Consider the following 72089-nt stretch of genomic DNA (forward strand, 5'->3'; position numbering starts at 1 on the left):
CCGCGCGCCCCTGATAACCACGTACCCGGCCATTTCGCGTGTGCAACTTCCCGCGCACCCCTCGAATCCACGTACCCGGCCATTTCGCGTGTGGAACTTCCCGCGCGCCCCTGAAAACCACGTACCCGGCCATATCGCGTGTGCAACTTCCCGCGCACTCCTGCAATCCACGTACCCGGCCATTTCGCGTGTGCAACTTCCCGCGCACTCCTGCAATCCACGTACCCGGCCATTTCGCGTGTGCAACTTCCCGCGCACCCCTCGAATCCACGTTCCCTGCCATATCGCGTGTGGGACTTCCCGCGCACTCCTGAAAACCACGTACCCGGCCATATCGCGTGTGGAACTTCCCGCGCACCCCTCGAATCCACGTTCCCTGCCATATCGCGTGTGGAACTTCCCGCGCGCCCCTGATAACCACGTACCCGGCCATTTCGCGTGCGCAACTTCCCGCGCACCCCTCGAATCCACGTACCCGGCCATTTCGCGTGTGGAACTTCCCGCGCGCCCCTGAAAACCACGTACCCGGCCATATCGCGTGTGCAACTTCCCGCGCACTCCTGCAATCCACGTACCCGGCCATTTCGCGTGTGCAACTTCCCGCGCACCCCTCGAATCCACGTTCCCTGCCATATCGCGTGTGGAACTTCCCGCGCACCCCTGCAATCCACGTACCCGCCCAGCCCATATCGCGTGTGGAACTTACCGCGCACCCCGGTATGCACGCACACGTTTATTTTTTCTCTCTGCGCGTGTCTGTGTTTGTGGGTACCCCTTTGTACGTCATTTGTCCAGGAGGGCAACAGTATTGTACATTGGTCATGTCTGTATATAGGTGCTATTTGTTGGCGCGCCTTTTAGCGCACATTTCTTGCAGGCGCAGACACGCTACCGCCTGCTTTCTTGTGGCGGTCGTGTTTGTGCCTGTTTGTGCCTGTGCGCTGCTTTGAGCGTGCGCTTTTTTGCCCTATTCTATTCCATGAATACGTGTTGTATGCGAGCGTGTGGGCGTTCCGCGCACTTGCCTCCTGAACTTTCCCCGTGCCGCCCACATTCTTCCCCATTCCGAGTGTTGTGCCCCATTTTATTCCCCATTCCGAGTGTCCCGCCCTGTGTTCCGCCTACTTTAGAGCTGTGCGCTGCGCTCGGAGTGATGGCGCAGTGGCCGTGGCGCACGACGTTGGTTGACCTGTGCGCCGGCCTGCGCCGCGCGCTTTTTCGGCGCACGTCCTCTGCTTTTCTTGCGCACGGACTTCCATGAATCGACGTGCGCTGGTTTCCCTGCGCTTTGCGCTGATTTTCGGCGCAGCGCACGTATTGGCCCCTCTGCGCCGGGATTTTCGGCGCACATTTATTCCATGAATCGGCCTGATGATGTTTGGTTTTGTTGATGTTAATAATCATGTAGTTCGTGTGTGCAAAGGTCAGTAATGCTTCGATGGAAAGATGAAGCCTGCTGGGGGTTTGGTCAAAGAAGAAAGTGTCAGCTGCGTAATGGAGCCAAGGAATTGGGACACCATGTATTTTAGGAGGATCATGTCTGGCTGCCTCTAGGTGGCCAGCCATATCGGTTGTATAAAGATTATATAGTAGGGGTGCAAAAAAACATTCCTGCTTCAAACCCGAATTAGTGTATATCCACCCAGTTGTTATACCATCTAGGCTGAGGCACACTGAGGCATGAGAGTTGGTGTATAGAATGTTTACAATAGATGGGGGTCAATGTTCCAAAAAGTGAGCTTCGACCAGAGGCGTAAGCGTGAGACCAGGTTGAACGCTTTGCTGAAGTCTATCAGACACCAATAAAGGTTTGGGCTGGTACGCCGGGAAGGGTCTGACATAAGGGATTGTATTGCGCATATGTTGTGCGGAGTTCCCTGTGATTTCCTAAAGCCAGTTTGGAGGGGTTTAAGTAATTTGTTTTCTTGAGCCCAGAGTTTAATTTTTTAAGAAGGATCGTAGAATAAATGTTCATACTTGAGTCCAGCATGGCTAGGAGTCTGTAGTTAGCTGGATCATCCCTATTCTCTTTTTTGTAAACTTTTATCAATGCAGACTTCTGCCAGCTTTCGAGAACTCTTCCAGTGCATTCTATCTGGGGATCCAGATTAAGCAGTACTTTCACCCAGAAAGTGGGGTTAGCCTGCAAGTTGACGATTGACATCCCAACAAGACCAGGCTCATGAGATGACTGACCTCTTTATGATATGAATTATGTCCTTAACATCAAAATGTGCCCTAAAGAAATAATTAGAGGGGGCGTGGGGTGCAGTGAGGGTGGAGATTTCTCTATCTGTGTAACATGACTACAAAATGTGTTTCATCCATTGGGCTTCAGATATGGGGTTTAGTTCAACTGGATCATTGGCAGCCATATTCTCTCTAAAGTACAACCAAAATCTGCCAACTATCATTGGATTTGAGCACTCGTGACATGGTAATCCAGTTGATTCTGTTCAGTGAGTGTATATGCCAGTTTTTGTGTCGAGTTGCTAGGGATAATAACATGGTTTGTTTGTCTTTGATACCAACATACAACTGACTTGTGACCTGAGCTCTAGCCTTGCGGTACTGCAGCTTTTTGTGGTGAATTAGCGGGTTGCTGTTTTTCCCACTGACCAATGGATGGGTTTATCTAAAGTGGTCAGCCAGGTAAGTGTTGTATGATCACTGAGGGAGTTGTGTGTAATTGTGAGTTGTGAACATTACCTGAGCATATTAGCATTGACTATCATGTAGTCGATGTAAGATCTAGCTCTGCAGTTTCACCATGTGAATGGCAGGGCTGGAGAGAAAGTGTTTGCCCTGACCAAGTGTGTGAGGTTGTGGTAATGTGCAAAAGTTGTCCAGCCACGTGCAGCCACTGGTGGTGTGTAAAGTTTCCCAGTGTTTTGATTATTTCCATCCATGTCATTGTGAGCGCATAGGTGCAGGTCATGCGCAATGAGAACCCCGGCAATCACTACCATACTCTCTGGGTTATTGCCATACCAAGTCCCCAGGATCTTAGATAGCAGGGATTGAGGTTTTGGGGTTTTACCACCATTGGGGGGTCGTATGCATTGATGATCAATATCCGTTCTTTGATGTAAGGGATAGTTATATCCATTGACATAACTTGGGGGAGGAGGTGTCTACGCAAAGGGGAATCAGTTTGAAGGACGATCGTGCCCCTATGGCCAGCCCCTCACTAGGTCGGCCTCTGTTAGAAGCAATGGCAGGCTTGCAGTAGGTGGTGTATCAACCTATAAATAGATTGGCAGTAAGCCAAGTTTCCTTCAAGAGAAATATGTCAGAAGCAGTAATTTTTGCCTAGCCCATCAGTTGTTTGCTAAAAGTGCTATGTCAGTGAGTGTTCCATGTTAGCCGGGATGGGTACTAGCTGGGGCCCGTTGTCAGCCGTTGTTGGAAGTCACATTCTCACATTGCCATTGTAAAATGGGTTTCTTAGCAGTCTGTCTCGCACTGTCATGTGAGCATGAAGCTAATAGCAAGGAGTGTTCCAAATTCGGAATAGTTGTCTTAGATGTGTAATTTCTGGGTGGCAAATGCGATGGCTGTGTTAAGTGACTGTCCTTGTTCTGCTTTAAGTTGCTGTTGGCAGATGGTCAGTCTAAAACCCAGGAATTCTAATTCTTTGCACAAGACTTCATTAAGGCTACCATCAGAGGTGACGTCAATGGAAGTATTTCCCAGTTAGAAGGGTTATGGAACTTGGGCAACTCGATCCGAAGGAGAATAGCACGTTGAGTTTTGAAATTTGCTAAAACATTTCCAGTGTAAATCTTCGATTCATGAACAGGCTGGCACTGGTGGGGTTTAGTTCCTCTAATTTGGCCCATCTACCAAGCACACCCACAATTCTGCATGCTGTGTCTTCCTTATTTGATTGAGGTTGGAGGTTGGAGGGAATCAAGGGCATTGCCTGGGGGGGAACTTTGGATATCAGCATGCAAGGAGGAGTAAATGATCGGATCGGGTTCCCCGAAAGTGTCAAGGTGATTCTCTTAATGGGAGTGTGCTGATTTATGTTGGCAGTGGGGGGAGGCGAGGGTGCCAGTAGCTAGTTGTTGAAGGGGCCACGTAGCTGTACCTGCCTAGACATACCGGCCCTCATTACGACCCTGGCGCAAAGCGAAAAACGATGGCGGTAAACGATTACCGCCATCGTCTTCCGCTCGGGCCGATTACGACCCGTGACCGTAAACTACGATGTCACTAGCGGCATCGTAGCTAACGCTGCCGCTGACTGCGCCAAGGGCGCGCGCACGCGAACATCCACACCGTACTTAGCGCCATGGCGGAAAGGTGCGGGAATGCCGACCCAAGCGGACATGCCCCTAACGCCATCACCCAGGCCGTTAAGTACCTTACCGCCATGGTGCAAATTACGCCATCGCGAACCAACCGTAAAGGGCCATGTAAAGTGAATGCAGCTGCCACAGGTGCACAGAAACAGCACAGGTGAAGGCAATACAGACACAGGAAGTACAAAAAGAGCACACCCCACCCCTTCCCACACCCAGTCACACTCCACAATGATACCAATAGGACTAGCAATGTTGGGGCTGGAGGACCTGATAGCAATGCGAGTGCTACAACAGCAACTACAACAACCACAACCACAACAACAACAACAACAACAACAGGCTGCACAGAGGAGACGCAGGAGGAGAAGGAGGGCAAGGCAGGCCCAGCAAGCCCCACCAGCACAGCCAGTGCCACCACGCAGGCAGCCCCCAATCCAACGCATCAGACCCAGCCCATTCAACCTCACCGCTGAGCAGATCCACACCCTGTACCGACTGGACCGGGACACCATCACCACCATTGTGGACATGATACACAACGACATCGTCAGCATGATTGATACACCCACTGCCACCCCCCCTACTGAAGGTAGTGTCCGTGCTCCACTTCCTGGCCACAGGCACCTACCAGCACACAGTGGGGCACTTGCATGGCGTATCACAACCATTATTCTCGCGTACACTGATGCAAGTGCTCGATGCCCTCCTCAAGCACACAGATGACCACATCTCATTACCACGGTCTGCCCAGGAGATTGCCAACACCAAAGTGGGTTTCCATGCACTGGCCGGCATACCTGGTTGCATTGGTGCCATTGACTGCACCCATGTTGAATTGGTGGTCCCACTTGCCATGGAGGTACCGTACCGCAACCGTAAACATTTCCACTCAATCAACGTGCAAATGGTCTGTGACTCCAACAGGATCATCACACATTGTTGTGCCAGATTCCCCGGATCAACCCATGATTCTATGATCCTTCGGAACTCAACAATACCACGCTACATGGAGCGACATGCAGGCCCAAGATCCTACCTACTCGGTGAGTCTAATGACATGAGCATGGAAATGCAAAGTGGGTGTTGAATGACGTACCAATGCATATTACATCTGGCAGATACAGGGGGGTGGGTGCAACTAGCAGTAGCCAGATCATTCCCTGTGGCAGCACTGACGTCAACAGAGAAGTGTACACATCATGCCTGACCTAATCATCCCAACATGTGAATGAAAGTGCATCCCAAAAACGACACAACCATTTGCAAGTGCATTGTGCAAATTGTGGCCGCATTGACCCTAAAGAATAACACCAACATGCACGTCACCATGCACCAACTACTGAAAGGCCTGTCCCCCACAACTGCGCACAAAGGAGGCACATGACAGACAGGGACATCAATGCACCACTACAAGACCCACAAACTGTCCCCATTGACACCAGTAATGCTCACTGGGGTCATAATGAGCCAGACATCGATGTTGCTATCATGTGAGCTTCAAGCTCACAGGACACGTGCAAGGTCACATGAATGACGGCCTGAACGGACACAGTGGATGGCCACTCACAAGGCAATCGTCCCCCCTGCATTGTGTTTTAGCACGCAAAACAGTACATGAGAGCCATGAACACATACTGGTTGAACAGCGTAAATCCATAACCACAACTCCAATTGGTGCACAGTAACAGTCAGAATCAAGGCATGGTTGTGCGTCATGTTCACATATCAATCTCGTTCCTGACACATTCTTTTCTCACATTTTACAGGTGATGCGGGCTATCCCCTGAAGAGGTGGCTCCTCACACCAGTCCGGAACCCATCGAACCAGCATGAGGAGGACTACAACCATAACCATGCACGTACCCGTGTGGTGATAGAGCATGCTTTTGGCCTACTGAAGGCACGTTTCCGCTGCCTCAGCAGGTCTGGCGGGGCACTCCTGTACCGCCATGAGAAGGTTGCAAAGATCGTCATGGCATGTGTCATGCTACACAATATGTGCATCAGACGAAACGTGCCTCTGCCCCCTGACGCAGAACCACAACCACCTGATGATGGGGATGATGATGATGGGGATGGGGCAGCACCTCAGGGAGGCAGCGATGCACAGGAGGGCCATATTATGCGTCAGAATGTCATTGACCGATACTTCTAGCACACACAGCGAGTGTGTGACATATGGATGGCACTTGGGGCACTGTGTGTGTCTGGTATGTCAACACTGTGGACTGTAACAATAAAGCACACATACGCAATGAGCAATGTCCACACTTTTAGTTTGTGAGAAAAGAAAAAGTGTATTGTACTACTGAATAGGTATAACAGTACCCCTCCCCCTCCCCCCTGACCACTCCAACACACCCAATACCCCCCTCCCCCTCCCCCCTGAACACTCCAACACACCCAATACCCCCCTCCCCCTCCCCCCTGAACACTCCAACACACCCAATACCCCCCTCCCCCTCCCCCCTGAACACTCCAACACACCCAATACCCCCCTCCCCCCTGAACACTCCAACACACCCAATACCCCCCTCCCCCTCCCCCCTGAACACCCTGCAAACATGTGACAGTGCCCGTGGTGAAGTGAGTATAGTTCAGCACACTATTGACTGCCCCCTCTCCCGGAACCTGGGGCCCCCCTGCCTGTGCTCCTCAGGGTCCTGGATGACCTGCGGATGGGAGAGGCTTGTGCTGAACTTGCAGCCGAGGATGTACCGGGCTGCTCAGTACGGCATGTGTCCAGAATTGTCTGGATGAGCTGGCTCATCATCTGCCGCCCTGCAGCAAGTTCGGTGCAAATGTCCCTGCTGGCAGTTTGGATGGCAGCCCTGATGCCATCAGCACTCCTCTCCATGGCTGCACTGGTGCTTACACATTCTGCTACATGCTGCGTGAGGAGTGTGCCCAGTGCTTCCTGCCTGTTGGCAATCTGCTCCAGCGACAGCTGGAATTCTGGCCCAATGGGGGGTGCCAATGGGGGACCAATGGGACTACTCCCATCTTCCACAACTCCCACTGGGCTTGGAGTTGCTGGCCATGAATTAGCTGGCGATGGGCCCAGGGTGTCACCTCCATGATGGCTGATTGGGGATAGGTGTGGTGAGTGCAGTTGTGTGTTGTGGTGAAGTCCGGTGTCATCCTCCACATCACTGTCGGAGCAGGCAGCGATGGCTGCAGTCTCCCCAACAGTACTGCTCCCTGCTGACGCATTGCCCTCAGTGGGCAACAGTGGGTGTGGTTGGGCTGCAGGTGCTGTCACCACCCCTTCCTCGGGGGACTTTGCTGCCCTGGGCTCTTCAGCCTGGCGTGGATTCTGCCTGGGTCCAGCAGAGGTGGATGCATGGTTCCCCTCTCCCACTTTCCTGGCCTTCTTGGCTGGGGTGCTGGTGCTGTCGTCCCTGCCAGTGTCCGATTGCGAGCCTGTGGTGGAGCAGAGGAGGGTGACTGTTATTGATGGTTCAGCGGACATTGAGCAGGCATTGTGAAGAGTGAAATGGATAGATGGTGGAGTTAGTAGCCCGTGACATACAGGTTGCCTCCCTTTAGGTTCGGTTTTGCATGCAGGTGTGTGTCTGCCTACTGTACAGTGTACATGCTGCATGTGCGCAGGGTGTGGCTCATCTGCTGATGTGTTGCGTCTGCCACATTGTGATTGTCACGTGCAAGTGTATCAGGGTGTCTTGCAAGGCTGGATATGAGGCACCTACCTGTGTCTCCAGATCTCGGGGCCCCTCTCTCCATCTCGCCGACACCTTCGATGCACTCAATGCCAATCAGAGAGGCACATGTCTCCTCCCATGGCTGCATCTTCAGTGGGGAGTCTGCTCCCCCGCCAGTTCCCAGGGCCAGGTTACGGTTGGCAGACATAATGCCCCGGACCCTGATCCGCAGGTCGTCCCATCTCTTGCGGCACTGTTTGGAGGTGCGTGGGGTGGTTCCAACAGCACTGACACGTTGTGCCACAAGTTCCCACACCTCCTTTTTGCGGCCTATGGCTGTTCGGGTCATCTCATTGGAGAAGACAACATCAGCCTTCTCCTGGAGCGTGTCTGCAAGCATTTGCAGTTCCTCTCGACTGAAGCGCTCCTGCCGCTGCCTGTCACATGCCTTCTTGACAACTTTAGGCATGGTTGGCTGTGGAAATGGGTGGGTTATGGGAATGTCAGGGTTTGAGGGTTGGTTGTGGTGTGGTTGGGTAGGATGGCAATGGATTGTGTTTTTTAAGATGGCCGCTGTGCTGTTTCCCGTTCCGCCGCGATTACGCTATTTCCGGTTCCGCCTAATTGCGGTCACCGCTAATTACGGTGACCGCTGACTACGGTCGGCGCAATGATGGGTGGCGGTAGGTCACCCTGCGCTGTTAACGAGGACGGTAAGGGCTGTTTACGGCATGGCGTAGTTTACGTTACCGCCATGGCGTAATGCTCGTGCGCGATGGGTCGTAATGTGGCGCTCTTATCGCCATCGGACCATGGCGTTAACGCTCATTACGCCATGGCGGTAATTTCAATCACTCACCGCCTGAGTCGTAATGAGGGCCACCGTCTGCCAGAGTCTGAATTATTCGGTTGGTACTCACAGCTGCAGGTGCTTCAGAGCGAGAGTGGGACGCAGAGGGGAGGCCAGGACGGCCAACTAGCTACTGCAGTCGGCTTCGGTTTGTTGGGGAGTGCCCGAGGTTTGCTTCTTGGCGGGCGCTGAGGAGGCTCCGTAGCAGCTCAGGCAACGGGTTGCTTGGTAGAAGATGCCGATATAGATATTTCCTCAAAATCCCAATAGCTTTCCACAATGTCATCTAAGTAGTCTTCAGGTGAAGTCTGCCTGTCAACGAGGGAGGTTGTGGTTGCTATGTCGATGGTGTAATGTACTTGCCTCAGATTTCCTTCCATAGAGTGAGGTACATTAGCAGTCATCTTGGATGTGGCCAACTCAGCTGATGATTGTTTTTTTTTCCAGTATTACCTCAGTGACCATAGACAAGGCATGTTTAATCTCCCGCTGTTCTTTAGCAAGTGTTGCAAATAGTGCCATGAGGGATTCCACGCTAGCTGAGATAGTGTTTAGGGTTCCAATGATGGCTGTGTCTCTGGATGGAGCATGAGCAGTTAAGGCTTGATGGGTGTCAGGCTCGCTGTCTGTGTCTGACTCACTGTCATCTAGGGCTGAGGATTCAGACGAAGGTGTCACAGTGGCCATTTCCGACGTGGCATGCTGCCTCGTCAAATCATGGGAGGCTGACAGGTTGATGCAGGGGAGGCTACCTTGCCCTCCTGATGCAGGGGTATCATTATTTGTGGCACCAATAGAGTTTCTCTGAAGCCCCATGCACATATTGGGCAAGAAGTGGTTTTTATCAATTGGGGGGAGGAAGTTTCACTGTGAAGTCGCTGGGGTGGAGGGCTTTGAGTCCTATTAGAAGGACCAGAATTCGACGGGAGCACATTAGTGATTTTGGTAATGGTGATCTGTGTGCTGCGTTAGGACAGATCTTTTTTTTCAGTAATTTAAATGATGATTCCGAACTTCTCTCTCCTTTGGTTGGGCGTGCCGAGGCACTGCGCAGGCCATATTTGCCACGTGCTGCGCGCTTCATGTTCTAGGCAAACGCAGACGGCTGCTTCTGTTTCCGGGAACAGGAAAGCATTCCATACCAGACAATTTACTCCTGTGTAGTGGGGTAACACATTTTGGCCCAGTAATTTACAAACCCCTTGTGCCTGTGTGGGTTCTTGTAATACACTCAGAAGTCCCTGGGGCCCTTACCAGTCCTCCTTGGGAGAAAGACTGTACCTGCAGGGGCTGAGGCTGCTGTGTTTGTAGCTGATGGGGCTGTGCCTGCGATTGCTGGGAGTGCTGGGGCAGTGCCCCCTGAGTGAGTGGACCCTGATGTTGTGCTAGTTGATATGCTTGTTCTTGCTGCCCAAAAAGGGGGGAATTTCACTTGCGCGTGAAATGTCCCTGGTTACTGCACATAAAACACAGCTGAATAAACCTAAATCTTGCAACTCGAAAAACAACCCCTTGCCCCTTTTTGAATGCTTTCTCCCATGTGGATAATATCCCATCGGCTGCTACATCCCCCCTTGTGAATAACTCCCCGGATGCTCTACCCCTTATTGTGGGGCGTATTGTGGCTGCCCTTGACCAATATATGGTAAAAGAAAGGTATGTATTTGTCCAAGGCTTCCGTGCTTCTATCATCCAAAGCTCATTAACCTGTTCTATATACTCTCCAAGGTCCTCATCCCGTTTCATCTTACGCGCTAGTACAGCCTCCAGATCTGAACTATTGGGGGGTACATGCTCCTTAATACTCTCCACACCTGGGCACGGCTGTTGTTAAATGGGGTTCCATTGTGTTTCCCGATGTCTAACCTCATCCTTATTTAGTGTCCCCTCGTTCCTTTTCCTTCCTCCTCACCTCCTTCTCTATAACCCTGTCTGCCTCATTAAACAAAGCGTCCACTTGTTGCTGCATGCTCTTTTCTATGTCCGCCAAGTACTCTCTTTCTCCTTTTCCCCATCTTCTCTATCTGGGGACATGCATCGTGGGTTGTGTACCCTGCGGCAGGTTTTAGGGCTGGTTACACTCTGTACAGAGTTAGCGGGCGCTATGCTGTTCTGTCTCATTCACTTTCTTACTGCCCTGTTTTTTGCAGGCTCTTCCATTTTCTCTTCGTAGAGCTTCCATAACTCTAGAATATTTAGTCTGCTCTTAAGACCTTTTGTACTTCATTAACAGGTAGGGGAACATGTGTCCTATAATCTTACTGTCAAACATTTCCTCCCCTAGCTATGCATGGAAATACTGTCCTGCAGTGTCTTGGGCCCACTAAAAAATATATTTTAATATCATATTGTGATATTGGGACAACTTATGTGTCCGCTCCTATATTTGCTGAAACTTCCTCTCCCTCTGTGTCATTGTGTCCCCTCCCTTACTTTTCAAATCACCCTTGTCCGGATTACACTTACCTCCCCACTCACACCTTCACTCCCTTTCACAGACTTGCTTAAATGTTTTCCTCCTTACATCCTATTTCCAGCCACTGGCCCTCTCCACAGTCCTGCCCACTCACACCTACAATACACACCAGCCGTTGCCTCAGGCCCGCCCACTTGCTCAGTGTTAGTACACCACCGGCCCTCTCCACAGACCCACCTTTCCCTTCCCTATGTTATTGTACAAACACCAGACCACGCCCTCCTCCAGGCTTGTGTCTGCCGCTATCATGCCAAGCGCAATTTTATTTACATGTTACCTTGGGTGTCGACCCTTCCATGTCAGCCGAATGCACACAGACCAACAAATACTAAACACCAGGAAGTTACCACAATGAACATCTCCACATGTACTATTCTACTGTGCGCTTTCCTCCAACAACCCAAAAAAAGTAAAAGGAATGCCCCTCTTCCAGAATGACGCATCTATACTATTGACTGCACTACGTGAAACTCCCATCGAACAGGGTCCACCACCTTCTAAGCACTCTTCTACTCTAAGGCAGATGTGCCCACAACACATCCACTCCCTATCAGGTGAATGGAAATAAAATGTACGACTGCTACGGTCGATCATCCTCCCTCCTTGAGGAAGCACCCTAAATACCATTAAAAAAATCCCTCCCCCCTCCATGGGCATGAAACCATGGTACTGGGCATTCATGCAGGGGTGCACTCATGTGTCCTAGAGATCCTCGAGCCCTGTCAGCACCAAGCTGGCTTGCTCCTCAACCTGAGCGTGGGTGACGGTCTGGACCTGGCAGACCTTTGTGAAATTGATGTTCTGCAGGACCTCCTCTGTGGTGCGCGTGAGACTGGTATGTGGTCGCCAGACCCACGCCTCCTGGGAGGATGGCCAGAAAGCCCTCAGCTGACCGAGGGTACTGAGGATCCTGCTGGGTCTTCCAAAAATGTACTAGGGTTTCTCTCAGACAGGTAGCGACTGGTACATCAAAAATGTATCCAAAAAGCAGCATACACCAAGCAATAAGTGATGCTGTTATTACAGCTGGGCAAGCACAAATCAAACAGCACTGTGGAATAGAACTGGTTCACAGGGGCTGACAAAATCACCCACTGCGGCCAAATCTTTTGTACCTTAACACGTTATTTGCATAGCAAGAAACATTTGCGAGTATTGTTGCAAAATAGTAGACATTCCTCAAGGCTGATTGGTGGGTTTACATCAGTCCCCTATAGCTAGACATAGGTTAATCAAAAATGATTGGCGCCAACAATCCTGACCCCTCAGTTTATTTCCTCCCATGTGACGTCACATACCAACCCGCTCTGCCGCAGAAATGACTTTTTATTAGCAGTTCGTAATCATGCTGACCTCCGGAACTTTACATCACAATAGGAGAGCCCACTAGAAGTGTGTGTGTGTCCAGGCCTAACAGTAGCTGAAGACTCCAAAGAGGAACCTGAGATAGCATTGAAGATAGGACAGCAAGAGTTATGTTTCCAGATAGGTACAGGGGCCAGCAAGTCTTGTATAAAGGAAGGTGGGTTCCCATTGTCAAACAAAGTAATGGACACACAGGGCTTCTCTGGAGCAATTGTCAAGGTTTCAGTAATAAATTATTTACTAATAACGATAGGCACACAACTCACTGCAGTGCTTTAGTGTACTTAAAGGATGCCCCCATAAACATACTATGAAGGGACCTACTGAGCAAAATAAATGCAACCATTTAATTTACAGAAAAGGGAATGGTGTGCTCACTCCTGCCATGTACCCCGCCAGGGTGGCCGCTATCATACAAACAATATATGTTCACAGTACATTGCAAGGGCCACCCATGTACCCCGAGTTATTCCTATATGGTGTCCAAATACTACTAGGGTGGGTGCCGAGAAAAAAACTGAAACATTTTAACTTGCTTTAGAATTTCTGTCCAGGCCCCAGTGTGACAAGGAATTGTCCCAGGCTCACAATTATTGCTGCTTCTAGAACAAGTTATTACCCAAAAAGACATGGTGATATTATCCAGAACGGATGAGGATGACAGAGAATGACAAACAGTACTCTGCATTGTCCTCACACTGACCATAACAGATGTGTCTGACATACAGCTTTTTACGGATAGGGAGCAAGAGGGGGAAATAGTATTCCAACTGCACATCCCCAGCCCCATATGAGTGTTGGAATGGTTAGTACCACAACTAACACAGATGGTAAAAAACAGCCAGCTACACGCAGGAGGATTTAAAGAAAGTACCTGAGAAACCATGGGCAACAGGGCCCCACATTGTGGGAGTACTGAAAGGAGTATGGGTGGTCAGAAAAAAATTGAAAGAAGGAGCACTGCTGCCCAGGGCAAAGCAGCAGCCCCTGTCCCTGGAAGGCGCATCCCCATGCAACAAGGCCATATACCTCATCAAGAAAGTGAAGGAAGGATTGTGGAGATTTATACAGGTCCTCAGTCCCATATACAATTTGGTATTAGCCGAATTCCCACTTATGCTCAATCAGGTCACAGTACTGTTCATCAACCCCTAAGGCACAATATTTCATGATAATTAACCTCAAGAATGCCTTCTTTCCCATACCCATATACCCTGACTCCAGGTATTTCACAGCATTCACCTATATGGGGGTCAGATTTGAGCACACAATATTACTACAGGGGAATTGCGAAACACCTAGTATATTCAACCGGGTGCTACAAATGGACTTGAGCAACTTGCAATTGTTGACACAATGAAACAGTATGTTGACGGTTTATTGGTCTGGAGTGAAACAGAAGAGCAGTGCAGGGCAGACTCCATCCTTCTCTTAAGATTGCTAGCAAACAAAGGAGATGAGGTGGACAAAGTGGACAAGACAAATCTACAGTATTGCCAGGAAGAAGTGGTATATCTGGGACAAATAAAATCCACGTAGGGGCAGAAAATAACACAGGAAAGCATTGAGGCAATATACAGGACCCCATCACCCCATACAGTGAAAGTGATTCAGCAGTTTCTGGGGTTGTGCAGCTACTGCAGAGCAAATATCTTCAACTACTCCACTGTTACCAAGCCTCTCCTACAAGCACTCAAAGAGGCTCAGAAAGTACAAAGTCACATAAAATGGACCTCAGAGATAAACAAATATTTTGCTGAACTCAAAAAGGCACTGGCCCATGCGCCAATGTCAGCAACCTCTATTTGCAAGGCCAAGTTGTATCTGTTCTCCCATTCAGACGGCTCAGTGATGATGGCTGTCCTCGCACAGAAGAATCCACAGGGGCTCAAGCCTTTAGCATACTACAGAAATGTATTAGACCCAGTGATAGGGTCACTTTCCCCTGTGAGCAAGCACTTGCGGATGCAGCATTTTCCATAGAAAAGGCAGTAAAGATAACAAAGGGCTGTCCAGTGGTTTTGTACATGAAGCATTCACTTTTCGTACTATTGGAGAAGTTGAAATCGACTCTAACAACACAGAGGGCCTCGGGTTTTGCAACTATACTGCCAAATCCAGCTATTGAGGTTGTACGGTGTCATGTGGTAAACTCAGCCACCTTCATAGCAGAACATGCTGTGCCAGGAGAGTATGTGCAAGAGCAGAACATAACTGTTAAGGAAGAGGAAATAGAGGGAGGAGATACTGTCTTCGTTGACAGGTCTTCAAACAGAGATTCAAACATGGCCCATAGGCAAACTTATGCTGCAGTGATATGCCACATGCATGGGGAATTCTGTCCTGCCTCCCAAAGATGGTTGCCATCACATTATTCAGCACAAGCACAGAGTTAGTGGCCATGATAAGTGCACTAGACCACACCAAAGGAGATGTGGCTAACATTTTCTCAGACTCAGCTTACATTACATCCACCATAACTCAGGTGTGGCCCGGTGGGAAATAATGGGGTTCAGGAGGAGAGATGGGCTCCAGTCCAACATGCAGAACTACTGATGCAGCTGACCAAAGCATTAAAACTCCCAGTAAAGGTTGCCATAATAATGTATGCTGCCCACACAGTGTGGGCAAGACTTCATCTCCCAAGGAAATGACATGGCTGACAAAGCAGCCAAAGAGGTGGCGTACCTGTCTGAAGGGACCACTAGGTTGTACTCAGGTGAAAGAGGGGAGGGTACCAAGTAATTCTAAATTCTGTGATGACTGTCACAGAAACATTTATCCCCATCATTATATTGCCCCTGTGGCTGTTCTCCACACTGTCTTCACTACCATCTCTCACTCCCCACAAAATAAAACAAATACAGCAGTGCTGATCTAATGATTAGCAAGGACAATCCACTAGCCTTGCTTCCCCTTGTGTTTTTACTCCCTCCTCCTTCAAACGCATCTCAGTCCAAATTATTTCTCCTACACCTCTATCATCTTCATTTACCCCCACCCAACACTCTCAAGCTCTTCTTCTATGATATCAAAAAACAACATGAAATGCTCCAAGCTGATATCCCCTGCATTAGAATGAGTTACCTCAACCCTCTTATAGGGCCAATGCTCATCAACTACTGCTGCACGATCCTATGCATACCCACAATAGCTTCCTTGATCTCATTTCCCTATTCTCCAACCTTGCCACCCCTACTCTCAATCCCTCTCCATCTGGCCACACATTTATCCACTTGCCCCCTTCAGTTCTCTTTCTAATCCCCTCTCGCCCGTCACCAAAAGACTCCATGTTCCCTTATCTGGGACAGCACAAATCCTCCCATCAAGCTTTCTATTGAACTCTCCTTCATTTAATTCAATAAATACTGGCTCCCTTACATGGTCGATATCCTACCTGCTTCGTCAGCCCCTCCCAATCACACCCTCACCCATGGAGCCATTCCAGATAGCCATGCACCTTCATTTACATTGCTGGGACAAAGATTGTTCCAATAGTCCTCTTACTCCCTAGAAATGTGTTCTCCTTGCCCACACTTAAGCTCTTGGCTCTCGAAAATATTCTTGTTAGACAGATTTCATATCTTCACAATATATAATGCCCTTTGTAACTTTCTATCTCTCTCACCCGCTCCCTCCTTCTCTGCTCTTCCAATCACTGTTACCCTTTAAGTATCTAAATTCTTTCCTTCCCTCTCCACTGAACTAAAACTGATCCTTTACTCACCCAACCAAGCCTAAACTATAGTTCATCCGTTTACACCCCAATCAAAGAGCTTGCACTTATCATCTCATTTTACCTCTCCTCCCTTCGAGCCTGTTAAAAATAGTCACAGTGATACTCATAATAAAGAAAAGCACTTACACCAACATTCTAGCATTTTCCAGACATGTGTCTTTGCTACCTCACCATTCCAACCTTCTCAAAGGGGTTACCTTGTTATGCTTATCATTGATGACCTTGAATATAAGCACAATACAATCCACTCCAAACTATATTTAGGAGCAAAACACTTCAATGAAATTGACGACACCCACAGCTCTAATTTTCTAACCACTGATCACCAATCTCTCCTCTATGATATCCCTATTTCACTTGACCCCTCTATAGCCTTCAGCAATGAAAGTCCCTCCTCCCTCCTCCAAAGACATTCTTCCCTTAGTTTCACGGACACCATACTTGATAGGGTGTCCTCAGATATCTCCAACTGCTCCTTTTCTAACTTTTGGACCTCTAACATCTCCTTCCCCATATTACGTTCAGTGGGTGTCTCTCACAGACTAGGCTTTGGTGCACTCCTCTTCACCCTTTAGACTTACACCGTGGATAAAGTCATATCATCCTTCAGCTTTCACTTCAACCACTAGTCTTATGATACTCAAATCTTTTTGTTTACCTCCATCACCCTACTATCTCAGAATGTATTACCAGCTGTCTAAACACCACCTGTAAATAGATAACTGTACATGTGCATGACATAAAACATATCCAAGACTGTAGTCATCTTTCTCCCAGACCCGGACACTAATGTTGTCCACACTCTCCCATTCCCGATCTGCTTCATAATGGCCACGGCTACCAGAGTCAGGTTTAATCTTCTCAACATAGGGAATATTTTCCCACACCTCATGCAGCACTCAGTAAACACTGTGATCTATATGCTGGTGCTCAGAAAATGGAATTACTGGCATAGCCTACTCTTTTGTATTCCCATTGACTCCTTGCTCCCCTTAACAAAGTTCTCAAATGTGGTATCCACTCCATCTACCCCCTACCTAGATCATGTTCCACTTTGAACATGTACAAAGAAAACACCCCACCACAGAGTCTGAGAAAGCCTTTCAGTCAGCAAACAAAAACTATAAAACAGCCATCATCACCTTCAAAGCTAACGCCTATAAGGCTGGGATCGGCAACGCCGCCTCTTACTCTAACGAACGTTTCTCAATCCTTAGAGAACTGGAAAACCCCACCCCGGCTACCAACTCTACCAATTCCAGTAAAGAATGGTGCACCACCATTCAAGATGCCCTATCTGCCAAAATGAATCTCCTACAAACTAAAATCTCAACTAAAAGGAAACTACTAACCGACAAATCTTCCAGTGACAACCACATCTTGAATTCTAATGCGAACACCAGTCCCTGTTCTTCTTCACCCAGTCTCCCAAGATTTAGTACTTGACACTATCTACAAACTCAAAGCCTCAAACTGCAAAGGAGATTCCGTCCCAACTCAAGTAGGCAAATCATGCACCCACACACTCACACCTATCATAACCAATTTTATGAATGCCTCATTCAAGGCCAAACTGGTCCCAGTCAGCATAAAAGAAGCCTGGGTAGCACCCCTACTAAAAAAAAAAAAACTCACTAGATCCTACTGTACCCACCAATTACCGGCCAATAACGACAGTTCCATTTTTACTTAAAACCCTTGACAAAATAGCATACAATCAAGTCCAAGCCTATCTGGAACACAACTAGCTCCTTGGCACCAGACAATCCGGCTTCAGGCCCAACCACAGTACGGAAACAGCCTTACTGGACCTCAAAATCCAGATGGATAGCATTAGGGACACAGGTAAACTCTGCATCCTCCTCTTGTTAGATCTATCCACAGTGTTCAACATTGTGGATCACAACAAACTATGCTCCACCCTAGCTAAAGATTTTAATTTCTCCACAGACGCCACCATGTGGATTAAATCTTTCCTAGATGAACGAACCTCTTGAGTCTCTATAGGCAAATAATCTGCAGACCCCATCCCAGTCCCCAATGGAGTACCCCATGGTTCTTGCCTTTTACCCACCCTCTACAACACATTTACTAAGCTCCTGTTCTCAGACTTAGATGATATGGGCGTCATCTACACTAACTTTGCAGATGACACCCAGATCCCTATTCCACTCACAGGGAACTACATTCAAGATACACTGACCATCAACAAAGTTTACGCCATATACTAAGCTCCTGTTCTCAGCCTTAGTTTATATGGGTGTCATCTACACTAACTTTGCAGATGACACCCAGATCCTTATTCAACTCACAGGGAATTACATTCAAAATACACGGACCATCAACAAAGTTTACGCCATTATATAAATTTGGATGGCACTAAATAGTCTCTGCCTCAATGATGAGAAGACAGAGATTCTCATCGTGGGGTCCCAGTCCAAAATAGGTGCCCTCCATCCAGACTATGCTTCTATTAACATCAATGGCACCATGATACCTGTAATGAAGCAAGTAAAAACCTTAGGAGTTTACTTGGATGCAAAACTTTCAATGGCCAAACACATCAGCAGCCTCCCATCTTCCACCACATAAACTGCCAAACTAATTGCCCTGACAATTCCTTACACCCACCAACTGCATTACACTGGCTACAGTCATGATTTTTTCAACACTCGACTATTGCAATGTCATGCTTCTAGGTACGTCCATCACTAATTAAAACAACTCCAACTGATACAAAATAAAGCCTTACGGGTCGCCCTAGGAATTAGAAGATCTGACCACATCTCCACGACTAGAAGAGACCACCATTGGTTGCCTGTCGAAGTCAGAGTTTTTTTCAAAACTCTTTGCATTACTTTTAAATGTCACCAGGAAAAAGTTCCCATCTACCTAAACAAGGCCCTAGCCAAAAAAGAATCCACCAGAACTCTAAGATCCAATAACCTCCTACTCTTAGCCACGCCTAGCTACAGAAATACCAGAGCTGGGGGTAGTAGCTTTCAATACCTAGACCCAAACATTGGAACTCTCTCCCATTCAGCATCAAAAAAGAGGACTCATTCATGGGCTTCATAAAACTGCTAAAAACGTGGTTATTTAAGCAATACGAATAAAATCGCCACCTCAGAATCTGTAAATATGTTGCATCTGTTTGAGGTATTATTCATCTTATTGTAAATATTTTGTGTTCTTTTTTGATTGTAACCTTGCTGTAATTGTCACTGACTAGTATGTTAACAATGTGTCTGTAACCTTGCTGTGATACCCAAGGGTTTGGGTGTGTAACAAATGCAATGAATAAATAAATAAATAAATCCCTCTGGATGGATCCCATCCAAAATGTCTAGCTCTTTAAGCTTCTTCTCCCACATCTTAAAATCTATCCATAGCTTCCCTCCAATTACCTTGATTGCATCAACCCCTACATCTTCAGACTCTGCAGACCTCCTCTGTCAACACACTATCTGTGCCCACCATGCTTTGTCTCACCGACTTCCACTCCTTCTCCCAACTTTCACACTCCACTGAAATGCTCTTTCCTTGGACATACAACCTATTTTATCAGTTCAATCATTCAAGACCAGGCTTAAGGTCTACTTGCTAGTGAATGAAGGGGCACCTCTGACCACCCTACTAATCCTCCTCTACTGACTGTCCAACCTGCCTTTCCCCATAATATCATATATGCATTTATGAATGGTAATGTAAATATTTCTCATTTATGTTCTGACCCCTAATAATTTTCTCTAGTCTACGTTATATTACATAAACCCTGCACTGCCAACTTACATTGAACATTGCCAAAGGAACAGAAGTCTACGGGGTACAAGATGTAATGTAAAACAAGGAAGATGAATGAAACAAGTTGTTAGCAATGTAATTATTACCAAACCAAACATTGAGCAATGTTCTGAGGACAGCTCTCAACAGTTTTAACATCTTGCCATCATCACAGAAAAGGGGAACTAAGGGGCATCAGAATCAACAGTATCATGATCAGAGTCAAGGATTGGTGCCAACAGGGGTGTAGCCATGATCTTCCCCGAATGGATTCCTGCCTCTGTCATTCCTACGCAGGCCTACTCCTCTTTCGTATGCCTCCTCCGCAGGCTCTCTCTCTCTACTAGCCATTCCCTTACTGTGGCTACCATCTATTGGCCACCTGGTCAGATCTCCTCCTTCCTCTCTGAGTGAGCAGAACTTTCCTCTTCCCTCCTGGTATCCCACCCAACTCCACCTTCTTGGAGATTTTAACATACACCTGGATGCTTCCTGTTCTTCCTCTGCACTCTTTCACAACTTCTATGACTCTTGCTCACTCTCTATCCTCTCCTCTGGCCCGACTCACTCTGCAGGGCACATTCTTGATGCTCTGATCTCTTCAGCACTTCCACTTTCTATCCCTCTCACCACTTCTCTCTCCTGGAGTGATCACTTTCTCCTTTCCTCCTTGCTTCACTCTCTCCACCCCTCAGGCCAAGCCAATTCCAGCACTGCCACTTACCTTCTCGGTTATCCGACCCATGAAGCGTGTGTCAGTTGAGGCTTTGCCACCACTTTCTCACCACACCCTCCCCTGTTGGCTGACACAGCCCTCTCCATCCTCCACTCTGCTATATCTGATACTCTCGATGTTCTTGCCCCTGTCATGAGGATTCGCTTGAAGCCCAAAGCCAAGTGCAACTCCTGGTACGACTCAGACATTGCCACCCTTAAATGCAAGTGCAGGGTGGCCAAGATGAAATGGTGTGCTTCTGGTACATCTTCTGACAAACGGGCCTGTGCCTGCTTCAAAGGCAATCTAGTCTCTCCGTCCGAAACAAGAAGAGAGCCCACATCCAAGTGTGCATCTCTGCGGCATCTAACAACTCGGCTGAACTTTTTAAAATCTGCAAGGAGCTGGCCAATCCTGCTGCAGTCTCTACCTCTCTTGTGCCCTACCAGGCCCTCTGCATGGCCCGGCTTCTCATTTCATCTCTAAAACTCAGGCCATTCTTTACTCTCTCTCTTCCTCTCCCCTCTACTCCCTGCTCCTCCAATGGCCCTTCTTCGGCCACCTCTCCTCCCTCCATCTCTGCCTTGAATGTTATGAATGTGAGTGGACGCCATGTGTGAAAGGAACTGTGAGGGACGGCCGGTCCCAGATCTGGACGGAGATGCAGAGATGCTCCTGCAACCCACCTGGAGAGAATACGGAAGTTTAGCGCCTCGCTTCCAGACAGCAATGCCAATTAACCAATCCACTAATAATTTCAACCCTCTGCATACACCTCTCAAACTATAACCAAACACAACCACAATCCTACAACACAACAATCCACAAAATAACTTCACTGTACAGCAACAATAAAAAAACTACACATAGACTCACACAACAGCACACAACGACTACCGACTGAAAACACCCCAAGCCCAGCAAACAGAGTTAACCGGGTTGAGACCACCATCACATCACTGCTCTCTTGCACTTTTCCATCTTATTCCCACTAACTCACCCCCCCTTGCCTTTTTCAGAGCAGCCAGAGCGCTAGGGGACCACTCCGGTGGTGATAGTGTGCGGTACATATATCCTTTAACATTAACATAACATTAACATTAACAAGTCTGATCTATGAAAGACTTGTCAAAACAGGTTCACCCCTGTCTTTCAAAACCATCAAGGACCACATTGACACCTTGGACCCTGTTCTGGCTGATTTCTGCAACCATACTTCACCACTGGTGTCTTTGCTTCCCCCTGAAACACTCACTTGTGCACCCTCTTCTTAGGAAATCCATAGCCGGCCCCTCCTGCCCGGCTAACTATCACCCAATCTCCATCACTCGTTTCATGGGAAAACTCTGGGAAAAGCTGGCCATCTGCCAGCTTAATCTTATCACTGAAACTGTTGGTTGTCTCCATGACCACCAGTCTCACTTCAGAGCTGCTAGAAGCACTGAAACTGCTCTCCTGAACATCCGTGAGGACCTGCTCTCCAACCTTGATTCCAACACCCCGTGTCCTCATTTTACTTGATTTTTTGCCTTTGACACGGTCATCCATGCCATCCTGCTCAAACCTCTCTGTAATAAACTGGGTATCACCAATCAGGCCCTGGCTTGGCTGAACTCTTTCCTCTCTGATCGACCCTCCCAGGGTCCAACTTGGGTCCTTCCTCTCCTCTATCTCTACCTGTGGGGTTCCCTAGAGATCTAACCTCTCTCCCGGGCTTTTCAACCAATACCTGGCACCTCTTACCCACCAGATTGCAGCACTCTGCCCCAACTTTCAGTACTATGCGTATGACACTCAACCCATTTTCAGGATCCCTTCTGCCACCTCTTCTCCTTCGCTCATCTCTGACTGTCTTCTATCCAGGAGTGGTGTGCCGCCAATGATCTCTGCCTTAATGCCAGTAAGACTGAGATTCTCCTCATCGGCACACCTGCTCCCTCCTTTCCTCTCACTCTCTGGCCGACCTCTCATGGCCCTCTTCCTGCCTCTACCTGTAAGGCTAAAAACCTCGGGGTCATCATTGACTCCACACTCTCCTTGTCTCCTCACATATCTCACATCTCTAAGAAGTCAGACTACCAGCTGCACCTCCTCAGAGGTATTCTTCCTTTCCTCTCCTTCCCCCAGAAGCTCACTGTCTCCATAGCTCTAGTTCACTCAAGGCTGGACTACTGCATCAGCCTCTTTCTAAATCTGCCTGCTTCTACTCTGCACACTCTGCAACTCCTCCAGAACAGGACTACAAGATTTGTCCTTGGCCTCAACCCCAGTTATCGTATCTGTCCAGGCCTGAAATCTCTGCACTGTCTCCCAGTGGTTGCGAGGATTAAGTTCAAAACCCTCTGCATTGTCCACACGGCCTTCTGGGGCTGGGGGCCTCAATACCTTCAGCTCTCTCTTCCTAAATATCTTCCTTCTCAAGTTCTTCACTCATTCGCCTCCAACTCCCTCTAGGTCAGTCGCTTCTCCAAGCAACGTGTTGGTGGTAGATCTCTTTCTTCGAACCTCAAAACCTTCCTCTTTTCTTCTGATTCTCTCCTTCTCTCCCCTGCTGAACTCCTGGCTGAAACTGCACTGGTCACCTGGCTACCCTCTGATCTCGGGGCCAGGTCCCCTCCCCCATCAGTTGCACCCTGCACTGTCTCCCTGGCATCCCCCACACTTGGGGCTGGTTTCTCTATCCCTACAGCCCCCTACTAGCACTTGACACCAATGTCTGCACTCACCCTTCCACTTGCCACCAGTTGGCCGCAATTTCACTTATTACTTTATTTCTTTTATTGTCGATCCCACGTATTGCATTGCCCCCTCCCTCTTCCCCAGTACTTGTTCGATCTTCTCAATGTCACCTGGCCTAGGAAGATTGTTGTCTCTGTCTTTCCTCTTTTCCCCCTCCTTTGCCTCTTTGCGCTGTGAAACACTTGTATATAGGCGCGTTATAAATGCCACATCATATCATATCATATCACTATCTCAGTGTTTATCTTCCAAACCTAGTCATTGCAGGGATCCGGGCCTGTTTTAAATCACATTCAAGATGTTCATTAGTTGGGTGATCGAGAATGTTTAGACATTGTGCAGTAAGCAGAGCAAATCAATCATACTGTGTGCATCAGTAGAATTTACTCTCCATGTGAACGTCACAGTATTAGAATATGCAAACTAGATAGAAATGTATGTGCTGCTTCCTATGTAACAAAGAAAAATACCATATTCGTACACATAGTAAAATTTTATTCCATATAAAGGAATGTATTGGTCAAGTAAATTGCACCACATTGTTTAAAGACTACACAGCATTGGTGTAACAGGGAACCCAAAACACACAACGTACAATTGCAATAGCTATTTATCATCTTTTTAAAAGATTGATACTAAAGATATCCACAAAATATAGATCACCTGAGAAGTTAGATGGTCACTAATCATTCACTTGATTAGCAATACTAACCAACGTTCTAATTTGGTAAATAACAAAGAACGTTTGAATAGCCAAGGAAGGGAGTTGCTCATGAAGTCAAAACACTGCCCTTCTTCTCATACAAACTTGCAAAGAAGAGCAAAACATGTTTATGGACTACAGCAACCGTAGGCAGCCATCTAATGCACACCACGAAGACCTCATCTTATGTTCTGGCGCTGCATACTAGGGTCATTAACTTTGCATAACTCTTTCATTGTATTGTATGGGCACTGTCTCTGCAAACCCTGGGGAATCAGCTGGTACTTCATTGCCTTTGCATATAAATGCCTGTGTCAGAATATGTTCAGGCAGAAATTAAACAGTTAATTATATTTAAACGAAGAGCTAAAATTGACAAACATCTCTTGCCAACGACAATGTAATGGACAATATGATTCTGATTGAGGAATATTGAGTGCTTTTAAAGCATTTGAACTAGTTAACTATCTTGACCATGATGGTTTGTCTCGCAGTTGCTTTGCCATAGTAAGTCACATCTTTTTCACTGTCTTGAAGATTAAATACATGTTCTATTTCCAAAAGAACAGACGTATAAAAGAGGGACACAAAAGAAAAGTGTTACAGTGGAGATATGACATATATTTTGCATTCATCATTACAATTCAAATGCCTACTGGTTGGTTTTCAGGAAACCACAAGAGGGAGAGTTTATCCTGATACAGAGTCTCCCGCATCAAAGGGAAAGAGTATATTCTGATACAGCGTCTCCCCTTCAAGGGGGATAGTTTATTTTGATTCAGAGTCTCCCCTTGAATGGGAGAGTTTATTCTGTGACAGAAACTCCCCCTTGAAGGGGCAGAGTTATTTCTGATAGAGAGTCCCCAAGTGGGAGGGTTTATTCTGATACAGAGTCTTCCATTTCAAGGAGGAGAGTGTAGTGTGATACAGAGTCCCCCCTTCAAGGAGGAGAATGTATTCCATTATGTAGTCTCCCTTTCTAAGGGGTGATAATAGTCGGATACAGAGTCTTCCCCTTGGAGGGGGAGAGTATATTCTGAAGCAGGATCTTCCCCATGAAGCGGGCGAGTTTCTTCTGATACAGAGTCTTCTCTTCAAGGGGGAGAGTTTATTTTGGTACAGATTCTACTCCATCAAATGGGCAAGTGTATTGCGCTACAGAGTCATCACTTCAAATGGGAGAGTTTATTCTGATACAGAGTAGCCACCTTCACAGTGGAGAGTTTATTTGGAAACACAGTCTTCCCCCTCAATGGGGAGAGTTTAAGTTGATACAGAGTCCCCCTCATAAGGAGGAGAGTTTAGTCTAATTCAGAGTCTCCCCTTCAAATTGGAGAGTTTATTTTGATACAGAGTCTCCCCATCAAAGGGGAGAGTTTAAGCTGATACCGAGTCTCCCCTTGAAGGGAGAAGTTTATTCTGATACAGAGTCCCCCACTCCAATGGGGGGGAGTTTATTTTGATGCAGACTCTCCCACATCAATAGAAAGAGTGTATTCTGATACATAGTCTCCCCTTCAATTGGAAAGTGTATGCTGATGCAGTCTCTACAACAAGAGGGAAGGTTTATTCTGATACATATACTCCCCTTCAAGGGGAGATTATATTCTGATACAGTTGCCCCCTTCAAAGGGGACAGTATATTATGATACAGTCTCCCACATCAATGGAGAGAGTGCATTCTGATACGTAGTCTCCCCTTCAAGGGGAGAGTATATTCTGAAACAGTCCCCCCATCAAGGGGGGAGGTTTATTCTGATACATTCTCCCCTTCAAGGGTAGAATATATTAGGATACAATAAACTCTCTCTTTTAAAGGGGGAGAGTTTATTCTGATACAGAGCCTCTTCTTCAAGGGGGAATGTGCATTCTTCTACAGATTCCTCCCCATAACAGGGATAGTTTCTTCTGATACAGAGTACCCCCCCCCCGTTGAAGGGGAATAGCTTAAGCTGATACAGAGTCTCCCCAAAGGGGGGAGTTTGATCTGATACAGAGTCTCTCCTTCAAGGAGAGAGTATATTCTGATACAGCGTCTCCCCGTAAAGGGGGAGAGCTTTAGTTGATACAGAGTCTCCCCCAAAGGGGGGAGTTTGATCTGATACAGAGTCTCCCTCTTCTAGGGGGAGAGTTTATTCTGATACAGCGTCTCCCCCATAAAGGGGGAATGTTTATTCTGATACAGAGTATTCCCTTTAAGGGGGAGTGTTTATTCTAATACAGTCTCCCACATCAAGGGGGGGGGTTAGTCTGATACAGAGTCTCCCCTTCAAGGGGAGAGTATATTCTGATACTGTCTCCCCCTTCTAAGGGACATTATTTTCTGATACAGTCTCCCCCTTCCAAGGGGGGAGTTTATTTTGATACAGAGTCTCTCCTCTCAAGTTAGAGAGTTTATTGTGACACAGAGTCTCCCATTTAAGGGCAGAGTATATTCTGATACAGAGCATATTCTGATACACCCTCTCCCTTCAAAGGGGAGAGTATATTTTGATAAAGTCTCCCACATCAATGGAGAGTGTGCATTCTGATACATAGTCTCCCCTTCAAGGGGAGGTTATATTCTGAAACAGTCACCCCATCAAGGGGGGAGGTTTATTCTGATACAGAGTCTCCCTTTAAGGATGAGCGTTTATTCTAATACAGTCTCCCCCATCAAGGGAGAGTGTTTATTCTGAACAGAGTCTCTCCTTCAAGGAGAGAGTGTATTCTGATACCGTCTTCCCATTATAAGGGACATTCATTTCTGATACAGTGTCCCTCTTCAAATGGGAGAGTTTATTCTGATTCAGAGTCTCCCCTCTCAGGTTAGAGAGTGTATTGTGACACAGAGTCTCCCATTTAAGGGGAGAGTATATTCTGATACACTCTCCCCCTTCAAAGGGGAGAGTATATTCTGATAAAGTCTCCCACATCAATGGAAAGTGTGCATTCTGATACATAGTCTCCCTTTCAAGGGGAGAGTATATTATGAAACAGTCCCCCAATCAAGGGGGGAGGTTTATTCTGATACAGAGTATCCCATTTAAGGGGGAGTGTTTATTGTAATACAGTCTCCCCCCATCAAGGGGGAGTGTCTATTCTGATACAGAGTCTCCCCTTCAAGGGGAGAGTATATTCTGATACACCCTCCCCCTTCAAAGGGGAGAGTATATTCTGATACAGTCTCCCACATCAATGGAAAGTGTGCATTCATATACATAGTCTCCCTTTCAAGGGGAGAGTATATTATGAAACAGTCCCCCAATCAAGGGGGAGGTTTATTCTGATACAGAGTCTCCCATTTAAGGGGGAGTGTTTATTCTAATACAGTCTCACCCATCAAGGGGGAGTGTTTATTCTGATGCAGAGTCTCCCCTTCAAGGGGAGAGTATATTCTCATACGCCCTCCCCTTCAAAGGAGAGCGTATGTTCTGATACAGAGTCTCCCCTTTAGTGGGGAGAGTTTACTCTGAAGCACAATATCCACTTTCAAGGGGGAGAGTTCATTCTGATACAGAGACTCCTCGTCAATAGGAAAGTGTATTCTGCTACAGAGGCTTCCTCTTCAAGGGGATTATTATTCTGATAATGAGTATCCCCACATCAAGGGGGGCAGCTCATTATTTTACAGAATCTCCTCTTCGAGGGGAAGGCTCAAAACTATTTAAAAAAAGAGACTTCCTTTTACATACTGGACTTTTTCAGGACTTTTCCTAGAAGTGTAGTGTTTCAAAAAAGTCCAGGTTTTGGAGAATTTAAAAATGTGCGAAATTAATTTCCTATCATGGGGAGAACATATTTCACAGGGGAGATTCCATTTCAGAAGAAATTCTCCTTGGGAGACATTATTTTTAGAAGGGGGCAGGTTTATTTTGTGACGTCAGCAGAGTGCAAGGCGTGCAGCGCAGATAAGTGGCTCTTAGGGTAGTGGGTTTGGGAAGTTGGAAGAGTAGGGATAGGGCTGGCACCTGGAGGGGTTGGAGGAGGAGGAGTGGACTTAAACTGGCGGGTTTGGGTGGGTCAGGTGATAGGGTAAAGAGATAAGGAGGACAAGAAGCAGTGACGAGTTCAGTGGGGAAGGAAGTTCTCAGCATCAGGGTTCCCTCAATGGCTGCTAAATCCTGCCTGTTGGAGGCTGCTATCCAAACACATTAAAAAGGCGTTCTTTTGTGAGTGTAGCCTTCAACAGGTGGACACAAGGCATAGAACCATTTTCACAGGTGACATGCAGAAGTGATAGGACAATATTCATTTTTACTTGTGTGTGTCATCACCATTATAATCTTGCTATTCGTTATGCATTACCTTTGGTCTGACCACATTAAGCTTCAGCATCAAAAGATGCATTACAGTGTAGGATTCGCTATATTTCCCTATTCGGAGACATTTTTTCTTAAAGAATAATATTTGTGCAAGACAGTTTTGTTGATGTCACAAAATATCCAAACATGGCATGGGGCAGGGGGGAGATGGGAATAATTGTTCACATTATTGTCATTATCGTCAGTGTATTTTACTGAGAATGTTTTCCAACCGTAGATATATAGCACACTATCTGAACACTTTACAAAGTAAGGGTTCCCGTGTTTACTCCTACACCACTTTCCATCTACTCGACCCATAGTTATAGGGCCTGTGTCAACATATAACATACTTCACAGTATGTAAGCATCACCGTTTCAAGGGTATGCACGTGGGATTTGGCTAATTCCTTTGATGTACATAGGAAAAGGCGATTGTAGATATGTAAACACAAATAAGGCTACAGAGCAAGCAAGTAACTTGGCAGTCGGAAATACAATTTGAAGCGGAACCCTTTGAAAGTCTCTTCACTTGCAAATCCACAAAAACAATAATTGGCAAAGTCAATAGGTTTGCAAATGTTGCGGGTAAGCATTTTCTGTCCTGTGGGTACATTTAAAAAATAGCTTACCCTATATATTTACAAAGGCAGACATGTTGGCTTTATGAATACGTGTTTAATGTGAAGATCTTCACTCCAACAAAAACATCTTGTATTAGGTGAAACACATAGGGGAATGCTTGCCAGTGAAAACATAAAGGAATCAATACAAGTAAAATGTATAGGCAATTGCAACTTCACATCTATTGACAAGGTGACATATTAAAACTCATGTTGTTTAATGCATGACTGACATCTGGCAGCAGCCATGCCAGTTCACCGCTCAAACCCCATTATGGCACATTGCATTAACACCGGTTGTACACGTACAATAAATTAAGAGAACTACATTTTAAAAGATGACAGCCAAAAGGATTTGTAAATGAATAATACCTCTGCTGTTGCATTGCCAGGTCCACTTTCTGAAGGCCGCTTGTAGGCATCAACCTCTCCTGCAGGAAGCATAAACGCAACCCTTTGATTGATACGCAATCTGAAAATAAATGTCGTGTCCTTCAGCTTTTCATAAAATCATGAAATGCTTTCCTCGGTACACTGGGCAGGCCAAGCAGCGAGTCGAGGTGCCAAGCTCCTCTTTCTTCAGAGAAATGTCCGTTCTTTAGCTTGTTCTCATCGTGTATTTAATTGACACAGACACATGAGGTTGAAATGTGCTTTGAACATACATACTTTACCGCATTCACCTACATTATCAGTAGCCTTCCTGAACCCCTCATTATTGGTCACCCCAGGCAAGGGACGAACAGGAAGCACATTAAGAGAGCAGTTTACAGAAGTTGTATCGCACATTTCTGGATTTCAGAATGAGACGAAATTGTGCTTAGCTTAGTTGTTGCTTGTCAGTGATCTCCAGGGTTGCGGCAGCGCAACATAATTGTTCATAGCACCAAAAGAAAGAGGCACACTTTTGCAAATTACAGTTTGTTACTTTTTGGTAAATGCTGCTTGAACAATGCATGATGGCACGTGTCTTGTAAAACTTGTGGAGAATATTGGATTTTAAAGTGAGCTACATTGGACTGCTAAAGTGATCCACACAAGGCCACAACACAAACCCATATTACCATTTGGGCTGGCCTTTTGGGCATTGCGTTAAGTCCCTCTGATCCAGTCTGAGCTAGGTAATCACTCAACACTGCTATGTCTATGCTGTTGACGGCCACAGTGGTAGAACGAGCTTAAGTCTGTTAGGTCTAGCGTTTGTCCACAATTCTGGGTGTTAGGTTTTGGTTTAGGCATGGCTACTGAAGCATCTGTGGAGTGACAGAAGTGTAAACCTTCTTGTAATAGGTGTCGAAAATTGTGGATGTATAAGAAATGAGTAAGACATTCTAACACAACCCTTTCCAGCACTTTATAATCATGCAGGAGGGTAGAAACAGGGTGAAAGTTCACCAGAAGGTTTGGGTCAGCTCTTTCCTTTTTTAGGATAGGGATGGTGATGGTCATTTTGAAAACAGAAGGAAAGCAAGCAGAGTCGAAGGACAAGTTGAAGAGTTCAGTGTTGTGAGAGGCCACTAAAAGGGCAATAGGCTTGAGCAGTCGAGGAAAAAGAGGGTCTGATGAGGCACAAGAGCGGTAAGCATTAATCTATAGAGATAGTACCTCTTCAGTATTAGTGTGTCTAAAATGGTAGATAGAGGCAGAGGATGATAGAATGCAGGAGGAGGGAGTATGAGGAAGGGTAGGAGAGACTGTCTAATTTTGGAAATGTTTGCAGCAAAGTATTCAGCTAGGTCATTAGCTTTCTGAGTGGCGTTCATAGTCATAGGTTTACGCAGAGTGAGGAGTGAGTTTAGCATGCCCTCTAGCTGGCGAAGATGGTGGAATGAGAGTCAATGAGGGTGAGGCAGAATTCCCTGTTCACTCTGTTAAGAGAGGACTTGAGAGAGTACAGGGCAGGGAGTTAGAGTTGTATGTCCTGATGCAAGTCGGTGACCCTCCATTTATTTTTTATTCTTCATTTATTGCATTTGTTAATATGCCCAAACCAGGAGGTATCACAGCGTACATTACAGGTTACTTGCTGGTTACATAGAGGTATAAACATACAAAGAACAATAGAATACACAGTACATCTTGGCAGAACATGTGTGGGCATAATGAATAGGAGCATACATAAGCAACACAAGGTAATGTAAGTAAACAGTGACAGTTGAACAGTTAGATGTTTATACAGTGGTGAATACAATAGTCCTGGGATTATGTACTGGCCAGCATTGGAATTTATTGAATAGCCAGGTTTTTAGCATTTTCTTGAATTGGGTGTGGGAGGTTTCACTGCTAATGTGTGTTGGGAGGGAATTCCATAGTCTAGGGGCAGCAACCGTGAAGTTGGAGTCACCGGTTCTCTTATTCTTGAAGCAGGGGATAAGTAGGTGAGTACTACTGTTGGATCTGAGGAGTCTGGTGGGGGTTTTACGAGTGAGGCATTCATTAAGGTAGGTAGGGGCATTTTGGGTAATGCATTTATGAGTGGTAGTGAGATTTTTGTGTAGGATTCCGGCTTGGATTGGGAGCCAGTGGACATCTTTTCTAACTTGTGAGATATGGTCCATTTTATGAATACCTAAAGCTGCTCTCAGAGCTTTGTTTTGCAGTAGTTGTAATTTGGTTACGTTTATTTTGTAGTACCTAGCAGAAATATATTGCAGTAGTCTAACTTGGCCATGATGAGTGCTCTGGCGAGTGTGATACAGTTTGGGTAGATAGGAATTGTCGACTGAGGGAAAAAGGTTTGGCTTTGTAGGCTGTGGAGGAAGCGAGGGAATTGATGTGTTTGTTCATGGTGGTTGGTGGTGGGGATGGGAGTGCCATCTTTGTCAATAGAGGTGTAGTCTTGAGGCAATTTCTTTAGTTGAGCTGGTGATACAACAATAAGGATCTCCGTCTTTTCGCAGTTCAGGCAAAGACTATTAGTTGCCATCCAGTTCTGCAAGAGGGAGTAGATTTTGTTTATGACAATGGTATCATGATCTTTATTTCCTGTGATTGGGATAAGTATCTGCGTATTGTCTGCAAAATTGGTGTATATTACACCCATGGCATCCATTGCTGCAAACAGAAGCTTAGTATAAGCATTGTATAATGTGGGAGACCGGCAGGATCCTTGTGGTACGCCTAGAGGGACATGCATAGGATCAGCTGCCTCATCACCCATAGCCACTCTGGAGGTTCGTTCTGATAGGAATGATTTGATCCAGGCGGTTGCATTATGTGAAAAATGAAAGTTTTTGGATAGGGCTAAGCATAGTTCATCGTGGCCCACTAAATCGAATGCTGCGGACAGGTCGAGTAATAATAGAGTGCAGAGTTTGCCTGTGTCTCTGAGAGCATCCATCTGATTTTTTAGATCAAGAAGAGCTGTCTCAGTTCTGTGTTTAGGCCAAAATCCGGATTGTCTTCCTCCTAATAGATGGTTATTTTGGAGGTGGGATTTTACTTGGGTGTAAACTATTTTATCAATTATTTTAAGGAGAAAAGGTACTGTTGTGATGAGTCTGTAATTAGTAGGGATGGTAGGGTCTAGGGAGTTATTTTTAGTAGTGGTGTTAACCAGGCTTCTTTAATGTCTGATGAAACTGTGTTGGTACTGAAAGAAGCATTAATGAAGCTGGTTATAATGGGAACTAATGTAAGGGAGCACAATTTAACTAGTTTGGCAGGAAAGCTATCACCTCTGCAATGTGAGATTTGTGTGAGGCGATTGTATTGGATACTTGGTCCTGGGTGACTAGTGAGAAGTCAAATTGGGATATTACGGGGGTGGTTACTGAAGGGACTATGGGGTGTATGTTAACAATTTTGTCCAGTAACATTCTTTTTTGTACAATATTGTCTTGGAGGGAGTTGACTTTAGTGACTAAGGTGTTCTGAATGGTGGTACACCAGGCTTTACTAGCAATGATAGGAGTGTGGGGGTGGGGGAGTTTCCAGCTCTTTAAGTAAAGCAAACAGCTCTTTGCTGTTAGATGCAGCATTGGCGATGCATACATTAAAGCTAGAATTGTGTGTGATGCCTGCTTGTTTATAGTTTTGTGAAAGGAATTTGAGTTCTTTTTTACCTTCATTGTTAGGTTTTTTTTCTAGTAATGTATTCTAGTGCTCTTTTATTTCTCCTGAGCTCTATGATTTCATCATTGAACCAGGAGTTACTACTTTTAGGTTTAGGAAGTTTGGTTTTGAGTGGGGCTGCTTCGTCAATGGCTGTTTTAAGGCACCGCTGCAGATGCATGACTGTGTGGAGACAGCATATGAATGGGGTGACCCATGGTTGAGGACACTGAGACTTAGGTAGGGGTGAAAGTAAGCAGTGAGAAGTGAGAGGAGAATGAGTCATATACCAGTGATGGTGAAAGAATAATCAGCTGTGAAGGAGGAGAGTGGGAACTGTAGGTCAGAGGGAAATGGAGGAATAGCATGTGGTTCACAGTTCTTTTTAGTAATAGTTGAGGCAAGTGGTGAGGAGAGGTCAGAGAGTGGAATGGAGATGGTGGTGGAAACCATGCAGTGATCAGGTAGGGATGATGTAACAGTATTGTTAGTGGCTGAGAGGAGAGGAAAAACAGATCCAAAGAGTAACCCCCGGTGAGGGTTGGTAGGTTATGGATAAAGTGGAGAGTGTGGTCAAGTGGTTTGGGAGGGAAGGTTAAAGTCACCCATAAGAATGAGGTGACGTTTAGTGGAAAGATAATCAAGGAGTTGCCAACGTTACTGAAATAATGTTCCAGTGGGACCAGGAGGGCTTTAGATGGGGATGATGTGAATTAAGGGAGGCGGAGGAATAGTAGAGATGGTGAATTAACAACAGGTGGGATAGAATATGGCATTGGAGATTAGTGAGGCAATGAGGAGGGGTAGAGTGTAGGTGTCCAACAACTTGACCTCTGCCACAAAAACAAGTTGATTGAATGAAAGATGATTTGGAGTTATGTAGGGCCACCAGGGTGGCAGTTTCAGATGGAGAATTCCAGGCTTCATTGATAGCAATGAGATCTAGGGGAAGAGAGCTGGCATGAAAGTAGTCAGTGATAACTGAAGGTTTGTTGTATACAGACTAAGCAATGTTCAATTGATGCAGTAAGAAAGCGTTGAGAAGTTGAATCTCAGAGGAAGAGAAGTGAGGTGGATTGGTGTTAGGCGAGGTGTATTTGTGTGCTCCTCGACTTTGTTTGGTAGACGTAGGTGGTGGAAGAGAGATGGCACAGTTGTGAGGCATGCGTTTTATGATTGAGATAGGAAAGGAGCAAGTTGCAGCGTGATTGTAGAAAGTGTAGAGAGCATTGAGTAGGAGGAGTAGTAGGAGTGGCAGGAGTGAATGCATTACAGGTGAGTACCAGAGTGTGGAGAGACAAGCCAGTAATTAGAAAGCTAGGGACACTCACAATTGCAGCAAGTAGGAAGGCAAAAGCAAATTGCCATAGGCAAAGAGGCAAAGAGGATGGTCAACTGCTGGTATTTGCCCTTTAGTAGAACATGCAGAAGTCACAATATAAGCAGACATTATTTTAAATGCACTGTTAGATATTAAACATTCAATAAGTATCTTGTGTTTACACTTTAAAGAATTTTGGAATTAGATTTCATTGATTGGAAAAGATGAATTTTGCATACAGTAAAAATGTACAGTTGTACTATATTATTCATGAACTACATTGTTTTGGCATACTTCTTTACTGTAAAAGTTAGGGCAAACCTGCAGGATGTCTTCTTAGATGATGATGATGACTGTAGATCCTGAATGGAACATTTGTAGAACTTTCAAAAGTACCTTGTGTTACAGCAGGCTCTGAATCAGAGCACAAATATCTCAGTGAGTTGAAAGTTGCACCTGAAATGTTGGGATTAGATGAGAAGATTACACGGGGGTTGGGGGTTCTGGATGTGATTGGTGGAGGGGTCTGTGATGACTTGAATGCAGCCAGTCGGAGTGTGTTGCAGAGATATTGGTAAAATGAAAAGTCCAATATCTGTGGATACTTGCTTTGGTTTGCAGACCCATCACATTTGCCACTGGGGTACTCTTTACCTGTCCTGTAGAGAAAGAGGACTGTGGTGCTTGTGGACACCGTGGATGTCGGCCGACATCGGAAGGCTCAGCCAATTAGGCTTTCTGTTTGTGAAGGAAGAGCTGGGCTGAATAGGAAATGACAACATGTGCTTCATTGGTTTTTCTGCATTGCTGTATACATGGGGCTCAACAAAACGACTGCTTGATTCATTGGAGATTGCTGGGTTGGAGATGTATTTCACATAATCTTGGCTTTGACACTATATGGGGGTGCTATGGTATGGAGTTCATGAATATGAAGTGGAATCAAGTGTTACCTATGTGTCAGGACATGGAGAATTGGAAAACATCCAGAAATTAATATTGTTCATTATACAGGTAATAGTTTATGCTATGTTAAAGGAATATCTTTGCAGTTTGCCAAGAAAGATACATTTAGAACTCTGAACACTCTTTTTCAACAAACCACTTTCATGTTTTCACGAATAACACAAAGATAATTGTGGAAAAGGTCCAGACGGTTTTATCCACAAATTGAAACAACCTGGTGTAATGTGAATAAAGTTGTCTATTTTATTTATTTGAATTATTTATTGTGTGATACAGTTTCATAACAAACAAACAACTTTTTCACACATTGTGACAAATTAAAGATAACAACACTGCAATGAAAGTGCTGATACAGCGCTGCCAGGGGCGTGCACCTACCAGTTGTAGGAATGATGATAGAAGAAGGAGGTGCCCTTGTTAGGGGATGGGGCATTTTTGACAGCTAGGCAATTGTGTTAAGGATTTCAATCAGGCAACACACCTTGATCTCGGCCTAGTATGGGGTGCACGACTGAAATGCTTATCTTTTTATACACACACCCTTTTCAAATACCCCGGGTCACAATGGACCATGAACCAGGATGGTTGGTATTTATTTATTTATTTTAAAATTCAAAAGAAATCATACACTTTTAATATGGGGCAGCAATCATCAATGGGGTGATAATTACAATGAGAATGTGATAATTGCACTGGATTTAACCTGCTAGTGAAACATATACACAGCACAGCGGCATAGGAGCACTTTTTTACTTAGGAAAGATAGCACCCAAGTTAGAATTTCCCCCTGCAATGTTCCCTCAACCCACAAATATTGCATGGATAAACAGAAGCAGCAGGTAATCAGGAATGAGCACTAGGAAACAGAATCCAAATTTGAGCACCGCCCGCCTGCCCCCAAATAAGAGAGAATAACAGATTCTAAACCCCTCGAAATGTTATAAAATGGCACTCGGAAATGGACAAATAAATAAAGAATGTGTGTTAAAAACCTTGAAGCAAATATAATTCCTCACTAAAGCAACAATGCACAGACACTAACAATCACAAAGAATGGTTTACCAAACGCATACAGTTCGAAAATGAGTGGCAAGTTTAAAACAGATTGCTGTAAAATGACATATGTGAAAGTTGCATTTTTTTCCATTCCCGCCTAAATTTAACTAAACGGTTTTTCATAAACACTGATTTGGAGTGGTTGGGGGATAGCTATATCTCTCAGGTACAATATGGAAGTGAAAGCAAGTATCTAGCTGGTAAATTGAGAGAGATGTGGAAGGTGGAGTGAGGTTTGTTTTTAGAAAAATAGAGCAGTGAAAAGAGGAATCGGCTTTAAGATTGAAAGGCAAATCTCACTTAAAATAGATTTAATGGCTATGAAAAGAGGAACATTTATTTATTTAAACACAATATCGCTGATGACTTAGGATCTATGCAAGACAGAAATGAAGAGAAACGTAGCGCTAACACTAGAAATCAAGGGCAAGGTTGCACAGATAAGTCTGACAGTTTTACAAGTTATCAGAATAAGGATAGGTTGACTGAGAGTGGGGATAAAGACCAAGGCAAGACAGGGTATACTATGGGTTTTTATGGGATGGTGATTTATATTTACTGTCCACTTTTAGTTTGGGATTTTGGACCGTCAAGGGTTCTGGTCACTACACGGCAGGCGCCTGGCAAAGCGCTAGGTGGTTCTGATCACTGGATGTCACTTCTGGATTGGCACTTCTAGTCACTGGATAGTAAAGATCAGCTCGCTGGCAGGATGGCATGCAGTTAGTGGGATCAGGATGTTTCTCAAAAACGCCACAGCTTTCCCCTTTGGTTATTTGGGAATTTTAGTGGGATTTCAGAATTTAGGCCTTGTTGGAGCAGGATCAGCAATGCTTGGGTTTTGCAGTGGGCCCTGGAGTAGGGTCAGCAATGTTTTGGCCTTGTAGTTGAGATCTGGAATCTGGATGGATGGAACTGGAACAGGGCGCCGGCGCAGGAAACTCGGGAAGAGTGTCTCTCTAGAGCCTTGCCAGGGACTCTTATTTATAATGCCTAGTGACATCATCAAAGTATATGACTGGGGCAGGCTTAGCTAAACACGCCTCTAACAATGGGATTGGACAAGGGTGATAGTCTCCACCTCGCTCTCAGCTGGTTGGATTTCAGGAAAATTATGTCAGATTTATGGTGTGAGTTTTACAATGTCCAAAAACCTCCCACAGTTACTTTAACCAAAATCCAATGTTGCCACAAACATAAATTTATACCATTGCAATCTCGTACCAAATTATATACACAGGTTACATATTTTGTGCAGCACATTGCAGTCCAATCCTCCAGTCTGTGAGACCTTGTTTCGCCCTTCTACCAATTTTTCATGCTTTTCAATGGGATTTATATTACTCAAAATTCTATAACTTTATACATGGGTGTGGATTATTTTAAGGGATATATGTACACAATTTTGCATTTGCAACATGGATGCTTTTCTCGTGATCTGCCATATGTTTCCATTTCTGTCCCCCAAGTGTCAATTAATTCTAAAAAAAAGTCCAAAAATGTACTTTTACACTGTGAAAATCTTACATATTTACAACGTCTTGCTGCAGAGATAACAAAGTCTTTAAAGTTTATTTATAAAATAGTCTTTTTAAACAAATGGCAGTCATTTGTACTGTACAGGACTATTTTTTCTTTTTCAGCTGTAACCAACTGTCACTTCAGCCCTGTGTGGGGTGGGGATTCCCAGTTTGATTGAAGGTTTTATGGTCACCTCCACTTGACAGGTTAGTGTCCCAGGACTTCTGTTTGCCCAGCCTGGAGCACAGACAGATGTCTGATGAGTGTGTGAACTTTCTTTGTCCTGGCTCAAGTTTTTCAAGCTGGCAATTCTCACCTTCGTGTCCTGGAAGTTTATGGTGTGTATCCCTTCCTAGAGGGAAGTTTCAGGACTGGCAACTGGAATAACTGTTTTTTTTTAGAGCTTGCAATTCAGCCCACGTGTTTTCAATCTTTATTTTCTTATTTTGGGTCCGGAATTCAAACAAAACTGTGGAATAAAATTAGCCCGTGTGTGTATTATCACAAACAGCACACCCCTTCACATTGCTAGGTATTGGCAGGCTTTCCATTAACAGTTTACTATTTAAATGGCATTTTTCTCCTTTAGTTTTGCAAAAGCCCATGTTTACACATGTGTTGAAAACTGCTAGCATGTCCTTCTTTAAATTTGGTTTGGCAGCTCCATCAGATTCCCAAACTGTCTTTGCAGCCATAGTCATTTTCTTGAAAGCATGAGATTTTTATGAAGCACAGATCTATTGAAACTGACCTGGCTCAGAGAATTAGAATCTCTTTGAACTGATGAGCTTTGGGATACTTTTTGTAAAGAAACAAACGCGTGTTCCCGTGCAAGTAAGAGTGGAGTTGCTTGTCGATTTCTCTCAGATTTGGTTTGACAGGTCCTGTCATTCAGGAATTATGCCGGGTTTTGCTGAGGCACAATGCAATATCTTAGGCATGGCAGGGCCTTTTTAATCACAGTGGTTTCAGAATGAACAGGTGGAATTAGCATCAAAACAGCATTTTTAAAGGGTGAACAAGTTTCATCTTGAGGGGGAATTTTGGGTTTTCAGCAAAGCAGTGCTGCCTTTTCACTTTATTCCATTTATATGTTTCAGAACACACTGGCATGCTTTTTTCAGTGTGTCCCCTTGTTCTATCCTGCCTGAAGTGTGCTTGGCAGGACGGTGCAGCCATCTTTTTGTTGCTGCAAAAACACAGTTCTGAGGTCCTGTAGTGCACAGGAGCCAGTGCAGCCATTTGCTGTTTTCTGCAAACAGGCAGCTTGGTGATGTGGTGCAATACTGTTGAGTGGGTCAATATAACCCACATATTCTCCCTGACTCTTCTGAGATTTCAAGTTGAGGGAGAATCGGGCAAGTGGGATTTCTTCATGGGACAAAGCAGGATCAGTCAGGTATGAGTTCTTCTTCCATCAGAGAGCGGTGCGTCACGCTCCTATCGCTGTCTCTGGTTGGAACGTAGAACGACACCCTGCCTTTCTCTTGGATCCTCCTTTCTGGTGTTGAGCGATAACCCTGGATTTCCTTGGGTTTCTACTTTCCAGGTCCCCGAGGATGTCCTCCTGGGTAGTGACGGTGTGACCGGTACAAATCTATGAAAGAGAACACAAACTGGTTACCACCATTTCCCACTAACTGCCCTCCAATCGGGTTGACAGCAGCGAGATATGCAGCCCTTCAGCGATAACAATTGATAATGAAAAAAAATACTCCCTGTTACATAATTATACCGAAGACTCTATCTGTTCCCTTCTGGTTCTTCTTTTTCTTATTCTCATGTTTCAGATGTCTCCTCTATTTGATTCTATCTTGGCTCCTCAATTTGCTTCAAAGTATGCCTAGAGTGAGAACTCTTTAGCTGATTCATATGGACCCATTTATCTTCTGTCAATTTGCCTTTGGGGATGCAGATTTTGTAGACAACAAGTGAGATTTTATCTACGATTTCAAAAGGTCCTCGCCACCTAGGCAAGAATGTACGCTCTTTGGTCTGGTTCCTTTCGAAATTGTACTAGTAGACCCTGTCTCCTACTTGGTATTCCTTTTTGGCTGTTTTTAGATCATATTGAGTCTTCATCCCCTCTGCAGATCTTTCTAGATTCCACTGAGCGTACGCAAAAGCATGTTGAAGGTGTTTTCTTAGATTCTCAACATACTCATGAGTCTTTGAGGTGTTTATCAGTGTCTGCTCCTGTGCTCTATAGAGAAAATGCTGAGGTAGCACCATCCTTCGTCTAGTCATTAACTCAAATGGAGACATCTTAGTTGCAGAAGAAGGTGTAGATCTGATGGCCATCAGGACAAGCTGTAATCAGATGTCCCAACTAGGCCTAGAATCTGCCACAAACTTTTTAGAATGCTCCCAATCGTTTTATTGTACCTCTCAACTCAACCACTAGAGGACTGGTGGCATGCAATGTGAACTTTCCTTTTTACCCCAAGTATCTCCCACATATTTGTCATCACTTCGCTGGTGAAGTGACTACCACGGTCTGACTCAATCCTTTGAGGTAGGCCAACAAGCGAGACGATGGGATTGATCATCAGGGCAGCTGCTGTTTCTGCCTTGCAATTTGGGGCTGGGAGACATTCCACCCATTTGGTAAACAAGCATGTTACGGTTAGCATGTACTTGTTCCACCTAGAGGAGCAAATCACGGGCCCGATGAAATCTACTTGTAAATCTAACCAAGGCAGTGTCATCCCCCTCTTCTGGATGGGAGCTCGGTGTGTGACTCATGTTGGCTGAAATTTTGCACACACAAGACACCACTCCAAATTTTGGTTGAGGTCCTGCCCTATGTGTGGCCAGTATGCAACCTCTCACAAGATTTCTAACATAGTGTGTAACCCACGATGACCGGCTGTGGCTGCATCATGAGCGTGACTTAGCATCAGGCTTCAGAATGAGGTAGGGACCACCCACTTCTCACAGCCAGATATGGATCTCCTTACCAACAAACCATTTTGGATTCAGAACATTTTTTGGACATTTCACCAACACTCTGAGGTCCTCTTTCCCCATGTAATCCGTATCCGTCAGGGGAAAGTTCTCAGGGTCCTCAATGTGTTGATAAAATTTACCAATAATCAGATCCCCTTTTTGTGCTAGGATTAAATCAGCATCTGGGGTCTCCTTACTCCATTGAGAGTTAATTGTGAGCATTTGTCTGGGACCTAGTGATAGCAGTGACCTGGATTTCCCCCAACAGGGACTCGATCTCAAGGAGATCCCCCTGGGTGGCTCCGGTTTTGGCCAGCTGATCAGCTAGGTCGTTTCCAGTTTTGTCTGGTCCCTCTATGCTGGAATGTCCTTTGATATTCTTCCAATAGATGGTCATTCCACTACAGCTGGCTAGATCATCAATATTTTGTATGAGTTTGCCATGTTTAAGCGGTTTATTATTAGCACATAGCATCCTCTGGTTTTCCAATTAACCAGGTGCTCCAATAACCCATTCCGGACATAATATGGATCAGTGATTATGACTAGCTCGTGGAGTTGGTGTTGGACGGCAGTGAGGATGTCCTGATGAACTGCCATCAACTCTGTCACCTGACTGCTACGGGGACCGATTTTGTACCCAGCAGAGGTTTGCAGGGCATCATTTACCCAGGCATTCCCAACGCCGGCCACCAGTTCCTTTTTGCCGTTGTTGTCAACATGGTAGGAGCATCCGTCCACATAACCTGTTGGCATTCCCCCGCACTTGTCTTCTTCATAGATTTTGTACGGGGAATTCAGGTACGACTCTCTGTTGTCCTGGATTTTAAGACTTTCGTCCTCGAGACAGTTTTCTCTGGTACAATCATGCAAGTCAGCCAGACCTTGTGTGAGGGGACTCTTCTTATTTCGGCCATATCTGACCTCCACAGGAAAGCCTTGCATTGACAGAATTCAGGAAGTAATTCTCGAATTACTCACATTTCCGGCCCGAATTCTGTCACTTTGGAGATATTACAAATGATGTTGGGGAGTCTCCACCATGATGTGTTCCCCATGGATGAACGGGCGGTAATTTTTCAATGCCCACACCGTTGCCAGGAGTGCCTTCTCACAATCGTTGAATTTTTCCTCCATAGAGGATAAAGTCTTGCTTGCATAGGAGATGACTTTATTGACCTTGTCATGCTTTTGATATAATACTGTTGTCAAGCAGGTATTCGAGAACCCTATATCCAAGAAGAACTCCTTGTTTTTGACAGGGTAATAGGGTAAGCTAGACAAGGTGCTTGTGAGAGGCTTCTTTTGAGTTGCTTTACTGCCTCGGCTTGTTCTGGACCCCACCCCCATTTGACCCCCCTTCAAGAGATAGATCAGGGGTCTTGTGATCTCTGCGTAATCCTCAATGAATTTCCTACTTTAATTGGTCAGTCCAAGGAGGCTTCTTAGCTCCTGCAGAGTTATGGGGCTTTCAGTTTTAGGAGTGCGTCCACTTTCTTCTCTTGGGGACAGAGAGCCTTGGGAGTTATCTCATGCCCCAAGAAGTTGACACGGGTTCTGCACCACTGTGCCTTAAGCACAGTTTTGCTCCGCCAACCCTCAACTGTGTAAGAACATAATGGATTTCTGCTATGTGCTCCTCCACAGTTGAGCTTTTTATCAAGACTTCATCCACATAGTCCAGGTTATCTCTTTCACCCAAGTTGGGCATGGCCTTATGTAGGAAGATGTATTTGTTGCCGGACTTGATGTATCTGAAGGGAGTTCGGGTCCAGGTGTACTGCTGCCCCCTGAAGTTAAAGATCTAAAGACCAGCTTGTATTGGTCCTCCCTGTTGACAGACACGTTCCAGTACTCTTTGGTCAGGTCAATGGCAGTGTATACCTTTGACCCTTGGATCTGGGCCAGCCCCTGGTCAATGTAGGGGAGAGGCCATCGGGACATGTGGACCCTAAGGTCGGCACAGAGTCTCCACTGGCCGTTTGGTTTTAAAATCCCCAGCACAGGATTATTAAAGGTGCTGTGGACTGGAAAAATTATCCCACGGGACTCAAGGTTTTTGATGATTTCTGTCAGGAACTCCAATTCATGTGAGAGGCAAGAGATATTGCTTCACAAACACGGGAGTCATTCCAGGGTCCATGGGAATTGTTGTTGTATGGATTTCAGTGTGACCACAGTCATACGAGTCCACCGCAAAGAAAAATCTAAGAACACCTGTTTCAACTTTTGCTTTTGCTCCGGAGCCTTACAGGCATCAGCTAGGTTGACTTGCTCTTCAACCATTTGCCTGGAGCCTGGAAAGACTTCTGATTTTGCTATGTCAGCAGCCTCCTCCAGCTAGATGGAGAGATCCCTGGTTAGAGTATTGACCTGGACAGAGGGTTTCAGGAAGGCGAGGCTGTCATTGTGGACCTGGAAGATCACCTCATCCTGTCTGATGTTACAGGTCACCTCTTCCTCACCGTAAGGGCAGGAAGAATACACCATGAAATTCCCCTCTTGCCGCGTGAAGATCCTGTCTGGTGGTAAGTCATTGTCACTATCACTGTCAAAACAGTCATTGGGGATTGGTCCTATCAGTTCATTACCTAGATCCATGGAAAAATGTCGGTCATCAACCGCTATTCTAATAATGGTGCCAGCGCCCAGAGTGATACTCCTAAGGTCGCTGTTATCCATCAATATCGGAATGGTGTTGTGTTCGACATAAACTAATGGTGTTGGGTTTAACCCCAACCCCTTCTGTTGGAGATGGGCACTGAGGTGTACACATGCATCAGGATTTTGCAGTTTCTGTCCTCTTTTAATTTTTAATTCAAGTGGGAATAGTCGTGTCCCTCCTGGGATGGTGACCTCCTCTTCAATTTGAACTTCAACTGTGTACGGCAGAAGTTGGGCTGACCAAAATGCTTTTTCTGAATCTTCAAAGTCCATGGGATTACTTTCTAGTCGGGACCAGGCTTTGCAATTTATCAGGTCCAAATTAATGGCAAAACGATCGAGAATGTCACTGCCTAAATAGAATGCAGCAGGGACATCTCGGATGACCCAACAGTTATGTACTATGCTTTTGTTTCCTATAGTAATTTTGAGCATACACCGGCTAGGCAGGAGATGTTTGGAATTGGGAGTTTCCAGGCCCAAATCCCACTGATCGATCAATTTAGTAAGCAAAGATCTTAGCCTATTGCTCAGCTATCAAGGCTTTACTGGCCTCTATGACCCGCTCTAGCGCTGCCACTTGTTTGTGGAGCTCCTCATTCCTTTCACAGAGAGCCTCATTGTCTTTCTGGGCTTCCTGCATGGTTTGAGAATAATGAGACAATTTCTTTTGCAGGAGACTCACCTCCTGAGTTTGTGCCTCTTTGGTTTAGGTGTTCTCTTCCAGAGCACCGTCTACCCATCTGGCATGCTCCAGTAGATTCCCATAACTCTATATTTACTGTACATACTTTCTGGCCTAGGATGCCTCTCTCCTGACTTAGGTTGTCTCTCTGTTCAGCCAGGTCATCCCTTTGTTTCCTGATGATATTGAATTTCTGGCGCTCTTCATCAAATTTACTTCATCCCAAATGGATGAGGACAATTCATCAAATGGACCTCATCCCAGCATCTCTGCTTGCTTGCACAAAATAATCCGGACAGTTATCTCATGGGAGACAGCACACTTCATATTGGGCCTCAGCCCTTGTGTTACAATGGTGATAGAGAACTGAGTGTCCTTCTCCAGGGGTGGGTGGGTAGTGGAAAAAAGGAACCAGTGGTGTTACTCTGGCAGGTGCCTGACCTATGCCTCCCATAACCCCCCATAGCTGCTCCTGTGCTTCCTCCTCCTTCCACCCCCGCTCAGACCGCAATGCTCTGGAGGATGGATTTCTGTAAAAATGCACCAGGCTGTCACAAAAGGGTAATGTCTCATAGTACTTAAATAAAAGTAGTATTTTACCACTAGCCAAATCAGTGGAACCTGGACAGGTGAAATGCAATAGTAGGGTCCACTCTTGTGATCTTCAGTTTCTGCATAAAAGTTTCTGCACTCAACCCAGTGCTCGCTGTAGCTGCATTTTCACATATGCACTCTAACAGGGCAGTCCTTGGCACATCTGTCTGTGTGAAGACGGGGACAGGTAAGGTGGCAGACATACATGCCCCATTCCATTGGGGAGATGCTTGTCAAATCCTGCTTTTAACTTTGCATTCAGGAACTTGTAGTCCAGAACTCACAAATGCCTCTCCAAGAATGCCCCAGCTTACCTCAGTAAACAAACTGCCAAAACCCAAAATAACAGACCCATTTGGGCCTCTTACACCAGCCTAATCTCTACACCGAGATTTAGGAGACAGAAAGCCAGAGGCTCCAGCTTCCCAGTGATCGCTGCCAAACTTTGGAACACCCTGCCATTAAAATTGAGGACTGACACATCTCTGTGGTCTTTCCACAAAGGCCTTAAAATGCTGATTTTCAATCAAGATTCCTACTAAGTGTCACCGAGCTCAGTTGGCCGTACTTAGTATTGCATTTTTCACTTAGAAACAAGCAATTCCTGAAAGTTGTGTATCAAACTAGAGCCTGCATACTTGTGTACATTTTGCAAACTTTGATAATAATATATGATAGTGCCGGATCTTGCTGGTAACCCTCTGCTATGTATTCTATCATCTGTCTTCAATGATTCAATGATGAATAAGCTGAACTTATATGACTGTAACCAATCTCTTAAGCACAAGTGCCTAGATACCTCTGTGTATTGTGCGCTAATTAAATGTTCAAATAAAATAAATAAAAATAAACTAGTAGACATGCCAAGAGTCTGGTTCTGTAAAATAAGTATAGTATTTAGCTATGTGATGATGATGTTGTTTTTTTTTTAAAAAGAACAATTGAAATGTTATCACTTTCTCAAGCGTTTACACAAAACATAACATGCAACAAACACCATTAACCCTCCATAAGTAGCATTTATTGTCGTGAATTGACATGATTCACGGATGATGTTTTAAGGGCCCCTTTTTTTGAGGCGAGGGGTGGGCCACTTGTTTTAAGGAGCCCAGGCCTATTTCTTGCCCCAGTCCGACCCTGCTGTCAATGACCACTGCAGCCCAACTCGTGTATTGTCAAAAAGGACAATGTGAACTGCATACAGCAGGTAGTGTATTGGCACAGTTCCCAATCTCTGGGGATTAGCACCCACTCCATGAAGACACGGTCTCAAATCAAAAATATACATATTAAAAAGAAACAGGTTCAACACGCATCCACGATGTAAGCCCCGCGTACTCGCAATCACACCTGAGAACGTACCATGTTGATAATCTTGTGTCTGAATGCAACACCTCCAACATGGTTAGCAAGGCCTCTGGACAACCCTGCTCTCTCATTTTTTGCCAAAGTCTCTTTCTTATTACACAGTCGAAGGCCTATCTAATGTCTAAGAATGCCAAATACAGGTATGTTTTTGCAACTACAACTTGCTTGGCTAAAAGCTGAATCACCAGGCAATTGAGCGAAGTATTAGTGCCGCTTTTAAATCCTGATGGGTAAGTCCAAGCACTGGGATCAACACGCCCAGAAGTGGAGTTTCCTTAAAATAAAAGATATAAAGATTTTAAAAGAGGCATCCAACAGGTACATTGGACAATAATTGCCATAACTGGACCTCTCCCCATTCTTAATAATTACTATGAATAACGTCTTTCCTTTCCTTCATTCTTTATGGTATTGATTGGGGATTTGTTAATCTAATCTAAAATTGTGTTTGGTAACATGCCCTCTTTATACCACATGAGCTGATAACAAATCTGATATTCTGTTGATAGCATGGACGTGTATTACATGTTTTCACACCTTTGTTTGCTGATGATTACTCACAACTTTATATCACTACTCAGTTACTTGTTTGCTAGTCTCTGTATGTTCATTTGGATCTCATCAAAGGGTATCTATGTGTTCTTATCTGTTGGTCATTCCAATGTCAGGTCTGGCAGGACGCTGAACCAGACTTGATCTTACATTTGTGAAAGACCAGGGGAAGAGGCACCTCCCCACCCCTCAATACTTGAGAATTGTGTTTTTGTAAACTTTTGGAGGGGTATCCACACCAAGAACTTTTAATTTAAAGAACCACTCATTGTGTTTTCTCATCACAAACTTACGTTTTGAATCTACATCCATAACGAGAGAAGCCACCTTCTGGATCAAGAATATGCACAGTGTGTCCTTAGTTAGTCTAGTGTAAGGGACAGAAATAGGTTTGGACACTGGACAGTGAACATTTTACTTTATTGGACATCCTGACATAGTCCTTAGTCTTTTTGTTGAGGTAGGGTAACCCCTTGCAGAAATAGGGCAAGATAGGTTTTCCTTTACTTTACTTTTACATATAAAAGTATTTTACAACAAATATGACTTGTTCTTCTGCACCCTTAACACTATCATAACATGTTGAGTGCTGGTATTCTGAAATACACATTTCAACATATCACTCCTATGTATAACCCAAAATTGCCATTTCATAAAGACACACAAGAAATTAAATGGCCCAGATACATGGCTAATGCACCCAAATAATAGACTGTCTATCATTGTCTACCAGGTACCAGAACCCACAAACGGAATACAGACACCGGCACTCCTACGGCATATGGCCTTTGGCCATGCACCCAAGAGCCTAGGCCTTGGCCACACCCACTGCAACGTTATGCAGCCATGCATGCAAACATGTGGCCAGGTACCAGAACCCACAAATGTAAAACAGCCACCGGCACTCCTACCCAACCCCCACAACACAATACAGCCATGCATACAAACATGTAGTCAGTTAGCAGAATCCACAAACATAAAACAGCATCCGGCACATCTACCCACTTCCACTCACATAGTTTTTTACTACAGCCGACCAAACCACAACATCTTCAGAACATTGCCCCTGCTCCCAGCAGTCTATTAAGTACACAGAACTGATACAGCATAGTACAGTACAGTACTCAGTAATGTGCACAATGGCCACAATCCTCAGAACATTGCCCCTGCTCCCAGCAGTCCATTAAGTACAGAGAAGCAATACATCATAATACACTGCAGTACTCTGTAGTCTGCGCAATGGCCACAACCCAATCACATAAAACATCCACTGGAACCCTATGCACTTCTATACACACAGTATTCCAACACATCACCCAGTGGACACACTGCAGGACTGTTCACTCCATCATGGCCAGCCATGCACCCAAAACTGTAGGATGTGCTAACAATCACCAGACCAATTCGACCAACAATATGTACAATGCTGACACATCACACACACAAGGCAACAATATGAAACCTACTTACAAATAGTGGACAAACATTTTGGTGCAAGGCCTCCTGCTATACATCCAAGGCGCTAGGGGCTTACCACACAACACCACAGCCTAGTACACGTTATGTGAAAATGCTCATGTCATGTGCAATCCAGTCCCCATCTGCAATTGAAGCAAAAACAAAGAGGTGATGGCTGGAAGGTTTAGAATGCATCTTAACCACTGGCAATGCTCTGGGCAACCGTCCAGACCACCGTTCTTTGCCTGCCAAGCCATTACAGAAGGGGAAAGACCATATGCAAATCAGGCTTGGCTCCACCCCAAAAGGGGCAGTCCAGCCCAAACTGCTAGGCCACCTCCCTTCTGCACGAGACAACAAGCATCCCCAAACATGTTTCGCCCTTGTTGGGTCTCATCAGTGAGGAGTAGCTTGGGTCTCTAGGCCCAGCAGGCACGGGACCCACGTCTGGGCATAGCCGTCCCACTCGGGGTGACAAAGCAAAAACAAAGAGGTGATGACTGGAAGGTTTAGAATGAATCTTAACCACTGGCAATGCTCTGGGCAACCGTCCAGACCACCGTTCTTCACCTGCCAAGCCATTACAGAAGGGGAAAGACCATATGCAAATCAGGCTTGGCCCCACCCCAAAAGGGGCAGTCCAGCCCAAACTGCTAGGCCACCTCCCTTCTGCACGAGACCACAAGCATCCCCAAACATGTTTCGCCCTTGTTGGGGCTCATCAGTGAGGAGTAGCTTGGGTCTCTAGGCCCAGCAGGCACGGGACCCACGTCTGGGCGTACCCGTCCCACTCGGGTGACAAAGCAAAAACAAAGAGGTGATGGCTGGAAGGTTTAGAATGAATCTTAACCACTGGCAATGCTCTGGGCAACCCTCCAGACCACCGTTCTTCGCCTGCCAAGCCATTACAGAAGGGGAAAGACCATATGCAAATCAGGCTTGGCCCCACCCCAAAAGGGGCAATCCAGCCCAAACTGCTAGGCCACATCCCTTCTGCACAAGACCACAAGCATCACCAAACATGTTTCGCCCTTTTTGGGGCTCATCAGTGAGGAGTAGCTTGAGTCTCTAGGCCCAGCAGGCACGGGACCCACGTCTGGGCATACCCGTCCCACTCAGGGTGACAAAGCAAAAACAAAGAGGTGATGGCTGGAAGGTTTAGAATGAATCTTAACCACTGGCAATGCTCTGGGCAACCCTCCAGACCACCGTTCTTCGCCTGCCAAACCATTACAGAAGGGGAAAGACCATATGCAAATCAGGCTTGGCCCCACCCCAAAAGGGGCAGTCCATCCCAAACTGCTAGGCCACATCCCTTCTGCACGAGACCACAAGCATCCCCAAACCCACGTCTGGGCATACCCGTCCCAAGTGAGTCTGCCAGAACTCATCACAGAAAGAGGTCACCTCAGGTCCTAATGTGCCGTAATGAAGGCTGCCTGCAGTCACCATACAAGCTAGTCGTCTGAGCAGGTACCCGCAAATTGGCGCAGTACGCAGGGATACACTCCCCCACCCTTTCCATCCCCTCTTCCCATGGCCATATGCCGGAATGCATGTTTTCCTGCCCCTTTCGGTGCTGCACTATCCTCGGCTAAACCATGGCGGCGTTACCCAAACTTATGACGCACATCACGCTTCTCTCCAGCCAACCACCAGGTACGTTCAATCTCTGCTGACAACATGCCAATCAGACTTTTGACCACAAAGGCGAACAGGGAAATGGGACCGCAGAGCGGAGCCAGATATCAGTAATTCTTTGTGACATACATTTTACCTGCTTTTTAAAAAAGTAAAGGACTGATTATCACAAAATTTACAAAAGCACACTTTCAGTACCAAGCCACCACTCCTGCTGCAAATTTCATGAAAGTCTGTCCAACGGTTTGGGCTGTACGCATGCACAAAGATTTTGTCCATTCAGTCTCTGGAAAAAAAAAAATGTGGAACTCACCCGTATAACTTTGGCCCCCCGTACGAAACCTCACCAAACTTCCAAAAATCAGAGCGGCCATATACGTTTCCAACCCATCCGAGAAACCACCACATGTCTTCTGAAAGTGGCACATTCATACCGACTTCGGAAGAATGCGCCACCTTCAGAATAGATCTTAAGTACCAAAAAGGTTGTTATTGCCTTCCACAATCTTTTCTGTACTTACACAAGTAAAGACAAATACTACACTAAGTGCAGATTTGGCTTTCCAAGGCCTGTGACACCAGTTGGTCGAGTGAATAGTTTGATGTCATCTTTTCGACACCATGTTACTTGTAAGTCCTCAAGAAATACCTACTTTTTAAAAAGAAATAAGGAATGCCAATTTGTTAATAATTACAATCCTGTCATTGCTCAGCTTTGGAATTCAAATACTGTTGCAGCATACGTGACACAATCTGAAAAGAGCAATGAAGATTTATGAGCAGATGAAAGTCTTATGGCCTCATCACGAGTTGGGCGGTAACCCTTGAATGCGGTGGTAATGCTTTTACTGACACATTTAAGGGTCCGCCCGAACATGGGTCTGGTGTGTTTGCCCCAGCTCAGAGCTGGGGGTAAACGCGCCAGAGAAATTAAAATTTTTGAGCGCAATTAGCGCTGCAATATTAGCACGTTGCCGGGGGGAAATTCTGCCGGGGACGGCCGGGCCGTCCGCAGACCTCCGGGCAGGGAGGCCCCAACTCCTCCTGTATATCCCAAAAGAGATAGAGTATGAGACACACACAAGAAGCAAGGTGACTCTGCTGTTTATTTAACACAAACGGCAGGGATGGGTCAAGGATCATACGCGTCTGACCTGACACACACACAATCGTGGGGCTCGCAGGCCCTTTTTACTGTAGTATGACGCGCTACTTGCGTCACTTTAGAAAGTTGACAAAAAACCTATCGCCACTCTTAATTGGTTGCTCGAGTGGTAGGGTTAGTATAGCATACGTATAGAGAATAATATGAGTGGACGAGGGTTAGTCAGGTGATATATCTGGGTTGTCCCTACAATTAGATACATGAGAATTGTTACATAAAGACTCCTAATGATTGGTTGATGTTAATGGCGTCAGTGATAAGAACCCCATGTTCTGATTGGTGCGCCCGTGAGCTTCCCAGCCTGGGACCATCGCTGTTCCCAGCTCTCGGTGTACCTGCAATGTGCAACAATGTTTCACTATGGGTGCATGCAGACAATGTGAAGACTTATTCATGAGCTGGACGGCCGACTACTCCCACTGTCGCAGATGTCCATTGATCCTTTCAAGTGTATCTGCCTGTGTCTTGTAACGAGGGATCCAGACGCCTCTTTCCTTCTGGGCTTGGCATCTCGTCAGGTTCGGCTTGGTCACGTGCGGTGGGACCGTGTTTGAGGCAGAATTCTGCACAATTAATATTGTTTTTTCCACTGTGCGTCTGGTTTAATTGCAGGTGCGACTTTGATGTTGGTGCACGGCGTGCGAGGTTGCAACATCGTGCCCTTGATGGTCTGCTTTTGGAATGTGGCTTTGCAACATTACGACCTTGGCTGTCTGCCTTCGCCAGGCTCATCCTGCAGGATCAGCAACCTGACTCTTGCTCTGTTAACGTCCACGGGAGCTCTTGCTTGCTGCCTACTTAGGCCTGGTGTATAAGTGGAACCGTTTAGTGCACAGGCGCTTTAGGTTATAGTCTCATATTGTCTTATGACCAGTATCGTGTCTTCGTTATAATTCTCATTATGGCACCTAGGTTTAGAACAAGCGTAAGCAAGCTCTTTAGATGAGTTCATGGTGCGTCTTGCGTTTCTGCATTTTGAGAGCCTAAGTGAAAAATAATAAAGATGCACGTCCGTGAGTATGTCTGTCGCCAACGTCATAGCACTGAGTATATTCTTCGTGTAGATTGGTGCGGGAGTGTCCAGTGTGTATGTTGGCACAGGTGTGCTATCCGTTGGCTAGGTCGTCATGGCATCTCTAACTACGTATAGTTTTAGTCTAGTTGATCCATGCCGCAGGCATCAGCATGGGCAGGGCGGGCTGCTGGGCAGGCAGATGGACACATCCTTATGTTCCTGTACCAGGGTATCTGGTCGTCTGGTAGATGGGCAAACTCTTCTCGTGGCGGGTGCTTGGGCCGTGAACCTTTAGGCCAGGCACGAGAGGGGAAAGATGGGAGCCTGTTTTTCCATTTTCCCACTACAACGTGCTAATTGCACCAAAAAATCCCCATTGGTCCAATGGAGCCAATGGGGAATGGGAATTACAAATACTGCCCAACCATTGATCCGGCACTAATATCGTCAGACCGTTTGGCGGTAACGCTATCAGCATAGGCGCAACCCGGTGGTAACAACGCTAGGATGCCACCCAACTCGTGATGAGGCCCTTAGTCAGAAACTAAGAAGTTACACACGTGAATTCAGCAGGGTACGTGTATTTCAGGGGTGCGTGGAAAGTTCTACACGCGATTCCATCAGGGTACGTGTATATCAAGTGTGCGCTGGAAGTTCCACATGCGAATGTCCTGGGTACGTGTATTTCGGGGTGCGCGGGAAGTTACACACGTGAATTCAGCAGGGTACGTGTATTTCAGGGGTGCGCGGGAAGTTTCACATGCGATTGGCCCTGTGCGAGCGTGGTACGTGTATTACTGGGGTGCGTGGGAAGTTTCGCACACGATTGGCCCTGTGCGAGCATGGTACGTGTATTACTGGGGTGCACAGGAAGTTTCACACGCGATTGGCCCTGTGCGAGCGTGGTACGTGTATTACTGGGGTGCGCGGGAAGTTTCACACGCAAATTCAGCAGGGTATGTGTATTTCAGGGTTGCGCAGGAAGTTTCACACGCAATTTCAGCTGGGTACGTGTATTCCAGGGGTGCGCTGGAAGTTCCACACGCGAATGTCCTAGGTACGTGTATTTTGCGGTGCGAGGGAAGTTTCACACGCGATATCAGCAGGGTACATGTATTTCAGGGGTTCCGTGGAGTACTACACGTGAATTGGCCGTGTGGGTCCTCCCAGGTGTTCGCTCCACAACCTCCACGGCCCCTGCAGGCAGCCCACCCCACGGGGGACTACCCTGCACACCCACTCATGTCCCCCAGCACCCCCACCCCCCAGCACCCTCCACCAGGCCCCCACACATGTCCCCCTGACCCCCACCCCCCAGCAGTGCACGGCACCCTCCACCAGGCCCCCAACTCATGTCCCCCTGCACCTCCACCCCCCAGCAGTGAAGGGCACCCTCCACCAGGCCCCCACCCATGTCTCCCACCACCCCCACCCCCCAGCAGTGCAGGGGCAGCCTCCACCAGGCCCACACCCATGTCAAACTCATGTCCCCACCACCCCCACCCCCCAGCACTGTGGGGCACCCGCCAGCAGGCCCCCACCCATGTCCAACTCATGTTCCCCACCAACCCCACCCCCCAGCACTGTGGGGCACCTGCCAGCAGGCCCCCACCCATGTCTCCACCACCCCCACCCCCCAGCAGTGCAGGGGCAGCCTCCACCAGGCCCCCACCCATGTCCAACTCATGTCCCCAACACCCCCACCCCCCAGCACTGTAGGGCACCCGCCAGCAGGCCCCCACCCATGTCCAACTCATGTTCCCCACCACCCCCACCCCCCAGCACTGTGGGGCACCTGCCAGCAGGCCCCCACTCATGTCCAACTCATGTCCCCCTGCACCCCCACCCCCCAACAGTGCAGGGCACCCTCCACCAGCCCCCCAACTCATGTCCCCCTGCACCCCACCCCCCAGCACTGTGGGGCACCCTCCACCAGGCCCCCACCCATGTCTCCCACCACCACCACCCCCCAGCAGTGCAGGGGCAGCCTCCACCAGGCCCCCACCCATGTCCAACTCATGTCCCCACCACCCCCACCCCCCAGCACTGTGGGGCACCCGCCAGCAGGCCCCCACCCATGTCCAACTCATGTCCCCACCACCCCCACCCTCCAGCAGTGCAGGGGCAGCCTCCACCAGGCCCCAACCCATGTCTCCCAACACCCCCACCCCCCAGCACTGTGGGGCACTTGCCAGCAGGCCCCCACCCATGTCCAACTCATGTCCCCACCACCCCCACCCCCCAGCAGTGCAGGGGCACCCTCCACCAGGCCCCCACCCATGTCCAACTCATGTCCCCACCACCCCCACACCCCAGCAGTGCAGGGGCAGCCTCCACCAGGCACCCACCCATGTCCAACTCATGTCCCCATCACCCCCAACCCCCAGCAGTGCAGGGGCAGCCTCCACCAGGCCCCCACCCATGTCTCACACCACCCCCACACCCCAGCAGTGCAGGGGCAGCCTCCACCAGGCCCCCACCCATGTCTCCCACCACCCCCACCCCCCAGCAGTACATGACTTTGGGGGGTTCCAGAGAGAAATGGAAAAACGTTTTGCTCGCCATACCCAGGAACAAGCAGTAGACAATGAACTCGTATCCCTCCAACAGGGGAATCAGGACTTGTTAATGTATATTGCTACCTTCAACAGACTTTTTGCCGAAGCTAGGTGGCCAGAAAACAATAGAACCGCGTTATTCCATGAAGGCTTATGAGGCGAATTAAAGGACGTCTTAGCCCAGGTGGTTGATCCACCCAGAGACTGTGCAGAATTCATAAATCTGGTTGTGTAGCTAGACCACCGGTTGCAGGATCGAAAGGCAGACCTGTCTAAGATGGACCCTCGGACCGTGTATGTTCGACAAAAGGAAAACACACCCCGTGTACCTGAAAATGCTGTAGAACCCATGCAGATTGGAGGGATACGGCCTCCATTAACAAAACAAGAGTGGGACAAAAGAAGACAACAACAGCTTTGTTTGTATTGTGGGAAACCAGGACATTTCCTGAAGAACTGTCCAGTAAAACCCCCAAGAAGAACAGTCGGGGCCACAGAGAAAGATGAAGCTAAGGAATCGGGAAACTACCAAGCTCAACAAACGTAGAGGTCAGTTTGTCGAGTGAGAAGAAAGAGTTGCTGACCTCGCACTTTGCAATACCAGTGATCTTAATTAACCACCAACAGTCATCAAGAATCCATGCCGTTGAAGCATACATCGATAGCGGAGCAGTTGGAAATTATATTGATCAAGAACTGGCAGCAGGGATGGGGCTTCCTTTGTGTTCTAAGCCAACTATGGACAAGGCAACCACCTTGGATGGGACAGAAATCGCTTCCGGACCAGTAACCCAGTGCACAGCCAGGGTAACCTTGCTGTGTCAGGACAGACATCGGGAGTCTATTTCATTCGATCTCATCAAGGCACCTCAGTTCAGGCTAATACTAGGGATGCCATGGTTGGTTGTTCACAACCCTTTGATAGACTGGCGGGCACGAAAATTAACCTTCCCCGGTGACTGCTCCCCCGCCTGCTATTACCAAGAGGAGAAACCCGACGTCTGTATCCCCATGACTCCCGGAGCGACAGTATCAACCCTGGGAGCAACTAATACCTTGCCAAGTGAATACCATGATTTCCACAATGGTTTCCAAAAGGACCAAGCCAATACATTGCCGCCGCACATGCCCTATGACTGTCAGATCGACCTTGTTCCTGGTGCACAAATCCCTTGCGGCAGGATCTACGCTCTCACAGAACCAGAAAACCTTCATTTGAAATCCTATTTAGACCAGTACATTGCAAACAGATTTATCCATCCTTCGATGTCCCCCGCAGCCAGTCCTTTGTTCTTCGTACCAAAAAAAGGAAGGAGACTTGAGAACCTGTATTGACTAACGCGCATTGAACCAGATCACTGTGAAGAACCGCTACCCCTTGCCACTTATCCCTGAGATGCTAGACCAGGTTAAAGATGCCCACATTTAAACCAAATTGGACCTTCGAGGAGCGTACCACCTGGTCCGAGTCAGAAAGGGAGATGAATGGAAAACCGCCTCCCGTACTAAGTACGGCTTCTTTGAATATCAAGTCATGCTCTTCGGGGGGTTATGCAACGCTCCTGCGGCATTCCAATATTTCATGAATGACGTCTTAAGGGAGTTAATTGATGTGTGTGCCTTAGTGTACATAGACGACATCTTAGTATACTCAGCCTCGGAACAAGATCTTGTCAGGCACGTTCGTTCAGTCCTCACCAAGCTCCGTCAACATTACTTGTTTGCAAAGCTTGAAATATGCTTTTTTCACGTCACCGAAGTAGAATTTCTTGGTTTTATCCTTTCTCCATGAGGCCTCAGAATGGACGTGCGCAAGGTAGATGCCATTCTGAAATGGCCTTCACTGAGTCTCTGAAAGGGGTACAAAGCATGCTGGGCTTTGCAAACGTCTACCGCCGGTTCATCCCAGACTTCTCTCATGTTGTGCACCCAATCACAGTACTATTACGAAAAAACAATAAAAAGTTTGCTTGGACCGGAGAAGCAGAAGACGCCTTTCAGGAACTTAAACAAAGGTTTACCTCCACTCCAATCCTGCAACATCTCCGTCCAGACCTCCCTTATGTCGTTGAAACTGATGCGTCCAGTCTCGCTATGGGGGCTGTCCTTTCACAGAGAGACCCGGAAACCGGCCAGCTACATCCTGTGGCCTTCTGGTCAAAAAGTTCTCACTTCCAGAGATTAATTATGCCATCACGGACAAGGAACTCCTGGCTATCAAATCTGCCTTTAAAGCCTGGAGGCACTACCTTCTGGGGGCCAGACACACCATTACAGTCAACACAGACCACTGAAACCTGCAATATCTCAAAACAGCCAAGGCCCAGTCCTTGTGCCAATTATGGTGGGCCCTTTTCTTCACCGAATATGATTATGTAATCACATTTCGACCAGGAGTCAGAAACAGAAAGGCAGATGCCTTATCTCGCATGGGCATAGATGAAATAGTATATACAACTCCAGACCCAGTACCTATTTTACCTGAGGACAAACTCTTGGGTATCACGACAGCCTTAACACAAGCAGAACTGCGAAAAAAATCCAACGGACAATGAATCCTGATGCCTACCTCGCATGGCAAACTCAAGGAGAACAACATACCATCAAGGACCCCCTACCCTTTTTTAGAGATTGCCTATATGTACCCAAGAAGGAATTACAACAGCATATTATTTCAAACTATCACGATTCACTGATCGAAGGGCATCCTGGGATCACCAACACCCTAACTAAGGTGAAAGAGAACATTTGGTGGCCTACCTGGCGAAAGGACATCATTCAGTATATTTAGTCCTGTGGTGTCTGCGCACAAAATAAATCACAGAAACAAAAACCATCTGGTCTCCTACAACCATTGGACATTCTTCCAGTTCCATGGCACACTCTTTCCCTTGACTTCATCACTGATTTACCTCCAAGCCAAGGGTTCAACACCATCCTTGTAGTTGTGGACTTATTCTTGAAGATAGCCCATTTTATTCCTCTCAAAGGCCTCACAGACGCAGTCACTTTAGCAAAAGTGCTCCTGGAGGGCGTGGTTAAGCTACATGGCTTCCCTTCGGTTCTGGTCTCTGATCGAGGCAGCCAGTTTGTTTCAAACTTCTGGAAGAAATGCTGTGCAATGGCGCAGATCGACGTTCGGCTATCTAGCAGTCACCATCCCCAAACGGACGGCCAAACCGAGAGAACCAATCAGACACTCGAGCAATATTTACGGAGCATGCTGCACCACGAACAAAGGAATTGGAAAGACCTCCTATGGATAGCTGAATATGCATATAACAATTTTTTGCATTCAAGCACGGGACAAACACCCTTCTATACCCTTCATGGCAGACATCCACGTACCTCTGAACTAGACCTTCCAGCCAGCTTGGAAATGCCAGCGGTAAAGACTCTACACACTACCATTACTCAGGCTTTCAAAAGGGCAAAGGAACACCTTATTCATGCCAAAGAAAAACAAAAGAGATTCGCCGACCAACACCGGAAAAGGCCCCTGATTATCAAGTAGGAGACAAAGTTTGGTTAGATTTACCACCTAATCTACACATCCACCCGGTATTCCATGGGTCCCTCCTGAAACCAATGCAACCCGGCACACGGATTGGGACACCACCTAAGCCCATACTTGTTGACGGAGAACCAAAATTCAAAGTCAAAGATATCTTGGACTCTAAATACTCTAGGACCAAGCTATATTATCTTGTTGATTGGAAAGGATTTGGACCACAAGATAGATCCTGGGAGCCCAGTGAGAATATCCATGCACCACGTCTAATCAGGAAATTCCATCAGAACTTCCCAACCAAACCTGGGCCAGACAGAAAAAACACCATGGGAGGGGCCTTAGGGGGGAGTGCTGTCATGACCCTCGGCCAAAACCCTATCTGGCAAACCCATTGGCCAGGTGGAGTCAGGACTCAGGCCTCTAGAGCCTGGCATCCTCTTCAAAAGCCCTCATGGGGCCAGTCCTGGCGCCTATGGCGTCAGGCTCATACACCATGAACAACAATGTGTTTGGGAACTTCTTTATTGTATTGTCAGCCAACATGGAGGCATCCACAAAGCTTGGTTCCTAAGAACCAAGCTATGCGGTCTAGTGTTTTGGGTGTGGCATGCCTGGAACTACTTTCTCTGGTACTACTTTACCTCGGCTATATAAACCACACCCTGATTGCAGAACATGCTTTGTGTTACTTTTCAGGATGCCACGTGACACTCACCGTGTCCAGCTATTCCCTCGAACCTCGGAGAAGCAGAACCTGCAAGGAGAGAAAAGGAACATCATTAGCAGCAGCATCTTACCTGCAGTCTTCATCTTTAAACACTCGCAGCTACTGAGAACAGCTTCCTCAAATCTGCACGCCTCCCTGACAGAACGACCTGAAAGAGGAAGATAGAGGCATCATTGAAGAAAGCTGTAGAGACATTTACAAATTACGAACTGCTCAAAATGCTTACCTGGCTGGTTGCCTCTCGGCTGGCACCACTCCAGACATTCCACTCAAGCTGAAGAACACCGCGACCTACAAGGAAGGAAAACACAGGTTAGCAAAGGCAAGACTTTGCAGCGCTGCGCATAGCGCTTACTTACCACATCATAGCGCTCATAATGCGCCATCATTTACCAGCAGGGCTCAACCAAGCCAGTTCGCCGCGCTGAAGCTCTGCATACCTAAGGGATGAAAAGGAGACATTTTAAACAAAGAAAGGCATGCAGGATAGCAACAAAACTAAAGAACAGCAATAAGACCTACCTGAACAACATCAAACAGGCCGACGTCAGTGAAGTAACTTGACCGCACTCACCCATGAAAGACAACACGCCCCTGCAAAGAAAGCAGGACGGAGAGCACGCCTAATTCTACCACAAGGTGAGGAGAGGGCGCCAGAGGGACTGAATGCATACGGGGGTGGAGGGAGGATACTTACCCCAGTCGGTCAGTCTTGAACACAGTCCTCCTGTATTTTCAGGCAGAACCTTCCCCGCAGACGACATCAGGGCAAAGCTGAGAAGCATACCAGCGAGTAACCCAGCTGGGTGGCGTCCCTGTGGATACCAGGTGAGCGTAACATTTCCCTGGCACCCGGACGCCGCCTAAGTAGCCCATTGGCTAATATTCTGTTCTTGTGCCCTATCAGAGTGCAGCGGCAGGCGAAGCCGGCACTCCCCCAAGGCACTCTGTAAGGCTCCTGACTGAGCCTGACTAAGACACAGTACATCTGCCAGGACCTGTACCTCTCCTACTCCTTTAAACAAACTCCTCTGGACTCCCTCCACCCACTCCCCAGAAAGCTTCTTCATTGCAACCTGCATGGTAAGCACCTCAGACAGTCATGGAACGCTCACGGTACGACTATGGTGGTCGGGACAGGCTAGGCATTGTGGTGCTGGGACAAGCAGTATATTACGCCCCACCAGAGGGTTGTGTAAAGTATAGACTTTATACTTATAAAGTATAGACTTTACACAACCCTCTGGTGGGGCGTAATATACTGCTTGTCCCAGCACCACAATGCCTAGCCTGTCCCGACCACAGTGATGTTGTACTCCTGTTTACTGTTCTTCATGATACATGTCGCCAGTGTGTAAGCGTTGCATGGCTGTCCACATACAGCCTGACGCTGATTAACTCCCTGCTGTGTATTAGCCTCCCAAACACCCTAACTGCATATTATTGTGCTCCTCTCATGCCTGTTTAGCCTGAGCAACATCTGCCTCACACGTACACTTCTCACCTAGTGTTTACTGCCCTCAGCAGCTCCTCTTACTGCACCCGACGTCTAAGCCACACACGACTAGCGTCCCGGAGTTCCTTTTCTATGCCCTCTAGTAATGCAGAAATTGTATGTTGCTTAACCTGCATGCCGTAGTCCTAATCTGTTGTAGTTTGGCCACTACAACTGCTCTTTTTTCAGTCTACTAGCCTGATACCATACGACCTACCAATATTGCAAGGCCAAATGTAATCATACCTACATTGGAATATGGTTACTATTGTTAATGCTGTTAATATTGGAAATGTTGTTTTCACTGAACCATCCTGTATAATTGCACTGTACCCACCTAGCAGCCCAACTGTTTAGACCTCTAGCCTCCCTACCAACCAAACTTAGACATGTTCCAACTTTGGTTAACCATTATTAGTATACTAACTAACCTGGTTGTGTATATTGCAAAGACTGTGGGAATATAGCAGTATTGCACCAGGACCATTTAAAGATCCACAATGGTATACCCATCCCCCAGAAGCAAAACAGAACCGCTCCCTGTCTATGGCCATAAAATTGCCATGCTCAGACAGCATCAATCCTACTACCTTGCTACCTGGCTTTGACCAATACGTTACTAAACCCATGACATTGACTGCACATAGACCAATTTAAGATCAGCACGATTTACTGAAAGCCATCTCAAGATGCTCCAGGCATCTACAGGTTTGTTCCAGTTGTAGTCCTTTTGAATCCGGTGTAATGTAGCCAGTAAACCTTTGTAAAATTGGCCATGTTTTCCAATTATGCAGACAATGTTGCTTAATTCAAAAGCAGCATCAAGCACATCATGTATACATCTTTTTGGTAGGGTAGAATGTCGAGTCCTGGCACCATGAATTACACCAAAAAAGAAACAATGCATTGACCCACAAATGAAATACAAACTGGCAAAACACAATAATGTTGTATTTTCATGCACTCCATCCAGTTACACTGATTGTTTTTTTACTAAAGAAATGTCATTTAAAGACAATGACCAACTCAACACAAAGTACTATTCATGTTGTTCCTGCCATATGCATTTTTTAAATATGAAAATTGTCATGGAATGGAATCCCTTACGCAAACTTTAGGAATATCATTGAAATGTTCTTTGATGGATTCACATGGTCAACTATTGAGATGGAGTGCCAACTGCACATAGTTGAGGGGCATTTGGTTGTCCAAGTGCCAACTGCACAAGTGGGATCCCTTGGTTTGTTTTGTGTAGTTGTATTAGGCATGCTTTACTTAAATAGCAAGCTTTTGGTTCTGAATCAAATGTAATTTGCTCCCTGTGAGACTGCACCACGCAGACCATCAATTGCCTGCATCCTTGCATTCTGTATTTCTGGGGTTGATACATTTATTTATAAAGTAGTGCTTCGCTGCAAGACAAACTTTTATCATATGCTTTCTGCCTAATATGCATTAGGCATTGCTCAGCGGTTCAGAACTGGGGGTAAATGTGCTGGGGTGGCTACCGGGTGTCCATGTGTCATGAGTACTTGTTCGTTAAAATGGCCTCATTGTTGTGCCTTTTGATTCATGATATTTCATAAGGTGGGCATTTTGGATCGTGTTTCATGTCCATATAAGTGTAATGTCAAACTTACTGCTCTACAGATGGATCATATTTGGATCTCTTGTGATATGCTTGAGGGAAAACATTTCTGTACATTTGTACTCTACTTTAAACTTTGAAATTACATTATGAATTCTAAAATATTACTATCCTAAGATAGTGGTGAACACCAAAAACAATGTTACTATCAGATATCGGTTAATTGGATCTGCTGGCTTGTGGCTGATCTTCGGACTGATCTTTCTTTGCGGACGGCCCTGTGCTGGGGTTAGAACTTGCTACCAATCATGGCTCCACCAGTAGAATTGCAGGGAACACAGCAAATGTCCTCATTTTGTGATGAAATGATGACTGCCCCTCAGGAGTACAGGGATGAATTTGGCTAAAACTCCTACTTAGGCTTCACATTTCTACCAGGACAAAAAGTGGTTGTTCCTAAACGATTTAGGAACTCCCGTCCCCTGCACACTGTCTGGTATCTGCAAAGCAGATCAATAATTTTCATGTTTTTTTGTTTTACTGAATTTCATAACACACAGTTCAATAGACAAATAGGTGGAGTAGTCACAATGAATAACAAGCTCACAAAATTTATATAGACAACAAACATAATATTTATTGTACAATATCGAGTATAGACTCTTCTTCAGGGGCAAAAACATATTTCACAATTCATAATTCAATTTCTAGAAAAAAGTAGAGAAGGGTACAACTTAGTATTTTGCATATAATTCATACAAACTTTCAAAACATTAAATCATAGATATGATTTGAAACATTGTCAAGAGATCTCTGGGATAGTACCTAATAACTCAGTTTAGTATAAGTCCAGTCAGATAAGTAGTATCTCTAACCAACACGAGAAGGTTAAATGATTAGTGGGCAACTGAAAAACTAATCTATTTTCAAAAAAACTAACAATTTTTTTTTTAAAGATTACAAAAATATAAAAATATATATTATTATCAACAATTATGGCATAATCCATGCACATCGGTAGTGTGCCACTTACCAACTATGGAGTAGGCATAGTTGCAAAAACATCTACGGTGTCCATGGATGGCGGGTGCTTTAGGGTGGTAGTTTGTGTATCCACAATTAGTTTCCCACAAGGATTCCGGCTAGCAGTACGTGGACTGAGTCAGAAAGTGGTAAGCAGTTTGCGCTAGTATATAGATCTGTATATAAGTAAGAGAAAGAAAAAGAAAAAGAATAGTAGGAGATAAATAATAGTAAATAAGTTCCAGGTCTCAAGAGTGTCAATGGACCCATAGGTCACTTACTAGATACAATGTGAATCCTTCAGCGAACGACTCGTGGCGAACATCATCCCGAACAAGGAGGATGTTGTTCATTCATGATTCTGCTCATTATGTACTGAGAGTACTGCTGACGTATAAGTGAGCATGCGTGGTAGCAGAGCGATCGCTTGGCATGCGTTATCAAGAAGTTGCAGGCAATTGGTGCGCGTCATGTGTCTGACGACACAGAGAACCTGGCGTCAGAACAACTTGAAAACAAAGAAAAACGTGCATGCGCGTGACTAGTGCGTGGCAAAAACCGCCTGAAAGTTACTCTCTATTTTGTAGTAGGCAAGTAAGTGACCATGATCCATGAAAAGTAAATTTAGAAAGGAAGAATGCGGACCAGACGAAGTGGTTTTTTGAAAGACAAGATGGTTAAGTCAGACCGTCCTCTGCTAGTCAGTACCTCATTCAGTACATTGATATAATTCAACACAAATGATATTATAGGCATTGATATAATGTACATATAGATCCATATTTTGCAGAATTTACCATCAGAATGATGACATACATTGGGTAATAATATGGCATAGTTTTTCAAAAGGTGACTTTACAATCATTTGAGTACCCCCAAAAACTAAAAAAAGGAGGATGTTGTGGTGTCAATCAAATCCTTAATAACATATATATTTCTTTTGAAAAATTACATTTCAACCATATGTGCACATGTAAACACAATGGGACGACCTTGATGGAAAATTCATAGGTCACAGAGTGAAAATATGATTTATAACCAAGAAATGGTCAATGTGGTCTTCATAAATAGGGGCCGAGGTAGTAGTCTTCGTTCATGCCAAGAGGGGCAAGTGAATCAAGACAGTGTATCCAATAGAGTTCTCTCTGGGATAGTAGTTTTTGTAAGTCCCCACCTCTGGAAAGTGGATGTATTACTTTGAGTATTACCTTTCTCATTTGTGCCACTGTGTGTTGATGATCTCTGAAATGTCTATACACTGGGGATTTGATATTTTTGGTGCGGATATTTGACTTATGTGCAGTCCAACATTCCTTGGCTTTCCTGGTAGATTTCCCTACGTAGTATTTTCCACAGGGACAACGCAGAGCATAAATCACATTTTTAGAATCACAAGTAGCAAATTGTTCTAGTGGAATTTTCTTCCCTGTGTTTCCATGTCGAATGTGATCTCCTTTCATCACATTTGAACAGTGTTGGCAATTTAGGCACGGGTAAGTTCCTTTTTTAGGTTTGGACAAAAAGGTTTGGTTGTCTGTTTTTCGTTTTTCTGCTCTGATCAGACTGTCATGAAAGTTTTTGCCCCTCTTGTACGCAAGCATCGGGGGTTCCGGAAAAAGTTGGTTCAGTTGTGGGTCTGTTTTGATTATATCCCAATTCTTGTGGATTATCCGTTTGACCTGAAAACTTTGGCTAGAGTATTTTAATGAATGAATAAGATTCCTGTTTTCATTTTTGGTGTTAGGATCCAGTAGGTCTTCACGACTTTGTGGTTCTGTTCTGAGTATTGCTTTGTTGATCAAATTTTATGGAAATGTTCTGTCTTTGAACCTTGCCTTCATAATGGAATATTCATCCTGTAGTCTGTCAACCTCTGAAGTTATTCGGTTGATCCTGAGGAGTTGGCTGTATGGTACATTTTCTTTCAGGTGTTTAGGATGAAAGCTTTGAAAGTGTAAGGTACTGTTCACATCAGTGGGTTTCCTGTATAACTGTGTTCTGAGTCCTGTGTTAGTTATTTCAATAGTGACATCCAAGAAATTTACATTGGGTTTACCAATGTCCATTGTGAACTGGATTCTCTCATTGCATTTGTTAAGGTATTCCCAAAAGGTGTTGAGTTCATCCTCGGTGCCTCTCCAGATTCCAAAGATATCGTCGATGTATCTATACCAACTTTTGATCTTATCTTTCCACCTGGTTTCATTTAGAACATGGGTATGCTCAAAATGATACATGAAAACATTTGCATAGGAAGGTGCGACTGGTGATCCCATAGAGGTACCTGAAGTTTGTAGGAATAATTGACCATCAAATCTGAAATAGTTATTAAAAAGGATGATGTTGATGAGTTCAATTGCTAATATGTTATGAATGTTGATTTCTTCATGTTTTAGTAGGAACCATTCCAGTGCTTCAATGCCTTGGTTGTGGGGAATTGAGGTGTATAGACTGGTTACATCCATTGTGAACAGACTCAAGAGCACGGCGATAGTTGGTGGGATCAAATATTTTCCTGGATTCCTGGAGAATTGCACTATGCTTTTATTGTGTTTTAATCAATAGTGAAGAGAAAATGTTGCCAATCCACAAAGGGGATCGAGTGGCAAAACTGATTATCGTCCATGTAAAATTATCCAAGGTGAAAAAGGGTGAGCCACCCTCAGTGGTAACTACACGTGGGGACAAAAGTTTTGGCTCATCAGACAAAATGGTTCCAGGAGTGAAAGTTTGGGTTGAGAAACCTAGTGTTCTGGCAGTACTGACCAATGTAATTTAAGCAGATGAGGATCAAGTTGTTCCGGTAATGGAACCCACAAAGAGGAAATGGAGCCACGTTCCCGCTGACAAATGTTAATTGCGTGAGTGATGTACTTCACTGATATTGTGTTTCTTTTGTAAATAAAAAATGTCCAGACCCTGTTTGTTATGAGTGCACTTCTGGCTTTGTGTGCAGTCCATTCGGGAGGGTACGGGGCCATGCGAAGAGACTTGGTAAATGTCTCTGTTGTTCGACTGACTCCGATGATCTGGATGACGACTGCCATCCTCGATGTGACCATGTTGCCTAACACGTATTTGACTGTATTGTCAAGGAGACATTGTGACCATGATTGTGATGCTTTGCCCTCTTCCGCGATGTCCTTGTCTTCTGAGTGGCATGGCTATGCTGCAATTGATGGGCACCCTGAGAATATGTGGGTTTTTCTGGCCTGTCAGGTTCTGAACATCTCACACTTTTGCCTGGCTGATGTTCATGATGCTTCCAACTTAATTTTGACATGTCTTGTGGCCGTACCAATGCCGGAACCTGTGCTACAAGTATTGCATAATGATAGTCTAGTGGAGAACTCTGATGTTTATGAGTACTGTACATTGTGTTCTGATACTGATCACTTGTGGAGGAATATGATGCATATTGTCACTTACGGCATTGCTCTGGCTGATATCTGCTACTTGACTTGTGATCCTCCACACATTGGCAAATGACAGCAATTGGACTTGACATATGGGAAGAGTGCAACAGATTTTGAGAAACGTTTATGTGCACGTTCTAAGGATTTATGTAATGATGTATCTAATACTACATTTTGTAATGTTACTATTGTAGCTGCCAGCCATTTTAGGCATGTCAAACTTCCGACAGGTTGGCTATTTTCCTGTGGACATTTTGCCTAGACCTCTATTCCTGCAAATATTTCTTGGCAGACCTTGTGCTTTGACGCGGCTCGGATCGGTTTGACGATGTTTCCTTTGCAACCTGCCATTCATCGAGTTATGCATTCTGTTCATCATTTTGGCATGTCGCCGGATTGTGATTCTGATATATATTTGTTATCTGAACCTGTGTTCTTAGCGCTTTCATTCTCTTTGGTGGGTGTTTCAAGGTTAGCGGCTGGTGGTTATAAATCCTTGATTAGGTTAGCTTGCGTGGTGGTTAAGGGGCTTAATGAAAGCTTTGACAGAGATGCTTTTAGATGGCAGAAATATTGGTTTGCAATGTTGTAGAATGGATGTGCTGTTTTGATTTGATTTGATTTGATTTGATTTGATTTGATTCATTGATTTATAAAGCGCCTTAAACCAAGGCGCTGATGAATGTCCATTCCCATTCCATTTAGAAGCATATTGGTAATCTGAATAGCCGGATTTCCCAGGTGACTCAAGAGCACGGCGATAGTTGGTGGGATCAAATATTTTCCTGGATTCCTGGAGAATTGCACTATGCTTTTATTTGTGTTTTTGTAGTTGTTTTGGTTTTGATTGTTTGTTGTTGTTGTATTTCATGTATTCCTAATTTAGTTGTGATATTTTGCTGGTTTCTTAAACACCATCATTTGTTTTATTGGGGTACGGTAGTTGATTGTCCAAAGGGTGGATTGTAGTGCATGTGCGAAAATGAGCTAAACAACATGGTGCTGGTGCGCTGCCATTTTGGACATTCACTTCCAAACCGCAATGAATGTCTATGTTTTTGCAACCTTAGCTAGAAGGCAGACATGATTTCTGCAATGGTTGTGATATTTTTGCATGAAGCAGATGAGCACACTATGGATACTAATAGTTGTTGTATTGTTTGTTCAAGGACGAGCCACAGGGGGGAGTAAGGGATGTGCAGGTGCATTGATAAGGGGGGCGGGGAACAAGCAGGGTTTTTCCACTGTCTGGATATTTCCACTCTTGCCTCCCATGCTTGCTGTCTGTCCTTCAGCTGGGGACAGTTTGCAACTTATGAGGGGTGGCAATTCGTCCCCATAAGGAGAGAGGCTCAATCCCCATGAGGTGACCAAGAATTGAAACCATGGGTGTTGAAGTCTCGCTGAGAGGGAGGACGCTGCAGCCCAGAACCCTTTAGTTGATGCATGATCTCTCTGCCTACCTGCATCGGGACTGGGAAGTGTTGTCATGGCCGAAATTAAGCTTTCTCCTACAACTGCACTAACAGTGATATATACCTACTGTGTTTATGTTTATCCATATATTCATGTATAACCAGTTGCAATTATCTTGTAGTAATATGTATACTAATGGAATGTGGATAAAGGACCTGTAAAGAGCCAATTATTTTCCAACTAATGGTCTAAATGTACATTATTGCCTTCCTTAGTCCAAGAACTTGACATTCGTCTAGTAGAGTAAGTGCAGAAGTCATTACACATATCTGAAAAGCAAAACACCTGGGTGTCCAGAGCAAAGGAAAGACAGAGTTAAGTGTTACTACTATAAACTTCTCTATTTCATTCTGTGTTCCTTCTTAGCCCCAGTTTGACACAGGTCAGCACATCAATGCCTTGCATAAAGCACACAAACAACATTAAAATCTAACTACAGGCTTCCATTAAAACAAATATTTGCATAAAACTGCACCTGTTAGTGCCCCTGTCCTCAGATTACTTTACTGCCTCTGTACACTGTGCTACTAACGTAAAAAAGCATTCACTCCCGCTTCTCTTACTGCTCCTCCTACTCACCTTTCCCCTCGCTGTCTCCGATTATGCTACAACTTCCTCCTTTTCTATCCCTATTATAAAACTCACAACTCGAAATGCCCACTACTCCATCTCCCTTCCACCTCCTTCCAACAAACTAAGCCGACAAGCTACCATACCTCGTCTAATACCTATCCACCTCACCTCTCTTCCTCTCATCCTCAATTTCTATACTCTTCCTTACCTCATTAACTGAACATTGCACTCTGAAATGCTCAGCCTGTATGCAAGAAATCTTCCTTTATCACTGAATACTTTCACTCCAGCTCTCCTCCCCTAGAACTTCTTGCTATCAATGCAACCTGGATTTTTCCATCTGACACCGCCACTTTGGCATCCATACATGACTCCAAACTATCCTTCATTTGCATCCTCGACTGACTGGCAGAGGTGGAGGCATCAAACACCTACTCTCTTTCTGCCTCAATGCCTCACAAATCTCCAATGCCATGTCCTCTCCTACCTCTTTTGAATTGCCAATCTCAATCATTGCTCTGCCTTACTCGGTTCAAATCATCTGCAGGTATTTCCCTCCAGGTCAACTGGACCATTCTTTGATGATTTTAGGCTACTCCTTGATTCTCTTTCCAGTAACCTTAACCTCATTCTCATAGGTAACTTTAAACATCCCTCTCCAACCACTTCGAAGAAATGTCTTAGTGACCATGCTCTCCACTCTATCCATAACCTATCTACCCACACAGGGGGTAACTCTTTTATCCTATTCATCTCCACCTCTCTCTCAGCCACTAATACTACTGTGGCTGAAAGTCTCCTCTACTCTTCTTTAGCTAGAAACCTCAGCGTCATATATCTACTTTCATCGGGAGGATAGCTCAGGGGCAATGTGCTTGCCTTGGAAGCAAAACGACACGGAGCAACACATGTTCGATCCCCGGGTCTGTGCTTAGAAACCTCTGGGTATTAAGCACGTTATAAATATCATATCATATCTCCATAACTAGAACAGCAGCTCAAATCAACCTTGTAAATTTTAGGAAAATCACTCACCTCCTTCCTTTCAACACCACCAAGCATCTCTTAACCACTCTTGTCTTCTATAAACTGGACTACTGTGCAGGCATCCCCTTTGGTCTCCCAAACTATGCTTTCTGTTCTCTCGATAAGATCCTTCACTTCACTATCAGAACTCTCTCACTTCACACCTACTTCCTCGTACCGTCACCAAGCTGGATGACTGACGACGCAAAACAGAGCCAGATTTACATGTCTTCCCCTGGTTCAAAAATCTATTTATGGTAAGGCACCACTATATCTCTCCTCCTCTATCCAACTCTACAAGCCTTGTTGTAATCTCCGCTCTGCCTCCTCGACTATCCTTGTGGCTCCTCATCCTCCCTGGGTTTCCTCTTGCTTCTGCTCCTTCTCTCTTCTTGCACCACTTGCATGGAATTCTATTCCCTTGGACATCCAAGAAACAGTCCACAAGGATTTCTTCAAAACCAAACTAAAAGCCTACTTCCTACCTCAGAGTTTCCCTCTCAGCCCACCTCTCATCTGCCTGCTAGATGCCATGTTTCCCTTGCCTCTAACCTGCGTCTGTCCCTCACTTCCTCTGCCTCCATTCTAGCACTTTACCCATCATGGTCACATACCATGGCCGTAGCCCAACTGGCCTTACCGCCTACCTGCACTTAAACATGTACAAAGTCCTTAATCTATGTATGTATGTCTACATATGTATTGTCCCTGGCGACCATTTACTGACCTGCGCAACCGGGTCAAAATGTTCCTCAAATTCACCCCATAGTAAGAAGCTCCCCTATTGTACGTTCTTTTATGATCAAAAGAGCATTGCTCCTCCTGCATATAAATACACAAATAAACAATAAATAAATAATTTGAAGTTGGAGCGCATCAGTCTGGCTGTGGGCGATGTGTCTCATATTCTATAGCAAAGATGACAATCCCTAAGGAGCAATCATGAGCGTGTAAAAACTTTGCAGTGTTGCATATCGCATTAGTCTACTAAAAACTGGCATTCGCATGATTAAAACATCCTCATTGATTCTCTCAGTTGCACATGCTATTTAATGTCCATGTGCGTACTTGTGCCGACTATAGTGGGACTGCATTTGTCACATCGTGTTGGCAGTTCCAAATATGAAAGATGAGGAGAACAAGAGGAGGCATCCTGTGACAGGTGCGGTGCTCCTGGCACCTGCAGGTGCACTGGAACGTCACTTAGCATGCTAAGGGCATCGGTTCAGAGCATCAGTTCAGAGCCCAAGGGATTTTTGAACACATGCCGCTGATGAAAATTACAGGAAATGAGTGTATTCATGAGATGATTTGACGGTGATTATCTGTCATGCCACTTCACCATTTAACTATCAGAGTGTAGAAGAAAATAAAAATATTATGCAAAACAAATGAGATTATCCAGAAAACAAAAATATGCATTACAATTCTCCCCACCCCTCTCCCCACCCGCAGGCAAAACACAGTGTGCATGTTCAATTGTATTGTTATTTATACGCTTCCTACACAGAACACTGTTGTTGATATCAAAATGATATTTCAGAAGCCCAATTTCCTGTTATTAGCTAGATTCATGAATCAATAATGCATGTACCTTTTAACATTAGCACATATATCTGAAATAAGTTTCATTAGCTCTGTATGGCCTAACATTATCGTTAGAACTAAGCCAAATATGGCAAGCAAATAGTTTTTAGACCGTGCTTTACTAAGTACTAAATGCAACATTTACAGAATAAAAGGCTACGAATACTGTATATGGTACAATACTTAAACACATTAGTTATTCTGGTAATTATGTTCCATTTTTATCTCTCTTTTAGATGTTCTAAAACATAATATTATATTGCCAAGATCGTTGTCATCAAACATGGGCCTCGATCAGAATAGTTATGGGACTGCAATCTTTGCACTATCACTGCTATTTTGCATGGATTTACTTGTGCAGATCTAAGTTCATAACCAGTAAGTTGTATTTAAACCGTGTATGTCGTCTCCACTTAAAATAATATGTGTTGCATCGCCCCCATTTCTCCTCTCCTGCACAGTGCTCAACGTTATGCATGGCAAATAGTGCATACTGTGTGAGCCTAGTGTCTTAACCTTTAGGGGACTTATTGTTTGGGGATAAACTCCAAGACAAATGGACAAACAAGCTATTGACTGATTGGTGCCGCCCCAATCTAAATCGAAAACGTGTGAAAAATGGCATCTCAATGCATATTGTAAATAAAGACTCACTGATGCGTCCATCATCTCACAAGAAATGGATCACATTTGTGTTGTCAGTATGTGACTTGAGCACACACTTACATTGTTTTGTTGCGTATAATACAGCAAGAAAAATGAATTGATTTTTATACTTTAATTTTAGACAAACATGTCAGTCTAAATATAACAATACAATAGGGAGGCAAATACAAACATTAATATTTTTTAA

Source organism: Ambystoma mexicanum, chromosome 2q, assembly GCF_040938575.1.
Source record: "Ambystoma mexicanum isolate Mex_15411 chromosome 2q, UKY_AmexF1_1, whole genome shotgun sequence".
NCBI lineage: Eukaryota > Metazoa > Chordata > Amphibia > Caudata > Ambystomatidae > Ambystoma > Ambystoma mexicanum.